The sequence below is a fragment of the Setaria viridis genome, chromosome 6 (assembly GCF_005286985.2).
Source record: "Setaria viridis chromosome 6, Setaria_viridis_v4.0, whole genome shotgun sequence".
Taxonomy (NCBI): Eukaryota; Viridiplantae; Streptophyta; class Magnoliopsida; order Poales; family Poaceae; genus Setaria; species Setaria viridis.
The window spans coordinates 31,687,222-31,756,368 of NC_048268.2; the positions used below are offsets into that span (position 1 = coordinate 31,687,222).

At 47.5% G+C, this 69,147-nt stretch overlaps 8 protein-coding genes across 10 annotated transcripts; 5 read left to right on the top strand and 3 right to left on the bottom strand.

Annotated features, from left to right (window-relative positions):
- The first annotated feature begins 10,693 nt into the window (after positions 1–10,693).
- LOC117861435 (plant cysteine oxidase 3) lies at positions 10,694–12,406 on the top strand. The gene is made up of 4 exons (XM_034744995.2): positions 10,694–11,246; positions 11,347–11,513; positions 11,616–11,970; positions 12,127–12,406. The coding sequence occupies exons 1-4, from the start codon at positions 11,111–11,113 to the stop codon at positions 12,252–12,254; spliced, it is 786 nt and encodes a 261-aa protein (XP_034600886.1). The 5' UTR covers positions 10,694–11,110; the 3' UTR covers positions 12,255–12,406.
- A 5,729-nt stretch (positions 12,407–18,135) lies between these two features.
- LOC117860537 (uncharacterized) lies at positions 18,136–22,736 on the top strand. Its single transcript, XM_034743849.2, has 3 exons — positions 18,136–18,477; positions 18,923–19,117; positions 19,207–22,736. The coding sequence occupies exons 2-3, from the start codon at positions 19,006–19,008 to the stop codon at positions 22,401–22,403; spliced, it is 3,309 nt and encodes a 1,102-aa protein (XP_034599740.1). The 5' UTR covers positions 18,136–18,477; positions 18,923–19,005; the 3' UTR covers positions 22,404–22,736.
- Positions 22,737–29,744: 7,008 nt separating this feature from the next.
- LOC117859813 (wall-associated receptor kinase 2) lies at positions 29,745–32,500 on the top strand. Its single transcript, XM_034742994.2, has 3 exons — positions 29,745–30,797; positions 30,927–31,097; positions 31,180–32,500. Exons 1-3 carry the CDS (start codon positions 29,891–29,893, stop codon positions 32,358–32,360), a joined length of 2,259 nt encoding a protein of 752 aa, XP_034598885.1. The 5' UTR covers positions 29,745–29,890; the 3' UTR covers positions 32,361–32,500.
- Positions 32,501–35,195: 2,695 nt separating this feature from the next.
- On the bottom strand, positions 35,196–45,120 carry LOC117860686 (uncharacterized). Of its 3 annotated transcripts, none has more exons than XM_034744062.2 (15): positions 44,786–45,120; positions 44,249–44,337; positions 43,946–44,012; positions 43,750–43,865; positions 39,753–39,819; positions 39,582–39,630; positions 39,337–39,422; positions 38,879–39,132; positions 38,737–38,792; positions 38,406–38,491; positions 37,786–37,878; positions 36,862–37,225; positions 36,204–36,727; positions 35,860–36,088; positions 35,196–35,789 (listed from the first exon to the last, which is right to left on the bottom strand). In XM_034744062.2, exons 1-15 carry the CDS (start codon positions 45,038–45,040, stop codon positions 35,575–35,577), a joined length of 2,550 nt encoding a protein of 849 aa, XP_034599953.1. In that variant the 5' UTR covers positions 45,041–45,120; the 3' UTR covers positions 35,196–35,574. The 3 variants fall into 3 exon arrangements, with proteins under 3 accessions (XP_034599953.1, XP_034599955.1, XP_034599954.1); XM_034744064.2 differs by having other exon boundaries at positions 43,750–43,860; positions 44,786–44,837; XM_034744063.2 differs by having other exon boundaries at positions 43,750–43,860; positions 44,249–44,927.
- Positions 45,121–48,520: 3,400 nt separating this feature from the next.
- LOC117861454 (phospho-2-dehydro-3-deoxyheptonate aldolase 1, chloroplastic) lies at positions 48,521–51,492 on the bottom strand. Its single transcript, XM_034745021.2, has 5 exons — positions 50,995–51,492; positions 50,381–50,658; positions 49,837–50,113; positions 49,475–49,720; positions 48,521–48,944 (listed from the first exon to the last, which is right to left on the bottom strand). Exons 1-5 carry the CDS (start codon positions 51,424–51,426, stop codon positions 48,657–48,659), a joined length of 1,521 nt encoding a protein of 506 aa, XP_034600912.1. The 5' UTR covers positions 51,427–51,492; the 3' UTR covers positions 48,521–48,656.
- A 6,298-nt stretch (positions 51,493–57,790) lies between these two features.
- Positions 57,791–59,358, top strand: LOC117860819 (uncharacterized). Its single transcript, XM_034744200.2, has one exon. The coding sequence runs from the start codon at positions 58,130–58,132 to the stop codon at positions 59,126–59,128; it is 999 nt and encodes a 332-aa protein (XP_034600091.1). The 5' UTR covers positions 57,791–58,129; the 3' UTR covers positions 59,129–59,358.
- Positions 59,359–60,348: 990 nt separating this feature from the next.
- LOC117860820 (uncharacterized) lies at positions 60,349–63,928 on the top strand. The gene is made up of 4 exons (XM_034744201.2): positions 60,349–60,552; positions 60,640–61,064; positions 62,345–62,455; positions 63,371–63,928. The coding sequence occupies exons 1-4, from the start codon at positions 60,387–60,389 to the stop codon at positions 63,557–63,559; spliced, it is 891 nt and encodes a 296-aa protein (XP_034600092.1). The 5' UTR covers positions 60,349–60,386; the 3' UTR covers positions 63,560–63,928.
- A 3,313-nt stretch (positions 63,929–67,241) lies between these two features.
- On the bottom strand, positions 67,242–68,556 carry LOC117859900 (protein EXORDIUM-like 2). Its single transcript, XM_034743096.2, has one exon. It carries the CDS (start codon positions 68,480–68,482, stop codon positions 67,490–67,492), a length of 993 nt encoding a protein of 330 aa, XP_034598987.1. The 5' UTR covers positions 68,483–68,556; the 3' UTR covers positions 67,242–67,489.
- Between the last annotated feature and the right edge of the window lie 591 nt (positions 68,557–69,147).

Sequence of the window (69,147 nt, forward strand, 5' to 3'; positions counted from 1 at the left end):
AACAGGTTTAGTAATCAAAATCTGAATCCATGCAACATATGAATTGAGCAATTGTATGTGTAGTACTGTACCTTTCACAAGCACCACAACGACCCCATCGTGGGTCTGTCGACGTCGTCGCGGTCGAAAGGCAACTCCAGGTAGGGGGCCACGTGAATGAGTGGCCGACCTATCGGGAAGCGCTCGTACGACCACAGCTGAAAAAGCAACGGGCAGCCAACAAAGATGGGCTCCATCGAGTTGATCTTGCAGCAGCCCGTGCAAAGGCCCCGGTAGGTCGCCACCAATACAGCTAAACCCCATCTGTACTGTAGAATCTCGTCAAGCGGGGCCTCTGCTATGGCCCTCGCGTAATGAAGTAGGTGCTTAGGCACCGAGTTCTCCTGGGACGTGCAGAACATGATCCACCCAAAGAGCCACAACAAGTACGCCTCCAAGTGCCGCGCAACTGTGGCGTCGTCGTCGTCGGTTCTGATGGAGTCGGCCTGCACAACAATACAAGTTAGTTGACAAATTCACAAAACTTAGTGATAACGATATCAAAAGTCAGGTAAATAAGTACTCACACTGAACTGCATGAGCCACTTCTTCGTGGGCCCGTGTGTGGAGTTGTTGGTGCGGTACGGCTCGGCCCGATCGTTCCACGGAACGTGGGCAAACCGGACCAAAAGCTCCTCATGCAGGTAACTGGCACGTCCTCCGCGCCAACGGCCCTCTTGGCACAAGGAAGTCCAAGAAGGAGCGACACGTCCTCAAGTGTCGGGGCCATCTCACCCACTGTGAGGTGGAACGTGTGAGTCTTAGGCCACCAACGGTCAAGAAGAGTTGCTAGGAGTGACATGTCAAAGTGGAAACATGTCTTACTTCTCCGTGTGCTTCACGCTAGTGTCCATTATGCCTCCCTCAACCAACCTCGCTAGAGGGAGAAGCCCCGCAACGCGTAACCTGTACCATGCATACCATTTATTAGTTAAAAGAACACAATGTTAGAACTTCAAATTGAGTTAACTAAGTAAAATGTACCTCGGAATCCAACGAGCATCGATCGGCATCGTCAAAAGCGGGACACGTGCATGAATCGTGCCGAGGTTGGCACCCCGTATGGATGACATGAACGACCTGTGAAGGGCGTCCACGAAGGGGTCGAGCAACTCATGGGTCTGATACCCTTCTCCAGCCTCCTCCGCCATACCTGCAACACGTATAATATTAGTAAGCAACGAAATAATAAACTTGCAACACATATTAGTTATTTCAAATACTACATAAATCAAATAGAATATACTAGACATGAGATATTCGAAACACATCATAAAAGGAATAGTACACGATATGGAACTATTACAAGGTCTTGCTATTACAACTTAGGTTACATTCCACAATCTAAGAATTACGAGAGTCTCTCGACATAGAACAAACGTGACGAATTACATTACATATGACAAAGTTGACAAAACGTACGAGTTCATAAACATACAACACACATTGCTACTACTACATACATGAATCACAGAAGCCCGTCATTGTTCCTACATGCACGATGACCCCGACCACATGCTGGAGCATTTGTGTCACCTATTGATGGTCCAGCTTGGTTACTCCCACCTCTATATGTCACTGTAGGGCAGTTCTTGTACATGTGACCTGTTTCATGGCATTTGGAGCAGAGGCGGATATCAAGACCAACTTCAGATTGATCCATGTTGTTCCGGATGCGTCTATTCTTGTATCACCCGACCTCTTGAAACATTTCTGGATCAAAGTTAGGAATGTAACGCGCGGCATTACCAGGATTATTTATAAAGTTTCCTAGTAAACGATATCCGTAAACCTCGTTCCTCCAAGTATACCATATAGTTTCCTTCAGGAAGTAATGTGGTACGAACCGACGAGGCTGAAGTCTACGTGCCTCAATGCATGCAGCAATGACATGGATGCAAGGCCTGTGAGGTAATCGTGGCTTCTGGCATGAGCAAACACATCCCTCATTGGTAACAATGCACTCCTGTGTTTGCTTCTCGCGCCTCCCCCCAATCGACCTTTGTCCCTGCAAACAACCTCGAACCGGCGTTCAACGGCACCCACTTCATTAACACGATGCTTATGAGCCTTTTTAATACCCTCCTCTATGTACTCTGTCATCTTGTAACCATAAATTTTGTGATTATCGACCATTGAGTTATTTGCCACCGTGTTCAATTTGCCACCGTGTACCGTTCCCTAAAGTACTTCATGGTGTGGTATAAGAAGAATTACACGATACCAACAAGAGGCAGTCCCCTAACACCACGCAGGATCTAGTTGTACACCTTAGCAAGGTTTGTAGTTATTATACCCTACCTAGCACCTCTCTCGTCATAGAATAATGCCCACTTTTCCTTCAACCCATGCTCAATCCACTATGAGAAGGTCTTAATTGACCTACCCCGTCTTCGCCTGACATTCGGACCATCCAGTCCGATGCCCTCTATAGACATAGGGTGCTCGGCCTCGCTGTTTAACGGCCTCTTGCCTAGTTCTTCGGATTGTTTTTTTTAAGCTCATCAAGTTTCTTCCTCAGTAGATTGAATTTCCTCTACTGATTCTGGGTACATAGCCATTTAAACATTTTCATAAGGGTCTTGTTCTTGAATTGACTATGGAAGTTTACCCCATATGCCTCATGCACCACCTACTCTTCAAGTCCGGCCATATCGGCACCCTAAAACGCTCCACACTGCCATTTTATAGGTTTTCGATGGCTTGTAGAATGCCTTTGTGCCGGTCATGAATTAGACAAACACCCTCCACATCCTTCACAATCATCCGCTTCACTCTTTCTAGGAACCAGTACCAAGTATCTCCAAACTCCTTCTCCACAAAGGCGATCGCCAGCGGCAACACCTGATTATTACCATCGGACCCAATAGCTGTCAAGATTGTGCCTTTATACGTTCCAGTCAAAAATGTGCCATCAATGCAAATGACTGGGCGACATCGCTGAAAAGCCTCAATGCAAGGACCCAAGGCTAAGAGTGACCACTGCAGGACCTGTTTGCCTAGAAACTGAGCACATTGATAGACTTTCAGGTCGTAGTAACTTCCTGGGTTCCTTTGGCATATGGTGTCGATGTGCAACAGGACAGGAAGTTATCGTACGATGCTTCGTACGTACCCCACTTCATCTCCAACGCTTTCTGCTTGGCTCGGTAAGTTTTGTGGTAGCTAATCTTGTACTTGAACTTCTCCTCTATGGCACAAACAATCAACTTCGGCTCGAAGCTGGGATTCTTCACTATCTGAGGATACATGTATGAGCCACAAAATCAGTAGTGAGGTTGTGGTGTTGTCCTTCCTATTCATCTAGCAAGTATTGATGCTCCACCACTCTAGTCACCTCCCAGTAATCCTTCCACTTCCCCTTGTATGCGTGAACCCTAAATGTTACTTCTAACACAACACACATCCTACACTGTCGGGTTGCTCTTCACCACCCTGAACTACCGCTGCAAAGATAAAGTGGATCATCGCTTCACAGCTGCCTTCACATCATCCCCACTAGGGTACAAAGCACCCACGCAAACCTCATTCTCCCTGTACTTCCAAGGGATATTTTCCCCTATATTGACCTGTAGAGCGCAATGGTCATAAGTTGACCTGTTCTGCGGGAAAGGATAAGCATCATCCTCATCCGATGAGTCATCATCCATGGCCCCATTGGCCTCTTCTTCTTCCCTCTCCACCTGCTCAACTAACCCAGAGATGTCTTCCCCCTCATCAGCCTCGCAATTTGGCTCACAGGTTGCAATATCATCCTATGCATCTCTTTCTTCTGCCCCATCTTCATTATCTTCTTCATTTTGCTCATCAGTACTCTCCACATGTAACGTCCGTAAAATTTACCAACCAAAATCACTCGCTAAAAATTTCTTTCAAAAATTTTCACCGCTTGAGCTCTCTAAAAATCTCATCTTCCCGACGAATACGCCGTCCCGACACCGAAGCCGATCACCGTCCATTTCCCCTTTTCCCTCTCTGCGTTTCACACCGCATGCCGGACAGAAGACCGTCGCGCGTGCCTGTGACCGTTCTTGGAATCGTCGCGGTCTATTTTTTTCTTCCTTTTTTCTTCCTTTTTCCTTCTCTTCCTTTTTCTTTCCTTCTTTTTCTCCCTTCCTTTTTCTTTCCTTCTTTTTCTCCCTTCCTTTTTCTTTTTCTTTTTCATTCCTTCTTTCCTGTCGTATGCATGCACCTGCACCTAGTGCCTGCTTCCTTTTCTTCTGCCGCATGCATGCACCGCTCTCCCCCTCGTGCATGCACCGGCCCCACCTACACCTCCTCCCCTGCACTGGCCCCTGCATGCACCGCTCCTGGCTCCCGCGCACAGCACCGGCCCCTGCATGCGTGCCACCAGCACCTGCCTGGCCTAGCACCTGCCCCCATCGGCCCCACCTGCAGCGCCACCCCCCACGCTTGGCGCCTGGCCCCGCGCCTTCTTTCCCCCTGCGTGCGAATACACCCAAGCCATGACTCCCTCCAGCGCCGCACGCCGCCCAGGCCTTGCCTCCAGTGCCGGCGCTCACCACCTGCACCCGCACCAGCGCCAGCGCGCACCCGCGCACCGCGACGCCGCCCCTTCGACCGCGGTCACCGCGCCCGGCGCACCTCGACACCACCGTGCCGCGCCAACAGCTCGGCACCAGCGCCCGACCACGCCGTCCATGTACATCGCCGCTCAAGCACACCACCGCGTCCCTATACACCTCACCGCGTGAGCCCGGCCCCGCCACGCCGCGCACGCGGAGCTCCACCTCGCCACGCCACCGTCTTGTGCGCTTCCTGTGCCCGAGCATCCCGGTTGCTATTAACTTCGTCCGTTCCTATGTGCCGCCCATTGGCCACCTCCTCCCCTCGCCTCTGACCTATAAAAGGGCCTTCACTCAACTCTGCACTCCACTATCGAGCTTCCCAGCCAACTCCCCCTCACTCCCGTGCTTCCAGTGTTGCTTCCGCCGTCTCCCGCCCACCGCTGCGGAGCCACCTCCACGAGTTGCCTCAGCCCAAGGTAAGGAGAGGAATGGAACCCCCTCGGCCTCCTCTCCGTTTTCCCCCTCTTCCTGGCCATCGCCGTGCCTCGACACCGCCTCTCCCCAACCATGTCGCCCCCTCCTGTTTTTCCCGTGCCTGATTCTGTCTCGAGGAAGAAGAAAGGGCAGCTTTGCCTTTTTGCCCCTCCGCATATTCCTTTTCGTATCCAGATCCTCCCACCTCTCTCTTTGCCATTTTCATCAGAAACCCTTCCACCTCCAAAAATAATTACAAACAAGTCCCTAACTCCTTACAAATAAGCCCCCGGTCCTTTATTTCAGCCCCAAGAACACCTTTGCCTCATCATTTTATGCGTTGAATCCCCTCCAATGAACCCCAAATTCGACCACGTCATTCTTAAATATATTCCCATCGAGTCATCTACAACATCCTAGAAAATACTCCTCATTTCATATTTTCAGTTCACTCCCTCCCTTCAAGCTCGATGGGTAAAACTTTATTTTTTCTTTTACTTATTGTGCGCTTGCTTGTGTGTGCCGTAGATCACACAGTGAACGCGGAGGATCCCGAAGAGGAGCTTGAAGCCTAGTACCGCTAGTCGGAGCCCGAAGACCGTACCACGAGCAGGAACTCGCGGAAGGCTCTGAGCACGGCAAGTCCAATCTCACCCTTTGATGCATATTTATCCTAGTTTTTCAAACACAACCTATTGACCTATTTTATAAAATTGCATATTGTTTTATTGCTGAAACATAGTTTGATAGCCACTCCTTGATTGTTATGATTATTCGTTGATGTCCTATAATTATCTCTAAATATGATATGCTCTGTTTGGATGATGATTATTGCTAGAATGCTTAGGACCTTGTTACTCATTTTATCAAAGAATAGATGTGTGAGTGTTTTAAAAGAGAAAAATGGGCTTTCGGGAAATAAAGAAAAGAAAATACTTAGATGAGATGGATGGGGGTTTCTTGTGTGAAATACCAAGTTGGGCTTGTACCTTTGTGGTTGAGCAGGTTGGGATAAATCCATCTTGTCATGGTTAAGGATTGAGTTGATGTGTAATCTTGCCTAACCCAATTTATCGTGCAACGACTCGACCGTTGTATGCGACAACGGCTTAGCATAAATCCCACTAGCTAGTTTGTTAGTCATCAGGAGAGCTGGTGAGAAACGGGAGACCATGGAGAAGGAGTAAGATCTTTGTGACTTAGTTCTCGGTTAAGACCTTGTCGGTAGGTCATTAACCCCTTGGTTGCTTCCGTGTTGGCTAGCCAGTCTTAGCTAAGGTGGGTAATGGATTTGATAGGATCTGCACCGACACCAAGGTGATCCTGCTGCGGTACCCTACTTGTGGGTAAAGTCTACACCTCTGCAGAGTTAAAATCTATTCAAATAGTTGTGTCCACGGTATTGGACGAGTTAGGGCTTGGTCACATGACTGGTGTTTGGGAGATGGATGATCTTCATGGTGTGTGTTGAACTTTGAAAGTGTCCGGCAGTTATGCCGTGAGCTACTGTGGATGGGGAGTCCGGTAGCACTAAAACTTGGATCCTGGATCAACCCCACTTAATGATTCGGTTACTCAAGAAATGCTTTGTAAAAACTCTGTTGAAAATAGATCGTTGTTTGTATTGAAATTCTAGCTTTATTGTAAATAAACCTTAGCTTTATCATTGATATATCCTGTGCATATTCTTGATTGTATCCCCCTCCGTGGATGGGGTTGGACTTGTTGAATACTTACTCACCCTTGTTTTGTTGCTTCAGAGGAAGACATGGACTTCGTCGCCGAGGATTTCGAGTAAGAGGTCGATTCCGCACCCAACGCTGCCTGTGGTGTTGGCCTTTGCAGGATGCTTCCGTTGCCGTGTAGTCCCGAGTACTGTCTCTTGGTAGTAGCTTGGCTCGCTGCTGTTGTTTATTTACTAATCATTTTGGCGTGACTTTCGCGCCCACTCCCTCGGGAGTTGTACGGTTTATGAATCATCTGTCGAATAAATGTGTTATCAGTCTCCTGGGACTGATATTTGTATCGCATTTAGTCTCTGCTTATGTGAGGATGCTTCACCACACCTTCCTCGGCTCTAACTTCAGCACCTCCCACTTCTTCTTCCATCTGACCACTACACCCAATCTTTCTGAACACTTCAACAAACAATATGAGCGGTAAACCGTGCTTAGTACAATCATTTACATAGGCTCTAGATTCCTTCAAGTGGCACCAACTCCCAAAAAGTTTATGTCAGGCCATCTACTCACTATAGCCCTAACAAACAGCTCCACTTGATCTCTATCAAGATCGAAAGGCTTAAATAGTCACTTGCATATTGAAGCGCAAGTTCTCTCTCTTGCTCTTGGTAAATTCTTGCAGAACGATTGAAATTTAGACAAATCTACCCCTTCTGGACCATATCTAACCTCCCCCGACCATGGAACACTTGGAAAAATAAACTTTCCGACATGCCTGTCAATATACACGACACGAATAGTAAAAATTACTCTCATGTACTTAATTTAAGTAACTCTAACAACACCTACATTTCAATATACGGTAACTCCAACATGGGCAATAATAACAATTTTAGAGTTATCTAAAAATATGAACAAATTTATTTTATTTTATCCTATCAATATACACGATATACTACTAAATGTTACTAAATTTAACTAACCCTAAACACCCCTACATTCCGAAAACGTATATAAAGATATGCACAACATGAACAAAAATTGTAACTAAATCTAATAATTTCAACTACCCCTAAAACACCTGCATTCTGAATACCTATACAAAATATAACTCTTGCATTGCGAATAATATTCATCTTAAGTTTATCTAAATAAATCAACAAACTAATTTTACTATAAAATAATGTCTCATATTAACACCTAGATTTCATCTACTAATTAATACTACATCATTTCTATAGCTACTACAACAACTACTACATCTACCAACTACGAGTTAATCTAAACTAGGGGATTAGTAATAATACCTCAAAATAAAGCGAAGAACCGGACTTCAATCTCCACCCTACTCCCCTTCTCTCCTCCCTCCCTCCCTCCCTTTCTATTCTCCTCCCTCCCTTTCTTCCTTCCCTCCCTTCCTCCTCTATCCCGAGCACTCCCTCGGCTCCCTCCTTCTCTCGCTCTGTTCTAGCGCTAGAGCAAATGGCGTGCGTGCGCTCGGGGCGGCGACCGCTCCGCGGCTTTTAAAGGGTGGGGGAGCTACCGCCAAATTAGATGGCGGTAGCTACCTCGCTCTCGCCGTTTGAATTGGCGGGGCCTGCTACCGCCGCTTCTCCGGCGAAAAGCTGTTACCGCCGGATGGAACGGCGGTAACAGCCTCGTCCCACGCACCGCTGCAAACCGTGTGCCGCCCACCGGATCAGAGGACAGTAAGCGGGTTTGCTAGCTGACGTGGGGACGTGGGAAGCTACTGCCGTTTCACCCGACGGTAGCTTCTCTTACCGCCGGTTGAGACGGTGTACCGCCATTTGATCCAGCGGCATAGGTCTATTTCTACAAATTTTTGGATCGCCTATTTATTTCTGCGAATACGTATAATAAAAAATAAAAAAATAAAAAAAATTCCTATTTGAAACGAGCTAGATTACCTACCGGCCTCTATCAGCCCAGCCATATTCCTCCATCCATCGAAACCAAGCCCGTTCGTGTGGGCAAAAAGCCCATATCTCCCCAGTCCCCCCATTCTTTTCCTCCTGAATCCATCGGCTACCGCTGCGGTTTCTGGCCTTACCGCAGCTCCGCTCTTTACCTCCCCACGTCGGCTCTACCATTCATCAGCCACGCCCGTGAGCGGTGAGCCATGACGAGTGTTCTACAAGCTCGCGGAATCGCGTGTCGACGGGGGAAGGGAATGAACCGACGGGTTCCGATTCCGTGCGGCGAAGCGAAAGGAAACAACCGGAGCAGGCAGAGCAAAGCGTGGGGCGGCACGGCACATGGCTTGTGCGTGCGCCCTCCGGTCCGCAGGCCGGTGGCGCCCCCTCCGCCCTCGCTGCCGCATGTTTGCTCGGCCCTCGGTCCTCCTGCTGTTTTTCTCGCGTTCCGGGCCCGGATTCTCGTGACCGGATCATGTGGGGGTTACAGCGGGCAGCAGCCGGCTGAGAGACCAGATCACAGACGCGCATAGTTCCCAAATCCCAGTCGATAACAAAAAAAGAAAAAAAAAACTTGTGCAGTTTGTTCCCAAATCCCAATCTCGATAACAAAAAGATTGTTTTTTTGACAGTTTGTTCCTTGTATACACTGAACTGCTGAGGCACGCATGGACCAGGAACGAATCCGGGCCGGATAAAGCGAAACGAACGGTCAACAAAAGCGGGCGCGCACACGTACGGCGCACCGAGGCCCTATCACCCAAGTCAAGCGAAGTCCAGCCGCATCAGGACTGGAAACTCGAGTGCACGGCCGTCCGATAGATCTTTACGGTGGTCGAAGGTTCCAAAAAGGGCAAGTGATAGCAACAGAAATAAATGCCTTTTCCCGCTCGTGAGACGGTGAGACTTGAGAGGCGGGAATGATCTCCGATCCACATCTTTTCCGCTGCAGCCGGTGCTTGTTTTGCGTCTTACCACTAGCAGCGTGCATGGAAAAAAAAAAGCGCTGCGTGCCGCGGTGCGTGGACTTTAATAGAGGAAATGCATTTCTTCTAACGCTATCCGTTTCATTCTGTTCATCTGATTGGACTCGGTGCGTAGAATAACAAGTCTTTTCGGTTGAGAGGATAGGATTCGTGCCGTATAGACTAAACCCAAGAGACATACGCAATGAAGCTTGAAGCATCAGAGCTAATGCGGTCAGCTCTTATGATCAGTGGATTGTAGCGTGTCAGGGTTTTAGCTAGAGTGGCTGCTGGTTTTGATCTTTTACTGCTGATTGGTGATTGAAGCAATGGGGTAGAATGGTCTCACGTGTTCGCTTGATTCTTATTCCTCCGTTCCAAATTGTATGTCTATATCTAGATGCATAATAATATCTATGGATCTAGAAAAATCAAATCGACCTACAATTTGAAACGAAAGGAGTATTCTTTTGCGTTGGCACCCAATCCCGCGTATTAATCAAGCAATTTTCTTGAAATCATCGCAACAGTTTTATTTGCCTTGGTGGCACGACTCATAGAGTAGTAGCAATATTCTAATTTTTGTCTGCCATAGCCCATGGTACTTAATTCTAAACTTTGCTCTGAAGAATCAATATAATGTATAAACTTTGCTATCAAGGTCGTAGTACTGAATCCTTCCGGAAACAAAACAAGGCACTAGTGTCTAGTGGTCGCTACATGAAAAAAACCCAAACCCAAAATGTAATACTCTAATCCTTCGCAACATTTTTTATCTGCTTTGATGGCACGACTCAAAGAGTAGTACCAATAATGTAATACTCTAATGTTTGTCTGCCACAGCGCATAGTACTTGTAATTCGTAAACTTTGCTATGAAGAATCAACATGATGCATAAACTTTGCTGTCAATGTCGTAGTACTGAATCTTTCCCCAACAAAACAAAAACACCAGTATCAAGTGGGCGCTAGAACTAGAAGTACAAAAACCCAAACCCTAAATGGATGCTGTCGAGATCCCAAGCGACCAAACAGGGCGCACGGCCAGCAAGTTGTTTCTATTATTGTTTTTGTCAGAAAACGGCGGTGCTTGCGAACCCTGCGAGCACACCGCCGTCAGAAACAGCAGGGCAGGGCCAGCCCGATCGAGCACCACCGGGTCGCGGAAAAGCCCCTCGGAAAAAAAGCAGATGCGAGGCCCACGGTTTCCGCGGTCACCGCGCGCGCGGCCACCCGCGGCGCACCTCGTCCCCGCGCATGCCATGCCAAAGCTTTATAATTCCGAGCCTGGGGCGCCGTCCGGTGCGGTGCGTCCCCCCCCCATAATTCCGAAGCTCCCCCACTACACCTCGCGATCGCAGGAACACGCGTCACACTCCCTCTGCCACTCACTCACTCGCGACTCGATCGGGGACCTAGTCACGCCGCAGGCGTCAGATTATCGGTCGCTCCGGGCGTGCGCGACTCGTATAAATCGTACGTTCAGGGATGGCCGTGGCGTTCCCGGCGCACATCATGGCGCTGAGCAAGGTGCAGCGGCTGTACGACGCCTGCGACGTCGTGTTCTCGTCGCCGGCGGCCGCGCCCACGCTCGGCGAGATCAGGTGGCTGCAGCAAATCCTCGGTGAGCCCCCCCGTGACGCCTCCGCTTATCTTGCTTTGTGTTCGTCGTGTTCGCCGCCGAAGAGGGACTGACGGCAACTCACGGTGCTGGGTTTTATTAGATGGCGTGGAGGCAGCGGACGTCGGGATCGACGACGGGGAGAAGCCGTCATCGACGTCCCCGCCGTCGTCGGACGACGAGCTGAGCCCCAAGAGCGGCCGGCTCCTGCCGGCGCGGGCGTTCACGCGGATCACCTACGTGCACATACACCAGTGCGACGATTTCTCGGTACGCGAATCAGCGGGCAGCCGCTGGCGGTTTGGGCCGGCCGAGCTGCTGTTTGGTTGCGTGCTGACCTGATCATGGCGTGCGCTGGTTTTCCTCTGGCAGATGGGCGTGTTCTGCTTCCCGGCGGGCTCGACGCTGCCGCTGCACGACCACCCGGAGATGGTGGTCCTGAGCAAGCTCCTCTACGGCTCCGTGCGCGTGCGCTCCTACGACTGGGTCGCCGCGCCGCCGCGCTCCGCCGCAAGAAAATGTGGCCTGGCGAGGGTGGTGGCGGCGGACGAGGTGCGGCGCGCGCCGGGCGAGGTGTCGGTGCTGTTCCCGCGGAGCGGCGGTAACCTGCACGCGTTCACGGCCATGACGCCGTGCGCCATCCTCGACGTGCTCACGCCGCCCTACTCGGAGGAGCACGGCCGGCCGTCGACCTACTTCACCGACGTCCCGATCTCGTCCCTCCCAGGTGCGCTTTGCTTGCATGGAAAATTCAGCTCTCACGCGGTCGCGAACGCAAAGCATCGGCCAATCAATCGACCATTGGCAACTTCTTACCACGCAGGTAGCCCTCTTACTGCTATTCTCTGACACGGTGCGCGGCCTTTGGGATGTTCTTGTTCAGGTTTTGCGTTCTTGGAGGAGACGGATCTGCCGGAGGATTTCAGCGTCGCTGGGGCGCCGTATCTTGGGCCCGAGCTGACGGTCGATATGGATGATGACGATGACGACTACGACGACTACGAAGAATAGTCTAGATCTACAGATGCTAGCAATAGATAGTTGCGTACGCACGCTCTCTGTACAGGCTAGTTACAAGTTCTTCGCCCCCTGTGTGTATACTAGGAGAGTTTTCAGAGTTAAAGTTTCACTGCAAGTTCATAATATAACTCAGAAGTTTTACATGCTAACGAGTAACAAGTAACAACCGTGTGAATTAAGGGACGTGCTATTACTCAACCTACTGAAAACCTTACCTGAGCTTGTGAAGTAAAATTTCCATCCTGCAAAAGTTCATGGACGAAGCCAAGCAAAGCCTAGCTAGGCCAAGACTATAAACAGAACGTGTAGCCGTCTGATCGATCTTACAGTGTGCGAAGATTCCAAAAGGGGAACTGATAACATGTCTTTCCGATCCGATGGTGAGAGGTGTCATCGTCTACACATATCTTTCCGCTGCGTTCCATGCTTGCTTTGCAGCTTAATCACCGCTAGCACGCACCGTGCTGCTGGGAAAGAAACGCGGAAATGTGTGCCGCAGTGCGCTGGCGGACTAATGGATGAATTGCAGTTCTTCTTTCACACGTTACAGGGCACGTTTCCATTCGCCTGCTGGTTAAACAGCTTGGTGCGTCCGTGCGTGGAATAATAGGTCCCTTCACTCCTGCGGACAGGATTCTCGCCGTTTATGTAGAATAAACACAAGGGAGGAAAGCGATTGTGCTCACAGCGTTATACTCCCTACGTTACAAATTATAAGCTATTCTAACTTTTTCAGAATCAAAATATCTTAAGTTTGATTAGATTTATACAATAAAATACTAACATTCATGATATCAAATAAGTACCATTAGTTTGTATATCTATTCGGTGCCATAAATATTTGCAATCCTCTCTATAATTTTGATCAAATATAAATTTATTTGACTCTCCGAGAAAGTTAAAATACCTTATAATTTGAAATGGAGGGAATACTTGCTACCGTGGCCTGCTTGATTTGCAGTGGACTGCATCGTGTTCATTCAGACACTTAGTAGGTTGCAATTAACGATGTAGTAATAGACAACAGTGTCTGTTCACTATTAGACAGTTGCTATATGCTCCATCCACACATTGATAATACGACCACATTAACAACAATAGTAACCGTTCTGATTTTAGTAACCGCTAAATTGTGCGTGCTAATAAACTTTGCCGTCAAGCATCAAAATTTACCGGAATTGAGAAAAGGCAACAGCAAGTGGCCACTAGAATACTTGTTAGACCATTCTCAAAGATTCTCAAATATTCATGAACAATAAATGAGCTGCCATGTAAATAATTTTAATGATATGGCACATTATTTATAAGGTGATAGAAGAAAGTGATTTCATAAGGATGAAACCATGTGTACACTGTTTATAAGATCTTCGTGTCTTGCATGTAGCCTTGAAAATAAAAAAAATAAAACTATACATTGTGTGAGTTATTTCATCTATGAATTAAATAAATTCTTTATACTCTTAGAAACATAAATATGAAACTTTACATTGAGAATAGTCTTAGAAGAAGTGCCCACTACGAGTACGAGCACCGTGCCCGATACGGGCTCCGTCACGATCCCAAGCAACCAAACAAAACGGTGGTGCCGCGACCGCGATCCTGCGAACGCACCGCCGTCAGAAAACAGCACGGCAGGTTTTATCTCCCTTGTCCAGCTCGTGCGCCAGGGTTGTTACGGAGGCTGGACGGCGAAAAAAGGAAAGCCCCTCGGAAAAGGCCGCGAGGCCCGCCCATGGTTTCCGCGGCTCCGGCTGAATCCCTAAAGGAATGCGCGGCCACCACCGGGCGCGACGCACCTTGTACGCGCGCGTATCCGCGCGGCGGCGTGCGGTGCGGCCTCCGAATTCCAAAGCCGGATACCTCACAGGGAAAGGAATTCACGCTCGCTCCCCGCGGGACTTCGTCTCGCCCGTCGGCGTCGTGCCACACCGGTCACATCCGTGCGTGCGCGGGTGAAACGACGACTTGGTATTATGGTATAGCGTGTGCGTTCCGGGCTTGGCGAGATGGCCGTCGCGTTCCCGGCGCACACCGACGGGCGATTGTGTCCACTGTCCTAGCGGCTCAATACTATTTTTAGTGGCTAGCGGGAATTGAACATGATCAGAAATTCAGATGCTGATAAAACAGCGTGCTTTTTGAGATGTCTTGGGGGACATCTGCAGCTCCGCATCTCATTCGTTCACTTCGGGATTTACATATTGTACCCATCATTTCCACGTGGGTGTAGAATTATATGTGGATTTTGGGATTGCATGTACAGCTCCACATCTCATTCACTTCAGAATTTACATATTGTGCCCTTCATTTCCATGTGGGTTCAGAATTATATGTATCCTGTCTCCCCATAGCCCATAGGCCATAGGTCTACTCCAAGAGAAACTCTGCTGGGTCCACTGCATGCAAAGATATTTTAGCGAGGCCAAGAAAAGCCCATGTGAAGCTGAACGAGGTGCGTTATAACACATATTGTACCCAGCAGAGTTTCAGTGAAGCCGAGAGAGGCCCAGTCAAGCCCAACAAAAGATAAAAACTGGTGATGCTTGGATACCTGGTGGTTCACGTTTCTTGCATGCAAGACGGTTTCAGGCTTTCAGCTACAGTTATTTTTTTTGAAAGACCAGCTACAATTATTTTCCTTTCATCATATGCATGCTGCCTCTTTTGCAGAGAGAATGAAAGCATTACCATCTACCTTTTGAGTGTGTAGCGGCTAGGAAAATGTGGAATTGCTTAGCTGCGGTAACTGCTATGCAAGCTGTGCAGTTAACTTTGAGCCAGTAGCGAAAATCTGGTCATGTAGCAAGAAATATGTAGGTTTTAACATGTTCAGTTCGGCAGCTCTACGGGTTTTGTGGAAACTAAGAAATAATTATGCTTTCAGAATGCTGTGTGGAGGAGTTTGCAGCTGCAGCGGCGTCAAGTGGCTCAAACGTTCAGAACTGGCTGTTGTTCTGCCCGAGCCGCTCCCCTCCCTAGACCAGTTCAGCAAGTGGTTTTCCACTTTTGAAGCAGCAAGCTCAATACCAGAGATGATCGAGATGGGTGGTCCCTGATCATGTAAGATTTGACTTTGGGCAACTTGGTGGAGTGGCCCCAAACTGGAATAGCAGTTCATCTACCAGGCTGGTGAATGGATGAAGTTGGGAGAGGCAAGTATTGAACCACTCTTGGCAAGATAGCCAATGGAGCACATCAATGTTCTTCCTGGAGACTTTTCTTTTGTTATATGCTGACTGGTATCCTACGACACCAATGATAGTCTGGGCAGGCATGTCATTGCTATTCAGATCTGGTGTGAGCTCCGAGTAAAAATGAGCCATGTAATGAACTCAAAACAGTCGTCCAGTTGTAATACATATGGATTGTGGTGTTTTTCCTCTGGAACTCTAAAAAAGGTTATATTCCTTTTATCATACTAGCAAGATGCCCATGCGTTGCTACGGCGAAACGACGTTGCTTAGCGTGTGATGTTTTTATCGTGTCGTGTAGCGCACCGTATTTTTTATTGTGTTGTCATGAAGCCAGTGCAATTGGTAATGTTATCAATTTATACTTAGTTACGTAGAATCATATAAAAAAACCAAAAAATGCAATCTATGAACCATGTTGGGACACAGATGCTAGCTATGGACGGATGGGCTAAAAAAAATCAAACAGAAACTATTTGTCTTTTTCTTCCGTCGCTTACCTCATCCAAACCAAAATGCATCAAGGGGAGAGATCGAGAGGCCTCGAGCGAGAGGGCGTGCGCCGAGCAGCCGCCTCTTGCGCACCGCTCCGCCAGTGAACGCTCCCGCCCCTGTGCTCCACCAACTTCGTCGCAAACGGATCGAGACCGGCGCCGTACCCGTGGGGAGGGAGTCAACACGCATGCAAGGAGAAGCCAGCGCCCGGCGTCGTAAGGTTCCTGCTCGTTCGCAACGCCAGCACCGGCTCCTCCTCCCCGCGTTCCACCTCCTCGCCCTCCTTCGTGTCGCTGAGATCCACGCGCGCGACGGCCTCCGAGTACTCCCTGCTCACCGTCTCCGACCCGGAGACCAAGGCCGAGCCCGCCGCCACTTCGCTCGTCCTCCCTCCGGCCCCCAACTCCTCTCCTCCCTCTTTCTCTCCCCTCCCTCTCCTTCTCTGCCGGATCCGGCCGGCCCCTACTCCCTCTCCCCCGACTCCTCCTCCCTCTCCCCCGGCCGAGGCGGGCGATGGGCGCAGGCCGGGCGGCACGGCCGAGGCGGCTCGGGCGGGGTGGCACGGTCGTGGCGGCCCGGGCAGCGCGGGAGCCCTCTGACATGTCAGAGGGACCCACTTGTCAGGACGGGCGAAATTTTTTGGCAGAAACCTTACTTGGTTTAATATTAGGTAGAGATAGAGATATATACCTGAGTAAAGAGACCCGATTATCTATTTCAACATGTGAAAAAATGGTAGGTGGACTAACCTGAAAACTCCGGCAAATGCCTCTCGTGGGCCATGGGCACGATTTTTTACCCCAAAACATCTCTACCTTTTCTTTGGCCCGATTCGACATTTTGCTTAGGTCTAATGATATACATTCTACAAAAGTTATATTATGACTGCAATAGGGGCATATGTGTGACTGCACATTCCACACTTAAACATCCAGATAAGAAGATGGTTTAAAAATTGAAGTGTGCATTTTCTTGAGATGCTGCACATGTTGGTTTGGTAGTTATGAGTATCACTTGTGAGATGATATTGTATACATATGGAGGTTCGCAGTAGGGGCAGATATTTATCAATTTCCTAATGTGCTTGCTAAATGCTAATGATTTTCCTTCTTCTCTTTCACTTTATATTTTTTTTTGCAACTAAATTGGTATTATTTTAATGAGCATCTTATTTAATTTCAACCTTGTCAATTTCTTAGAGCTCAAGGTGGATGAAAATAATCATGGTACAGGTTAACTTTTTTTCTTGAATATAACTTTAATGTGCGATGCTAAACTGTTGGTCACTGAATTTAAAATTTTTATTTATTATTTTAAAATACTTTATCGTCACACATATATCTTTGATATGAATATAAAATTATCGTGTACTACGATTTTGAAAACATGTGTCTTAAAATGTCACATTCCCGGAAGAATAATTACAACCGGAGGTGCTAGCGACCTGAGAAGGACGCTCGTGGACGATACGTACGACAAGGCTTTCAATGGAACAAAACCCTTTTCCAGACAAGCTAAATTGTGTGTCGGCAACAACCACGCGACACGCACAGCCGCTACAGTCCTTTTTCCCCCTTCAATTCAACCTTAAACAATAGTACTGCTATAGTATTACAATTTACAAGCTGCTGTCTTCTTTTTTTCTCCACACAAAATTCAGAGTAATGACCGTCACCAGCACTAGTACTGCCCATTGTACTGGGACTAATAAATGTTGATTCTTCATGCCATGCATAAATTGACAGCATTTTGGACCCTACGTGAGGCGTACTGCTCCAAACTGAGACAGACTCCGTAGGTAAACTATCTCAAAAGAAACAAAAAGAAAGACCCTGTAAATTGACCTAACATTACTAGTATCTAAGAAAAAAGTAAATTGACCTGAAATGAATATGAATATGTGATGCCAGAGAGAAGAATGACTGAATGAGGACTCAGACACTCAGTAAATTTGACATGCACATTACTAGTACCTAAGAAAAGGTAAATTGACCTGGGATGATTGTGAATATGTCATATGTGATGCCCAGAGAGGAGATTGACTGGAATGGGAGTGTTTTTGACCGGAGAAATCACCTTCATAATCCACTCAATCAATCAATGAGCATTAGCAGCAGCTGGTCAATGTCTGAGAGGCGTCGCCGGCCCACGCACGGCCCAGTGCTTCCTGCCTTCTCTATCTAGCTCTCGTTCCTCTCCTCGTCGTCTTCCTTCCTCGGCCTCCTCCAATCAATCCTGCTGCCACGCACCAAGCCTCGCCTCCTTTCAGTTTCCATTCGGGTTCCCCTTTTCTACTAGATACTAGACTACTACCCTCCTCTCGTCTCCTCTCCTCTCTTCTGTGCCCTATCCTATTGCAGCCGCCACCCGCTGCCGCCGCGCTTCGTGTAACGGGCTCGGCTTCTTGCTCACTTCCGCCGTCCCGCGAGGCGCGCCGACCGGCCAGGAGGCCAACGGGGAACAGACGGATGCAAGTATTTCCTACCAGCTACCGGTGATCTCGAGGATCACAGTCCATCAAGGATAAGGTGTTTTTTTCTTATCTCCCTGCTCCTTCCTTGTTAGATTTCCCTACGAAACATGCTGCTCATGGTAGATCCGCGACTGCTCCTCTAGGATTCGGTCAATCTCTGTTCTTTTTATTACTACCCGCAAAAACAAAATCGATATGCTTTTTAGGAACGACGGCTAGATTGAGTAGCAGCTACTGGATTGGGTCCCTTCAGTTTATTATCTCTGCTTGTTCGAGGAGTAATTCTTCAGTCCCACAACGGCCTCTCCCGTTTCTACTCTATTTTTTCGCGCAGGATATCGTGGTGGCGTTCCCCTTCATATGCATGTGTCCCTTTATGATTCACCCTTGTTATAAATCGCCTTGCCTGATGTTAAGAGGCAGCAGTACTGTTGGGGGTACGAGGGGATGCCTCAATAACTGAAGAAAACTCATGTGCTGTCTTTTTTTTGTTTCAACAGGATATGTGTAACCTTCATGGTTGACTTAGTTTGGCTGCCCTGCCTCTGCTTTCTCCAAGTGCAGAGGGTGCAAGATCACGGCCATGGAACCTCATAAGCTTCGCTTTGTTAGATGCCCCAGATGCAACATGCTTCTTGTTGAATACCCCTCCATTCCAGTTTACAAATGTGGCGGCTGTGACACTGTTCTCAGAGGTATATATCATCCTCTATCTCCCGTTACCTCATCCTGAAAATTCTATGGTTTCAAGAGCAATTTGATCACTATCAATTGCATCATGCAGCGAAAAATCGAGCTGTGCCTCAAACACAAGCTGGCTCGGGATCAGATCAACACAACAGCTTTCCAAGTAGCCTGCAAGGATCCCCTCAGAGTAGCAAATCAATTTTCTCTGATGAACAGAAAGCTGTCTCCTCTGTTGATCAGCCTCGTGAAGCCACGGCAGATGGAAGCATATCCTCCACTATCAACAATGTCGACTCCTGCAAGGGTGCAATTCAAAAAAGAGCAATGTCCGCTGCAGACATTGTAACCCGTGATGAGCATCTGAATGAGGAAGCAGGCTCCCTAAATGATGGGAACATCCAAAACTCAGAAGAGGATATGGTCAAAGAGATACATGACAAAGACAGTGGAGCTGGCACTAGCTCAAATTTGACTGAAAAACTTGGAAACCTTGACACAAATGAAAATCCAAATGGTGGCGAAGTTGATGGTTTTGCCACTAGTGATGCAAGCACACTGAATGGGAAAACTGAGGTTGTTAACAGGGAGGAGAGGTTGCGATCATATGAAGGCATGCATGTTGAATCTCATGAAGCCCTGATTGAAGAGTTGGAGAGGTCACTTTCGTTTAGTAGTGATGATGAATACTTTTCGGATGAAGCAGAAAACATTGGGCTTAGTGACGCTCTATGTAATCAGATGGGTAGCCGCAGATTTATGCTAGGGGTCAAAGCTAATGATGCCTCACGGAGTGATCCGCATGGTCGATTGATTGAGGAACTAGAGATGTCTTTCAGCGATGCAGAAGAGCCAATGGAGGAGCATGCTGTTGTTGTAGAGAGAGTTCATGGGATTGTGCATGATGCTCATCCACAGAACCTGGGTGCTGAAAGTGCATATCCATGTGAAGAAAGCCTCTCATCATTTGACAATAGACATCTCAAATACAAACAAAATTCTCATCAAGAAATTAGGCTAATAGGTAACGCCGACAAACTAAAGGAAGAGTGCAATACTGAAGAAAACAGTACCGCCAAAGATGCAGCAGAGGACGTTGTAGATAGTTCTCATGAGAGTGGCAAGGATTGGCAATCCATTGACTTGGAAATTGCAGATCCATGTGAAGTGGGCGTCCCTTTACTCGGTGACAAAAATATCAAAGATGATGGTAATTATGCAATGGAAAAGTGCCATACTGAAGATGACAGTACTACCAACCGTGTTAATGTTGTAGATAGTTCTCATGAGAGTGGCACGGATTGGCAATTCATTGACGTGGAAATCGCAGATCCATGTGAAGTGGGCATCCCTTTACTCGGTGACAACAATATCAAAGATGATGGCAATTATGCAATGGAAGAGTGCCGTACTGAAGATGACAGTACTACCAACCGTGTTAACGGGAATGCTCATATTGTGGTTGAAGATGACATTGTAGAGGTATCTCATGAAAATGGTAGGGATCAGCAGTTCACGGACGCTGAAAGTGCTCATCCCTTTGAAGGGAGCGTCTCTTCGGTTGATGATGGGAATGAAAAGTTGAATCAAAGTTTTCAACGAGATGATCTGATTGCAGATGTCACTGAAAAAATGGAAGAGGGTTGTATGGAAGATGACAACGTGAACAGCTATGTTCATGATATTGAGAATCTGCTGTTTTCAAATGAGGACATTTCAGATAGACCTTGTGGTAATGAAGGGTTAATGGCTGATTGTCGCGCTGGAGAAAATGAAGAGAGCCATATGGACGATGATAATATGCCTAACACTGTTGATGCAGATGAGAATGTTGCAGTTGCAGATGACCACATTGCAGAGAGAGCTGATAATGATGAAGCCCCTCTTCATTCAGGTGATATGGCTAACGCTGATGGTAAGGATTGGCAGTCCCTGGAAGCTGAAGGTACACATCTAGGTGAAGAAGTCCTCTCTTCACTTAACACCGGACATATCAAATCTGAACAAGGTCTTCAACAAATTGAGTTAATATCTGATGGCACTAAAGAGAAGGAAGAGGCTGATATGGAAGACGGCAATGCAAGTGCAACTGTTGCCAGTTTTTCAAGCTTGTCGTACAAGAGGACACAACACAAAGTACCTAGCTTTAATAAGAACAAAGAAGAGATATCCTATGGATATAAAGCTAGTCAACTTCGTCAGGGACTCTCTCTTGATTCTGAAGACTTCAAGTCAATACAAAACTTTATTGAGTCGCAAGTTGATGGTACCTCAAGTTCTCGTTCAAGTGGGTCTCCCAGTCAAGGGGTTTTGGGCCCCAGAACGTCAAACAAATTCAATAATATTGTTAGACACGAGCGCCTCAAAAAGATGGATGAACTAAGAGATCAGCTAAGTAGGCTTTCTAGCCAGAGAGTCTCAGAGAAAAGTTTTCAGAAGAGAGACCCAGAGTACCAGCAACAATCCAACAGCTGTGATGTTGAGCAGCTTCTCCAAAGCGTTGATGGTGATTCCATTCCAAGCTCCTGTGCTCTAGAATCCTATTATGGTCATGGAAGGCCGCCACCAAGGTACCAACCATCCAATCCTTTCTCACCAGCCCATGCATACACACACTGCCATTTTGGACATGCCCAAACACGCATACCTCACAACTACGACCCGTGGGAGTTCAATTCATATTATCAATCCTCATATGCTGAAAGCACAATTCTTGACTACGAGTCGCTTAGATCAAGCTACAAGGAGCAGAAACGAGTGGTGAGAAAGCATATTTTGCGACCTCTGTCAGGTGCTTCCCCATACACTATCTGCAACAGCTGTTTCAATTTGGTTCAAATGCCATCAGATATCTACATATCAAAGTCCAAGATTGGCAAAATGCAGTGTGGCAAGTGCTCCAAGGTCTTTGCACTATCATTTCCTTCAGTGCATCAGGCAGATGCAAAGATCAGCATGGACGTGCCTCAACAGTCATACAACCCTGTTGATAGCACAATCCCAACAAATGAGTATATTACTTCTTATTATGCTGAGTGCCTAACAGGGGGTCCTGTTAGTACCAGTGAAGATTATGGAGCCTCGTACACAAGAAGCTTGCCTACTCAAGCTGGATCTAGTAGCCTTGCTGCCACACAAAGTAGTAAGAAGGTTTCTGACTCGGCACTTCATCGACTCATGGGGTATGATTCAGCAAGCCAGTTGTTACGTCACAGCAGAGTGTTTGATGATGGCTATGAGAGCTTTGAGTCAATGGTACCAGTTTCTAGCAGAGTATCCAGAAGAAAGAACAAGTGAGGTCTTGCTCTGAGGTTTGTAGCCTCTGGTCCCTTGCAATTAGGATAGCATGGCCAAACATTTCTGGAGTATGTTTCGGCCGTACAAGTCTTTTCTTGTGATTATGAAGACAAGTAGACACCTTGCCTGCAAATAGTTTCAGAAGCTTTCCAGAGAACATAAAGTTATTTGAAGTATTTTAGCCTTTCACATTCTTTAGTTGTGGTGTACAGACATTACTTATTCTTTCTGTAAATTTGCCCATATTTCATATCATTCATTAAGATATATCACCTACATTTTGAAATAAGACTGGGAAATGATAATTCTAGATATTAGCTAGATTTACACTAATATGGTTCTTCCTACTGATGCTTGCTTCTTTACTGCAAACCTGTCTTCTTTGTATCAGAAATTATACCATTGCTTTCTAAAACCGACGGTGGCATGCCATTATGCCAACTGATCAAAGACAGGTAGCGCATTGTTGTTTCTGCTGGCGCACACGAATATCGCAGGTACTCCGTACATGTGTGGAGATGAAGTGGACTGTCCAACCAACAAATTTTGTAGGTGCATGTGCCTTGTCTGGAAAGACATGCACGATTTGTCTGTCTAATGATCGCAGCAGACAAAGTTGCTGTTGGATCTGATTGGGAGTCACAGGGTGGCTTTGCAACAGGCTAATACAGCCATTCCTGATGGTGTTGTGCCAGTGTCAGGGAAAGCTAGTTCATGTAATGATGCCAATGTGGCCAACAACTCTTAACTATTCTATTTACAGGAAAAGGTTTATGTTTCGTGTGCACCATGTGTAGTCTTCTAAAGAAAAAGTGAAAAAACGTATGAAGATGTTTCTTTCCAGTTTGTCCAATGAGTGGATCTGTAAAAGATGGGGAAAAAAAAGAAATGAAGGGGCATATACAGCTGGAAGCATCGGGCCACCTGCAAGGCTTGCACAGAAATACAGTTGCAGTACCAACAACATTAAAAGATTTAGCTTGCTCAGAAGTTTTTTTTTTTTTGAGGTAGTAAGAAAATTCACAGCTTCAGTTTCAGTATGCCGCGGGTGTACGTGGCTCACATACATACTTTTTTTTTGGAAGATCGGTTCACCTACATACATGTCCGCATTGCGATGCGCCGATGCCCACGACCGGAAAGTCGATGCTCCTGGCCCAGGATTCAAATAGCTCGTACGCCCAGAAGCCGAAGCTTGGCCCAGGACGGTGCGAGGCGATCATTCGACAAAAACGGCCTAAGCGGGAAAAGAGTACTGGGAAAAGGGAAAGAAAAAGAAAGGGCTTTATGGCCGAGAAGAGGGATCGGTCCAGGGCCTGGGATTTTTACAATTAATTGAACTATTCAAATTTGATCTAGGTTTTACAAGGCTCTAGGGTTAGAAGCACACAAGGCTCTAGATTTTTCGTACAGGGGTTTAAATAAAAAAAATTGTATTACGCCTAACCTAATTAAATAAACATATTTGCTTGAATTTTGCTTAAAAATCCAAATTTTAGATTAAAGCTAGAATTAGGGTGTTACAATATTTCTCCACCTGAGCGACACTTAGATTAATCTCCCTTTTGCCTTGTCTCAGGTAGCTAGGAAAGACTCGAAAAAAGAAAACTTGTGCCTCGACTCGCTCCCTGCTAGCTACTGTTATTCCTATAAATTTTTAGGCATGGAGCTCCTATATGTCAAAGTTATCTTTGGATTATACTAGCACTTACCCCGCTTTAGTTTAGACGGCATTTTAATTAATAGATATATCTTTTTGTTAGTGGCCAATACTATTTAACCACTCTGAGGAAAATCACTAAACCTTGGAATACTCTGTGGTGATATGCTACAATTGTGTTCGATGCACTTACAGATATAATCTTAGTGTGTAAAAACACCAATGTGACATTGTCTAGCGCCTCACTCCACATCCAACACTATCAAGTCATCCTGATGAGCCCTAAGTTACTATGACCGCTCGGACAAAAAAACCATTCTACAACACTTCTCTTCTTCCTCATCTCCAACGCCTCCTGCTATCAGATCAGATGTCATTGCCCACGCTCTCGCTCACCCCTCATTCTTGATCCCCTGCCATTGATCTTACCCGCCGCTCCTTTTCCACCTGTAGTGGCACCACCTCATCCCACTGCATGTTCTGCCATTGCTCGGGCCTTCCCTTTAAGTCTGCTATCACCAACCGAAACCCTAGGCTCCAAACTCCAAAACCCTAACCCAAAAGCTCATTAAAGATGGAGAAGATGGCTTGAGAAGGAAGAAAAAACAATTCAGATGTTTAGCTTTCCCAAAATTGCAGGATAAGGTATACCTTTTCCTTGTTTTTCTTATCCTTAGTAGGCCACTATCAGCAAAATACTATGGTCCAACCTTGCGACAGCCCACCGTCCTCTGATTATCCCCTTCATTGCTCAGTCATTAGGGAAAGAAAAAGTCCATTTTACTCCCCTCACCTATTTAATTTGTCTACTTAACATCCTAAGAAAAATTTAGGTTCACTTTACGCCCCCAAACTATTTCATTTGGTCCAATCTACCCCCTAATTAGATTTCTCTTTTTTGTTTCTCTACGCACAAATTAAATTTTAATTTTAGATTTTGTCAGTTGACTTATAACATGATGCTATATGTTAGAAAAATATATTAGAATTTTTCATGATTACTTTTCATACAGTTTTGTATATCTAAGATCAATTTCATATTAAATATTTCTAACCTATGAAAATAAGCATGAAAAAATTTTAGTATAATTTTCTAACATAATGCATCATGTTTTGTATATGCTTACAAAATTTGAACTCAAAATTCAACTCAGACACGAAGAAACAAAAAAGAGAAATCTAATTAGGGGGTAGATTGGACCAAATGAAATAGTTTAGGGGAGTAAATAGAGCCAAAACTTTGTTCAGAGGGTTAAGCGGACAAAGTAAATAGATGAGGTGAGTAAAATGAACTTTTTCCAGCAAACAATACTTCGGGGTGGTCTAGGCGTAACTCTTTCCCCCCATACTCAAATAATGCAGCTTGGTTGTTCTTACATTCCATGTTTGTTTGTTTGGCCCATACATATTTTGATCCAATTGAACAAATATTTTATTCCTCTTCTCAATCAGGCTAGATAGACAAATCTTTCTTTTGCCTCACCAGTTTGCATGGAGTGTTTTAGGTATATACTCCCTCCGTTTCATAGGTCATTTTGGCATTTCTATATACGTAGTTTTTGCTATGCACCTATGTATACGCTATGTCTAGATACATAGCAAAAGCTATGAATCTAGAAAATCTAAAATGACTTGCAATTCGGAACGGTGGGGAGTAATTTTTTATTTCACTTAACAATTTGTTGTTGCACTCATAATTTTTTGTTCCACTTTGTAACATGTTCCTTTTGGAACACTTTAGCAAGAACAGTTTTATCTATAATATTTTCCTCGCAAATCTAGAATGTATGCTCCATATTCATAAAAATCTTCTTGAGAAAATGTCATCCAAATATATTCAGCTAGTCTTATTTTGAAGATCTTGTTTTATGAAACACAACCTTGTAATCAAAATTTAATTTGGATATTTGATTTGTGAAACACTCAATCCATCCTAAATATAGCTAGTTTTATCATTTAAATTTATCCTAATATATAGCTAGTTTGAGTTCTTAGGGTTCTCCTCCTATATGTGTATCCGCATACCGCCATGCAGGTTTAATTTATTGCATGTAAATATATTTGGTCGATATTTGCATGCAAATAAATTTGGACCTTTAATCGTGTATGTAGTGCATGTAAATGTATTTGGTCAATATGCTACTCAAAGAAGCAAAGAAACACCAGAGAAGAAAAACAACTGGAAAAATGCTGATAAAAGAGTTCTGGAAGAGAAACTCCAAAGACCAACCTACAATTGACAAAATGAAAAGACAAAGAGAAACTATCCTTCTTGCACTAGGGGGCTTATGAGTCCTTTTGTCGTCGTCGTTCGGTTGGCCTGCACCTGTTGGACATTTTCTTTGATTAGGAAAGCCACTTGTGCCACATGTTTAAACTCTTGCTAAAATATTCTTCTGTTTTGCTCCTTCCATCAGAATGAAATTAATAGGTTGTAAATGAGCATCTGTATTTTTGTCAACCTTCATCCGCACTTTTTCCACCACCAATAGATTTATTCTATGGAATTGTTGGGATGTAGCTGCTGTAGGTTGAACCGATCAGTTAGCTGTGTCCACACTGAACAAGTGAAGGGGCAATTTTTACACAAGTGAGCAGGCATAGAGCAGCCAAAGATGCTTGAATACTCTCTCTCTCCAATCCGAGCATCGCTTTTCACTCCGATGCTCAGTCAAAAAATTCTAGCACCGATGCCAGTACTTTCCCCGGTGCAGTTCTCCAAATGAATAAAATGTGCAGTCTTTTACAACAACAAGAATCATGACTGCTGACTTTATTTACACATCATTGGTGGCAGAAGAGTTGATTGGTCCAAGCTCTTGTTTAGGGGTGTTTGGCTCCGAAGGCTAAACTTTAACCCTGTCACATCGGATATTTAGATACTAATTAGAAATATTAAACATAATCTAATTACAAAAACTAATTACACAGATAGAGACTAATTCGTGAGATGAATCTATTAAGCCTAATTAGTTCATGATTTGACAATGTAGTGCTACAGTAACCATTTGCTAATGATGGATTAATTAGGCTTAATAGATTCGTCTCGCGAATTAGCCCAGGAGTTCTGCAATTAGTTTTATAATTAGCTCATGTTTAGGGGGTGTTAGCAACTTTTAGCAAACAAATTTGCCAAACACCCTTGCTAAACTTTGCTAAACTATGGTTGCTAAATTTTAGCCCTTTAACAACTTTTTGGTTGCGGGCGCCGTCGGCCGCTCCCCTTCCTCCACGCCGGTCACCCCGCTCCCCTTCCTCCGCGCCGGGTGCCGGCGGCCCCTCCCCTTCCATCGTGTCGGGCGCCGGCGGACCTCCGCGCCGGTCGCCAGTGGCCTGCGCCAGCAGCCCCTCCCCTTCCTTCGCGCGGATGACAACAAGGACCGGCTGATGTCCTGCGCCATCGCTAAGTAGGCCTCCTCACCCGCGTGGCCTCCCGACGCCAGCGCCATCCCTACCACCGGCTAACTGTGTGCACCGGATCTGGCCGTTGGCAGTGCTGGTGGTGGCGGCGACCTGATCCGCTCCGTGGCTGGCGATTTGGAATGGAGGACGGTGGAGCAATATGGACACGGCTGCGATTTGGACAGAGGCCGGTGGAGGAGCAACGACCGACGTTGACCTAGGGCTGGAGGAGAGCAGGGAAGCAGCGTCGCTGCTGCCGCAAGAGGAGAGGAGCGGTGCGGGGTGAGGAGGAAGAAGAGGTGCGGGGTGAGGTGAAGAGGTAAGGGGTGAGGAGAGGGAGGGGTAATAATGATTAGGGGCAAACAGGTCATTGTTCAACACAATAAACCAAACAGGGAGGGCTAAAGTTTAGCAACTTCAGTTTAGCAACTTTTAGCCCCTAAAGTTTAGCAAAGGTATCCAAACAGACCCTTAGTCATCCTAATTAGCATCCGAACATCCGATGTGATAGAGCTAAACTTTAGCACCTGGTATCCAAACAGCCCCTTAATTTGGTGCCAGGCCCCACAACGCTTTATGCATCGATGACTGCACGCTGTGACACAAAATGAATTGGAGCCTTGCCAGAACGTGTCAGTGAAATGACATTTGAAACCCCGACTACACTGCTGATGCTCTTATTGTGCATTGTTGCATAATTTGCAGTTTGGATCATGGGGCCAACCTCTTCTCAAAGTTGTTCCTGTGAGAATTTTCCTGGGAGGAGTAGGATCCGACCAAAAAACTGAACTTTGGTTTCACATGAGCTTTGCAAATCGGTAATATTTCATCCTTTGACTCGTCCCATAAATTGAACTTGATATGCATTCTTGGATGGCTACAGATGCTTCAAAGTCATGACGCCGTGGCTTTAAAGAGCAAAAAGTCACCGAATCTCATTTAAAATTAAAAAAACTGAATCACATTTAATGCTTCGTGGAGTATTCCTCATCCGATGTCCATCTCCAAACTATGTCCAAACTAAGGGGTGTTTGGATCTTGGAGCTAAAGTTTAGTCCGTATCACATCGGATATTCGGATGCTAATTAGGAGGACTAAACATGAGCTAATTAAAAAACTAATTGCAGAACCCCTAGGCTAAATCGCGGGAGATGAATCTATTAAGCCTAATTAATCCATCATTAGCGAATGTTTACTGTAGCACCATATTGTCAAATCATGGACTAATTAGGCTTAATAGATTCGTCTCGCGATTTAGCCTAGGGGTTGTGAAATTGGTTTTGTAATTAGCCTATATTTAATACTCCTAATTAGTGTCCAAACATTTGATGTGACAGGGGCTAAAATTTAGCCCGGGGATCCAAACACCCCCAGGTCGTCTTTTGAGATTCGTTTAGTTCCATGACTCCGTACCTCGGTGATTTCGGGGGTGTTTGGATCCCCGGACTAAACTTTAGCCCCTGTCACATCGAATGTTTGGACACTAATTAGGAGTATTAAACATAGGCTAATTACAAAACCAATTTCACAATCCCTAGGCTAAATTGCGAGACGAATCCATCAAGCCTAATCAGACCATGATTTGACAATATGGTGCTACAGTAAACATTCGCTAATGATGGATTAATTAGGCTTACTAGATTCGTCTCACGATTTAGCCCAGGGGTTCTGCAATTAGTTTTGTAATTAGCTCATGGTTAGTCCTTCTAATTAGCATCCGAATATTCGATGTGACACGGACTAAACTTTAGCTCCAGGATCAAACACCCCCTTCCTCCGAAATGGAGACATTTTCGTTAAGCTCTTGACTTGTCTTGGCGGGGCATATCTATATTGTTTTGCAGGGTTTTCTGAATCGTGGTGTCTTTCCTTCTAGCTTTAGATTGTACCTCGTCTGTTCCAAATTGTAGGTTTTTTTACTTTTATAGATATATAGTTTTTATTATATATCTAGACATAGTATATATATAAATATAAGTGTATAGAAAAACTATAAATATAGGAAATGTCAAAACCACCTGCATATTTTTTTTACGGAGGTTGTAACAATCATTGAGGCATTGAACTCTTTATTTGTCACAAGGTACATACGTCAAGGTCAGTCCACGTTTTCTCCGGTTGCTTTCACTGGAACCAGTACAGGTGAAGAGCCCCGGCGCTTGTCGTTCAAGATGAGGACTCCCAGCCCCAAAGTCTTTAGGCCTGTCAGCAACTCGCCATAAACACTTAACAGTGACTGCCAGTCTGCCACAAAAACGTTCCTGGTTTCTCCCACATCAGCAAAGAAAACTTTGACCCCTCATCCGATCAATTGTTCAATTTCAGAAATTTTCACCACTGTTTAAAACAGGAGCATACCTACCGCGCCCAGCGCAATAGCACTACAGCAACCACAAGGCAACATCCGAGCTCCGTAGTACTCATCATGCAAGGAAGGCGCAGTCAGATGCTCCTTATTACACTGATGATAATCGCCGTGCTCGTTTCGGCATGGCCAGTAGCTGCAACACCCCCGAGCTCCTGCCAGCGCCGGTGCGGCGACCTGGACATCCCTTACCCGTTCGGCATCGGCCGCGGCTGCTACCTCTACACGGGCGAAGGCGACACAACCTTCGGCCTCACCTGCAAACTCACCGCCGACGGCACCTACAAGGCCTTCTGCTACGACGTCCAGGTCATCGGCATCTCCCTGCGCCGCGGCCAGGCGCGCATCCGCAGCGACATCCGGTCCTGGTGCTACAACCGCACGTCCATGTCCATGGACAAGAACAACGTCTGGTGGAGCGACTTCACCGACTCGCTGTTCCGGCTCTCCGACGAGGACAACCGGTTCACCGTCATCGGCTGCAACTCGCTGGCCTACGTGAAGTCCGCCAACACCGGGTCCAAGTACATGACCGGGTGCATGGCGACGTGCCCCGCCGCCGGCCGGCTGGAGAACGGGTCGTGCTCCGGCATGGGCTGCTGCCAGGCGGCCATCCCCAGGGGGATCAACACGTACGAGGTGCAGTTCGACGACAGGTTCACCACGTCCAGGACCAGGGGGTTCGGCCGCTGCAGCTACGCCGTGCTGGTGGAGGCGGCGGCGTTTGACTTCCGGACAACGTACGTTACCGCCGACGACTTCATGGAGTCCACCGGCGGGAAGGCGCCGCTGGTGCTCGACTGGGTGGTGGGGAAGGGGACGTGCAGGGAAGCGGAACGGAACGCGACGGCGTACATGTGCGTCAGCGGCAACAGCGAGTGCGTCGATTCCAGGAACGGCCCGGGCTATCTCTGCAACTGCTCTAGAGGGTACGACGGCAATCCCTACGTCCCTGACGGCTGCCAAGGTCTGTTCTTCAATTTCTTGGAGATTATGATGCTAGATTTTAATTTGTTTATGCATAACCTGTGATCCGAGTTCTGTTGCTAGATTTAGCTGCAGAAATTGAACGACTTGGTTGGCCTTTGGTTTGCAGACGTTAACGAGTGCGATGACACAAGATTCAAGTACCCCTGCTCCGTTCCTGGAACCTGTGTCAACACTGCTGGAGGATACCTCTGTTCTTGCCCTGACAAGACCACGGGCAACGCTTACAACGGCACATGCGACGCCAAGAAATCTCAACTTGGAGTGCGCATGGCACTTGGTACTTCATCCCTCCATTGCCTGAATTCAATTGCTTATTTCATTTCCTCAACTGCATCTGATCATGTGACACCTTGCTGCAGGTATTAGCATTGGCGTAGTTGTACTAGTTGTTGCCACGTCCTGTGCCTACATGATCCACCAGAAGAGGAGCCTCGCCGCTGTGAAACAGAGGTACTTCAGGCAGCACGGGGGTCTCTTGCTGTTCGAGGAAATGAAGTCCAAGCAAGGTCTGTCCTTCACATTATTCACCAAGGAAGAGCTCGAAGAGGCGACCGGCAAATTCGATGAGCGGAATGTGCTTGGCAAGGGAGGGAATGGCACCGTCTACAAGGGAGTTCTGAAAGACAAAAGATTAGTTGCGATAAAGAAGTGCAAGTTAATCAACGAGAGACAGGAGAAAGAGTTTGGGAAGGAGATGCTCATCCTGTCCCAGGTCAACCACAGGAACGTTGTGAGGCTATACGGCTGCTGCCTTGAGGTGGAAGTCCCTATGCTCGTCTACGAGTTCATCCCAAACGGCACGCTGTACCAGCTTATCCATGGCCGGCCCCATGGGTCTCGCATTTCCTTCACGACACGCCTGAAGATCGCACATGAGACCGCCGAAACCCTCGCGTACCTGCATTCCTGGGCTTCACCCCCAATCATCCACGGCGATGTGAAATCACCCAACATACTAATCGGTGAGGATTACACCGCGAAAGTTGCAGATTTTGGAGCTTCAGCATTGGCTCCGACAGATGAGGCACAATTTGTCACATTTGTCCAAGGGACCTATGGTTACCTCGACCCAGAGTACATGCAGACCAGCAAATTGACGAGTAAGAGTGATGTATACAGCTTCGGTGTTGTTCTGCTAGAGTTGCTTACATGCAGGAAGGCGATGAACCTTCAGGCACTCGAGGAGGAGAAGAACCTGTCATCACATTTCCTCCTAGCCGAGAGCGAGAACAGGCTTGATGAGATACTGGACGAGCAGATAAAAGGTGAACAGAGTGTCGAGCTGATCGAGCAGGTGGCGGAGCTGGCGAAGGAGTGTCTCGAGATGGCTAGTGACAAGAGGCCCTCGATGCGGGAAGTTGCAGAAGAGCTTGACAGAGTCAGGAAAATGTTGCAGCACCCTTGGGGTCAACAGACTTGTGACGAGGAGCGAAAGGCCTTGCTTATTGGGTCACCAAGCACGTGCCCTAAAGTAGAACTCAGTAATGGATACGTTAGCCTCAGTGATTCAGCGTACTTGGGAGTTCAATCCCCACGATGAAGCCATTTTTGTTTGTTTGAGTTATTATGTTTGTGGCACTGTTGATGTATTTCGATATTTGTGCTTGGGAGGAACCTCGGGTTCCTCCAACCGTAACTAATATCAGCCGAAGGGCAGTATAGTAATTGTTCCTCTGCTAATTAACTCATCGTTCAGTTTACCGAGACCCCATCGAAAAACTTATACCGATCGAATACCGAATTCACGGGAAAAATTCGGAATCTGGAAAAAAATCCGGAAAAATATGGCGAAATCGGAATCGAAATCGGTTGGAGGGTTTTCCCGATAGTTCCCAACCACTTTCATTCCTGATCTTCCTCATAGCTTGCCGAGGACCACGCCGACATCCGCCTGCGCAGGGAGTCGCCGGTGGGCCATCCGCAAACCGCAAACGACGCCCATCAGCCACCCGCAACGACAAGCCGGCGCCGAACAGCAGCACGTCAACACCACGGAGCAGGGGCTCGTGAATCGTGATTCATGACCATGGTGTGGCGTCCGTGGCCTAGGGTTCACCTGCAAGGCTTCTTCCACCTAGGGGCTTACCAGCACGAAGTAGCCCTTCGATACCGTGGAACCCTTAACTAATCCAAACAAGCTATGACAAGTAAATGAAGGAAACTATGAACATAACATGCGTGTACAATATCCACTGACGTTATACAATTGACATCAAAATGGGGAGCGCATGATCTAAAAATAAACACCGGCAGCGATGATGATGGGCCGGCGGGAGCCACCATACCGAGAGAGATAGGCGGGTCTCGCCTGCGGCGGCGAGGGCGATGCGGCGGCGGGAGCTCGTCACCGAGATATGCGGGACAGGGACGAGCCTAGGTGCTGGCATTTGGGCTCATCGGACATATGGACCGACACGCTAAACAAAAAGGCTAATATACCCTTTATGTAATTTCTGAAAATATTTCCTGGCCCAAAAATTATAGGTACCGGTCCACATTTTAGGTTTCTTGTAATAGGTTCTTTTCACTTTTTAACCATTGGATCTAGATCTATGGACGGCTCCTAAAATTCACAAGCACCGTAAAATTTGTCTTACATATATATTAGAATATATGACCAGCGGATTTTTGTCCAATTCCATTTATGCAGCATTTGTTTCTAGAAAATAAACTCTTCACTTGGTTGTTCTTTACGTGCCTTCGCGGGTGAGGTTGCAGGTGAGGCCGAAGGTGATGTCGCCCTAGCCCGTGTAGTGGTACTGGTAGCAGCCGCGGGCGATGCCGAACGGGTACGGGATGTCCAGGTCGCCGCACCGGCGCTGGCAGGAGGCGTTCCCGTATGGGTATATGGTGCTGCGGCCGCCGCGGCTGGCCATGCCGAGACCAGCACGGCGACCAGTGCGCCGACAAGCATCTGCGTCCTGCGCCTTGCACGTAGGCCTCTGCAGCCTGTGTTCAGATCAAACACTGAAAATATCTGACTATTGGTGAGCGGCAGCGGCGGTCGCCATTGTTTCCCAAATAATTAAGGTAGAAGAGTCAGCATTGTTTTTTATCCTGTTTGATTCATGGCTAAACTTTAAAAAATTAACCCCTACTGATCCAAATAGTACGGTTAAAGGTGGGATAAAAATTAGGTAAGTCATTAGCCCTCCAAATCCAGCTAATGGGGTTAAAAGGTGGGATAAAAATTAGGTAAGTCATTAGCCCTCCAAACCCAGCTAATGGGGGCTAATTTTAGACATGAATAGTAAAAGATGAAAAATACCCTCCACTAAAATCTTACAATTTTTCTCCTACACCATCTAAGAATAGAATGGACTTTTTACCAATAAATGGACTAAAAATTAGCTCTGGTTCCAAATATGGTAAGCTAAATTTACCCAACTAAAATTTTAGATGTCTAAACTTTAGTCATGGTTAAACTTTAGTTTTAGTCCGTCCAAACAGGCATTTAGTCAGCTTAAAACTAAACGCGTCCAGTTTACTTAGCACGCGATGCCATGATTAGACATGCCGACGCAGACAGGTTCAAGGAAGAAATTTCAGGGTTCGAAAAAGGATTCTCGGTGCTGCAGGGTCAGCTGGGAGATCGATCAACCACCAGAGAATATCTGGTTCCCATTGGCACATTGACAGAGTGCCGTGCAAGCAGCTTAAAAGTGACTTCCACAAGAAGATATATAGCTTCCTATGGGTTTATCGGTCGGTTTTTATACTAACAAGTTCCTGGTTTTACTACTTGTCAAATCCGTTTTACAATGTACGCAGAAAAACAATGTAACAAAATGCAATAAAGATTCAGCTATGTCACTTATAACCCGGTATCGACTACAGAATGAAGCTGTACCTCCATCGGCATCGACTAAAAACTGTACGCATGTTTTGGGTCCATTCTACACAAAGCTTGTTGTGCTAGCTACTTCTGCACGAGTGCAGTGTTCACATTTCGAGATGTTTTTTTGCTGTTTGCGCCGCCACAGCATAAATATGCTGACACTCATCTGTCACACTCAACACAAACCGGTGTGGAGGGAAGGGCGGATTGGCATCATATATGGTTAGTGCAATATGACGTATGAAATTCGCTACGTCCCGTTCATTGGTGAATGGTGATGTAAGGGTTGGAGAAGTAGCTTGATCCACCAGCATTTCTCATGTGAAAGGTTTGCCAGAGACCAGCGGAAAGGAAGAGAAGAACAACGTGCCTCCTTAAAAATCGATGGCTGCGTGAGTTGGTCCACACGAGTATTTTCAACGGCGCAACCAGGTCGCTGGAGTATGTGCTCATGGCTTTCTTCACCAGCAAACCTCTCGTGTATGCTGGTCCACCGAAAGTGACCCCGTTTATAGATTTTGTCATTAGACATTATAATTGAGAATATTGATTTAATTATAACTTCAACAGACAAAGTAGGTTCAAAACTCAAAAGTAGTGGTTTTACATAGGGGTGCAAATTGCCTAATTGGTACACTATGTCTCCACCGACCCTCGACCCTCTTTAGTTCAATTCTTTAGGTAAAAAGAGGATCCATGGCGCACCAATTTGCACACCTAGTTGTGCTTCTGAAATCACTTGTTTACATGCAAGAATAGCACCGAACTTCACCGAATGTTGGATGATATTCGAATGGCCTCATGTAACAATAACACACTAAGTTACCGCGTCACCTCTATTTACTCGGACACCCTATGCTGCAGAAGCTCCGGATATGATATTTCACTTCTAGCTAGAGGTTCTTGATTATCGATCTCAGATTCTCATGATGTTACCATCTTCCCTGGTCAAATCCATTAACTTCTCATCTTCCTCTGCAGAGGCTTTAATCCCAAAGCGATATGCCATTCTTTCCAGCAGATCCGTCCTATCCGGTGGAGAAACCATGACATTCATTGTCCCCTTCCCTCTCCAGCAAACGATAGCAATTGTGGTGGGATCCTTCAAAATAGAATCTGCATTCTCATGCCCTGAAATATTTTTAAAAGCTACATTATTGTCGAGTCATTCTTTTAATCTTTGCATAAAGCATAATGTTACCTTCAAGTAACACTACAACACAGCAACCGGGCATCATGGATGCAGCTTCCTCCCCAAATCTGGAGTCGACAAAATGAGCAAAGTTGATGGTTCTGTATTGTAATAGGCGGTGGAAATCCAGTGGAGATGCATATAATATCCGCGTGCTGATGTATGGGAGAAGTAGTGATAAACCCTCATAAGACAACCTATATGCACATGAACAGCCATCCTTTGATCTATGCCTTTCCTGAAAGAGAATAAATAAAGAGCATATACTTTTTGAGTAAAATATGTATATTGTTCCAATGAAAATGTGAATGTTCCGGTAAAGAACATCAGGTTTTAGAGTATTTTATACTTACAAACATCTTTACGCCAAGCGAAGCAATCTTAAGCTGCTCACCAACTTCTTCATTCAGCTCCACGATTTCTTTAACTGATTTTGATATGTAATACATTCTCCTGGCATTATCAGTGCTTCTAGTCACCAGATAGCCTTCGAGTGGGAATGATTCCTTGATGCCAAAGAAGGATTTTATACTCTTTATCACCAATTCATCTTTAAAAAATAACACAGGATCAACCCCTTTCCACCTGCTCTGTTTTTGCAACTTCATTATGTCTCCTGATTCTTCTCGACCACTTTTTACATCATTGAAAACCATTTCAACTTCAGTTGAGTTCTTATCCTTTGAAGTTTGGTTGTCTGCGCTTAAATTCTGTCGCCTACCCAGCAGTTCAGCATCATCAACTTCAAGAACATTGTTCTGTTGACATGTCAAAATAGTTTCACATGGTCTTGTTTCTGGCTCAGGTTCTTTGTGAAGTTGCTTGATCCTGCCTTTCCCAAGTGTGTGCTGAACCTTAGTGCCCTGTATCTGACTGCCTGAATGAATGTGGAGCGCATTCAAGCATATCAGTGGTAGTACTAATTATGCATATAGGCATATCAGCCTATATTTAAACTTCCATGAAAGGTATAGAATGGACTCATTGAGAAGAAACTGAGTTTGAGATTACCATTCAAGGGAGACAATTTATGAAGAACGGCGATGAAAAATGCCCCGCTGTTTTGGTCATGAGGAACAATCCTCATGCACCGATGCAGTGGAAATTTTGAATTCACAACGTTAGATGTGCAATCTAGATTACTAGTGGGATCGGTAGAAACTCCATCCATATCATGATTAATGTTGCTTGTTTCTTCGATGTCGCAATTTCTTGAGAAGCTGCCCCTATTATCTGTATTTATTTCAACATAACCACATACAGCATGGCTTTCCTCAGTGATATTACTTGAAGGAAACATGCTCGGCAATACTACATTCTTCCTATCATGTGGAACATCATCATGAGTCTGAAACCAAGATCCTCGATCTTGTACCTGCAAGAGTCAGAAAAGGAACCGCTGGAATAACCAGAATAGGAAAACAAGAATCATGTTATAAAGAGAGAGAGTAGCAATTATCGCATTATTAACTTCAACCAATACACGTAAACCAAATAAAATGATATGTGACGTGAATTGGATCAAAATGCTTGTAGTAATGTCACATGCGCAAAAGAGGAACCAAAATAGATGGTATAGGCAGAATATATAGTGGCATTAGGAAAAACATCTCTGGAATCATGAACAAAGGCATATAGAGTGGTGAAAAGTTATGAGTATCTATAAATCGAGAGAGCCTAAAAAGAAATGAGACACTTGCGCTGACATGCTTAATTTACTTCTTCATGTAAATTATTATTAGTAAACTTAAAATCATCCTATCACCAAACAAAAGCCATTGATCCAGTATGTTGCACTTGATAAGTGCCAGATCCGTGAATCCAGACACAGGGGGCATCAAAATTTAATTAAGAATGAACAACCTTATTGGATAAAACACATAAAACAGAAAGTAACCAAGAGAACAACCATGATATAGATATAAGCACACAAACCTTCCAAGTGCTAAGCCCAGGACGCCGGACCAATTCAGGCAGCTCACTAGAAACATCAAGTAGTTCAACAGAGTTTCCATTTCTTCGAAGGAGCTTGATTATTAGATATATGAACAACATGCAAAAAGAATTTATGTTACAGAAGTGTAAAAAATGAATAGCAAACATAGCATCCTAAAGGAAAGCTAACTGTAAATAGTTAAGTTTTGAAAACCACACCAGAGCAAATAAAATATGAACTATAAAACCATTTTCTGCTAAAGATCCAACTTCTCAAAGTGATCAGAATAAAAATTGTTTTGTACTCTACAGATCTTCAAAGTTCTGATGAAGCAGTTCAGATTGAGGCTTGCGCCTAAGCTGCCTCATAAACCCACTTGCATGAGCCTATATGACACACAAGTTCAATTTTCCCAGACATCTTTTAGGATTCTGTAAGCACCATAACTGCCTTATTATACCATGACACAATAAGACACCCAAAAATATATGTCAAAACTGCTCCAGAAGGCCTTCAACAGCGCAGAGATTCTGCTCATTTCTAGGCTGGAAGTCACAAGAAAATAACACCTTTGTGTTCAGCAGATAAAAGGCAAGAAGCTATAGTAGATAGTAGATACCTCAGCTATGACAGCTTCATTTTCAACAGGATTCATTGAACAGGTTGAATAGACCATCCTTCCACCCACTTTAAGTAATGCAATACCTGAAGCAATAAATAAATATTGATATTACAGGTGTTAATCTTACAGCTTCGGAATCATATGGAGTAATTGGATGGTTCATATGATAAACATTAACGGAGGAAATCCGCAGAAATTCATAAGCAGGACTGTTTAACAACCCATGGTATACTGAAACTACTTGATTCATAGGTGATTCAAAGGTACTAGCTCGATTAGAATGAAAAATAAAGACCACACCAACAAATAAATATTAACAAATCCATACCACGCATAGCAATATTTACTTGCAGAAGATGAAGTTGGTTCCCCATGCCTGAGTTCCTGAATAACATAAACAGATTATGTATGACCTAAGGGTAAATATAGGGAAGCATAAAAGCAGCAGACAACAAAGAGTCAGGTCTTACCACTTCCTCCACATATCATGACCCTTGCGAATTGTCCCATCACCACTACAGGGAACATCACAAAGTACGCGGTCGAATTCTAACCTTTGTGATTTGCAGTTATCCTTATAAGCTTCTGAATAATCCTTTGCAAGAGAACAATTGGGAAAGTTTTGTGCTTCATGGTTTGTTACTATTAGGTTGGCAGTACACATTCTCTTTGTATTATGGATAAGGAGGTCGCATCTTTGCACATTGAGATCGTTGGCCATCACCTAATCAGTATTACAAAAGGGTAATATATAACTAAGGTATTCATTTATCGTAAGTCTGGAAATTATAACACAAATAGTTCTACTAGCTACATGTAACAACTAATACCACCAATAAATTGTGAATAAGGTTTCATTTCAAAAAAAATAGCCAGACTTATAAGAAGAATAGTTTTAGTGCCACATGTAATTGAAGGAGAAATGTACCAACGCTCCTGGAAGTAGCCCTGGTTCTTTTGATTGGTGAATCATTTCAAGTAACTGAAAAGTTTTAGAGCCTGGAGCAGCACACACTGCACAAGGTAGGCAAATAAATGTGAGGTTATACTATTGGAGATTTCTAATCCAATCAAAACAAAAGAGGACCTATTGGCATCTTGAAATAGTCAGTCAGCTTATATAGGAAGCACAGGATATTTAAGATAACAGAGAAGAATAACACAGGGACATACTATCAAGAATATGGTGATCAGGATGTACATTCAGAAACAATGGTGGAACCTGCAGAAATAAATTTGAATTATTGAAACAAGGCTTAATCTAAGAGAGTCGGGAAAGAAAACTAAGGTACGAGATAAATGTGGTGAAAAAAGTTCATTAGCAAATTGGTACAAGATGCCCACCATGCTAACAGCCTCTTGCCTAGTTATGTTACCAACCTCACTCTCATGCTTTAGAAACTCATGAAAACTGGAATGCACAAAATACTGAATCAATAAAGTAGATTAATCAAGAGCACAACAGGGTAGCAACAGCAATTAATTGTTGAGGATAGTTTGAAAGTGAAAAAAGGTAGGCATTGCAAATTTTACTGATGCAACTGAGCCCCTAACTTACACAATTCAGTAAGAAGCCTTGCTTATCATAGTGGCTAATCATTAGAGATTGTATAGCTGATTTATGCTTTCCATGTATACTTGATTGTATTCCTTGTATACCAAGCCATATTGGCTATATATATAAAAGGTCAACCCCCCCCCCCCCCCTCATTAGGGTGTGTGGTGTTTCCCCAAATCCTATCCACTATCTGTAATAAAGGGACTCATACCTTATGTCATTCATGTCAGTTAGGCAAACATGTGCGGTTACCTTTTTCTTCATCTAGTTCACGCAGTAATACTCCCTTTGAACTAGTGCATTGCGATGTTTGGACTTCTCCAGTTACTAGCATATCTGGTTGTCGTTACTACCTAGTTATTCTGGATGACTACTCGCATTTTGCTGGACCTTTCCTATGGTTCACAAATCCGAGGTTCCCACACACATTGTTAATTTCTGTGCCTACGCTCAAACACAATTTAGCCTACCCATTCAGAGCATCCAAGCGGACAACGGTACCGAGTTTGTCAACAAGACCCTCATGTCCTTCTTGACCTCTCGAGGTGTCCATTTGCGCCTATCGTGTCCCTACACCTCTCCACAGAATAGGAAAGTTGAACGTGTCCTCCGCACTCTAAACAATGTGACTCGTACCCTGCTGATCCACTCCTATATGGCCGCCACCTACTGGGCTGAGGCCCTAGCTACTGCTACCTACCTCCAACAGACGACCATGCTCCGCCATCCAGAATGACAATCCCTTCCGACTCCTCTATACACAGCCCCCTGAGTACTCACACATGCGTGTTTTCGGCTATTTATGTTATCCTAACACCTCCGCCACGGCACGCCACAAACTTGCCCCTCGCTCCACCGCATGCGTTTTTCTGGGTTACCCATCCTCTCACAAGGGCTACCGCTGCCTCAACTTGTCCACCCGCCGAGTCATTATTTCCCAGCACGTTGTCTTTGACGAGTCCTCTTTTCCTTTTTCCTCCCACCCTACCCCTCTGTCCCAGCTCGACTTCCTCCTGTCGACCCCCTCTGGGCTTCCCGCTGCTGCTGCTACGGTCGCTTCGTCCACGGACGTTGAGCAACCGCAGCCATCACCCGCTCTTTTGCAAGATGTTCCCGACGACGACCCGGCCATCCTGGTGCGTGGCCCGGTCTTGCGCCCAGCGCCCCTAGCCGCGCCGTTCCCATCCAAACCAGGCAGGTCTGTGACCAGGCACAGCGCCCTTGCCTCCACTCCGAGGTCCTCCACGCCTCCCAGTGGCGTGGCCTCTCCCCACGAAGGGTTTGCTCCCTCACCAGGGGTGCACCTGCCGGTGCTCCCACCTCTACAGCGCGACTTCCACCTTGTCTACGACCGTCGCCCACACCAGGCGGCTCCTACTCCTCCGCCTGTGCCCTAACAGGCGCTCGTTCCTCCTCCAACGCCTGTTCCAGCACCGGTGCCTGCTCCTCCTCCTGCGCCACACTGCCCGGTCACCCGCTCTGCAACTAGGACCATCCAACGGGTGCAGTACAGGAACCTCACCGCCACAACCTCCTCAACATCGCCATCGCCGCTCCCGGCAAACTACCACAGCGGGTTGGCCGATGCCAACTGGCATGCGGCCATGGCCGATGAGTACCAGGCTCTCGTCGACAACGACACTTGGCGTCTCGTTCCGTGGCCACCTGGCGCCAATGTTGTGATGGGCAAATGGATCTTTTAAGCATAAGTTCCACTCCGACGGCTCTCTTGCCCGCCACAAGGCGCGCTGGGTGGTCTGCGGCTTTTCTCAGCGCCACGGCATCGACTACGACGAGACGTTCAACCCGGTTGTCAAACCGACGACGATACAGACAGTCCTCAGCATCGCCACCTCCTGTGCCTGGCCGATCCATTAGCTGGACATGAAGAACGCCTTTCTTCACGGCTATCTCGAGGAGACCGTCTACTGCCAGCAACCTCCAAGCTTTGTCATCCCCGCCGCTCCTGATCACGTCTATCTGTTGCAGAAGTCCCTGTATGGCCTCAAGCAGGCCCTACGAGCATCGTACCAACGGTTCGCCTCCTTCATCCGCCAGCTTGGATTTGTCGCCTCCACCTCCAACACTTAAACAAAGAGGGAAACAAAGAGGGTACGAGTGTTGCCTAGTTGCTGCTGTACGTCGACGACATCATCCTCACCGCCTTGTCATCGACACTCCTTCAGCGCGTCATGGCCCGTCTCCACTCCGAGTTCGCCATGACGGACCTCGGCAACCTCCACCACTTCCTCGGCATCTCCATCACGCGCTCCCCCGACAGCCTGTTCTATCTCAGCGACAGTACGCCCTGGACCTCCTCCAGTGCGCTGGCATGGCTGAGTGTCACTCTACAGCAACTCCTGTTGACACTCATGCCAAGCTCTCGGCGACCGACGGCGCCAAGCTCAAGGATGGTTCTGAGTACAGGAGTCTTGCAGGGGCTCTTCAGTACCTCACCCTGACTCGACCTGACCTAGCGTACGCGGTCCAGCAGGTGTCTCTTCATGCATGATCCGCGCGAGCCCTATCTCGCGTTGATCAAGCGCATCCTGCACTACGTGAAGGGCACCCTCTGCTCCGAGCTCCACATCGGCACGGGCCCTGTCCAGTCCTTGACCGCTTACTCCGATGCGGACTGGGCTGGCTGCCTGGACTCTCGACGCTCCACCTCCGGCTTCCGCGTCTACCTCGGCAACAATCTGGTTTCTTGGTCCTCCAAGCGCCAGACCACCGTGTCCAAGTCTAGCACTGAGGCTGAGTACCGGGTTGTGGCTCATGTTGTTGCCGAGTGCTGCTGGCTTCGCCAGCTTCTTCAGGAGCTCCACGTCCCTCTCGCCTCGGCCACAGTTGTCTACTGCGACAACGTGAGCGCTGTCTACATGACAGCCAACCGATCCATCATCGGCGCACGAAGCACATTGAGATTTGCATTGGGACAGGTCTGAGTCCTCCATGTCCCGAACTCTCATCAGTTCACGGACATCATGGCGAAAGGTTTACCAGTTCAGCTGTTCACTGATTTTAGGTCCAGTCTTTGCGTTCGCGATCCTCCTGCTGCGACTGCGGGCGGGTATTAGAGATTGTATAGCTGATTTATGCTTTCCATGTATACTTGATTGTATTCCTTGTATAGCAAGCCATATTGGCTATATATATAAAAGGCCAGCCCCTCCCCCCCTCATTAGGGTGTGTGGTGTTTCCCCAAATCCTATCTCTCTACACTAATTAGTAATTACCAGCCTTGTGGTCAGAAATTGTGTTCACTCTGTTGAACAACTTCCACTTATCACTATCAAAGCTCGTTAAGAGATATCAACGTCAAAATGCAACACTGATGCACTATGAGTTTGGAGATTGAAAGGACAAGATGAAAAATATGGCAGGTTCAGATACCAACAAATGATATGAGTTGAAATTGCCAGCTTTGCCTAAACAACTTAAGCTTTTGAGGAAACTGGTTGGTCAAAAAACCCAATACTATATAACACAATGTTTCTAAATTTTTAATATTTAATTGTGGAACAGATATTTCCTAGGTTACCCTGATACTCCACCGATCTGGTGTGCTGATATCCGATACTTATTGGATATCCCAATACTTCTGACACAATACAACTCAGTTTGAAGCCAACTTCAAGCCCATTTCAGACATCTCCACCCCAACCCCAAATCCCCACCACATATTTACTGATGAAAAGGCAAGAATGTGTCGTGCTTACATTACATAGACTAAGCAAGATTCATGTCATGGCAAGATTTAAACATCATGCTGCAATTGATTACCTCTCGAGTGCCAGATTTTTCCTCAGTTCTTTCCGAGAGAAATTCAGATGCCATGCAAGATTGCCTGGATACCAAGGCAAGGGCCGGATAGCATCTTCTCCATACTCATTGCTAACCTTTGCAATCAATTACAGTACATTAGAAAATGTCAAGGACTGGGGAAGGTGAAATTCATAGACGATGGAGAAAAGCCAACCTCACTCTCCAAAGATTGCCTAAAGTCATTTTCCAACTTTGAGCAGATATCTTTATAGAACTGGCAACTGAAAAGGAAAGTTAAAGTGTAAACCTTCAGCTTACATGGTAAGCAATAGTAGAAGATGAACTAATGTATTCGTGTATCAAATATGCAAAACAAAAACTAAATTTAGTCTTTGTGAGAACAGCAGGATATTGCCTAATAAAATAAAATGTGGAGTTACACAAACCAAGGACTCGAATAATTTAATCAAGAGCTCAGTGGCGAATCCCGATTTCACTTCAGAGTAACAAGCATTACCTGGCGTTGATCCTAAAAGTTGCTGGTAATGGTTTCCGTAAGAAACTCATGAACACATCCCACTCCTCCTTGTGGACAATTTGCTGAACCTGCCCAACCAATTACCCAAACATGCAAGTGCAATCGCACAAACATCCAGATGAACAAGATCCTGAAACCAAGTCCTTTTCTACACAGCATCATGACTAAATTTGAAGATTAAACTCGCAAGAGTAAATAGGGGTAATCAATTAACCATATTCCCTAGAATTTTGAATGGCTACATAGCTTCCTGTAATTTTCTTTTTTCTGTCTTGTAAACTCAATATATAACCAGTAGGGGTAAAACCCCTCCTGTTACATAAAAAAATCAATTAACCATAGATCTAAGATACAGAATGTTTGTTCATTATATGAACACACTTGTCATTACTGCAGCAACAAATCATTTCAATCTCAACAAGCGGCCACTCAGAAACTGCAGCCTGATTCACTTCAAATCGCACCAATGCGATAGATAAGAAGGAAGCCATGTGAAATAAAAAAAAGGTAACACACCTTATAGTACTCCTCGAAGGCAGCGTTCTCGAGTGCTGGTGGCTGCCACAAGGGATTGACCTCACCGCCGGTAGCGGCGGCGGCGGCAGGAGGAGAGATCCGGGGACTCTGCCTCCAGAGGCTCTCGAGCGCCTGCGTGAAGTGGCGGCCCTGCGTGCGGCCGCGCTTCCTTTCGCTTCCCCCGACGCATCGCCTCCGCTGGCCGCCGGCGACGATGCGGTGGTGGAGCGAGACGGGGGACCTCGCGGCTAACATGCCAGCATTTCGTGTTCGTGGGGTTTGGGGGTGAGGTGGGTAGTTTGGGGACTCTCGGGTTTAGCCGTTTGAAGGCTGTCGCTCAGCTATCCGGATAATGCAGTTGATCGAGGAGATACTATTCCTGAAAGTGGAAGATGCACAATTCCTAGTACAACCTTTGGTTTGGAATTTATCAAGCTGTTTGCTCTTTGCTGGAAGTGGAAGGAGTGGCACGATAATGGAGGATCTTATCGTAATTTCAAAATCTAAGCATGTTTGGAATATTATCATATGACAAAAAAATCATAGGATGATCCCAAATGGTTATTCTCCAAAAACTAAGGATGATCCCATCATAAATCTTTGTTTTCAACATAATTTGATTCATCAAACCAAACACTTCTACCTAAATCGTCTTTGAGGTACCACATGCCTTTTTCCACCTAATAGGGCATGAATGCATTGAAACCCTTAGACACAAGTTTTAACGTGCTTTTTTTTAAAACGTGATAAGAACCAAAGATGATTTCAAGTTTTGACTAGTTCAAACCGAATGTACAAGCGAGAGCAGGCTATTACCTACAGAACATAGTCACAAATCGATAAAGTTTGCATAAATTTTAAGAGTCCATCCACGATGGCAGCATGGCACCCATTTTGCACACGACTTTTATGATCACCCGACAACCTAGAAGAGAAAATCAGAGGTAACACTCGAAAGATATTGCAAAAGTAATGTCATATTACCACTCATTCATCGCCATTTCAATCATACTAGTGAAGATGTACGTGCCGTAGGCACATGTTTTCAAAAAATCTACCAAATAAGAATCCTATATTTATATAAATTGTAGTAAAGCAAGGATGCATTTTTGAAAAACTTAAACACAAATTTTTAATTCAGTAATCAGTTTAGCATAACATAAATTGAAATTATTTAAGAGCAATAACTTAACCTGCACCATTTTTCATCCACTTGAAGCTATAATAAACTGATAATGCTTATAACTCAGTGGTACATTATTTAGATCAAAGCAGTCTAAAATCGTATATTCGTTTATCAAAACAATATATGACTATATGAATCAAACTCTAGTGTTCTCTGCCGTGTATTATTTATATTTTCACCATTAAGTGCTCCTCAATACACTTGACCTTTCAGCGAAATGAACAAACCCAAAATCCGTCATGGCCAGCCTTAGCAGGTGGCAGAACGATTTTGTGACCTCTCCATGTTTGTCAAACAACCATCCATACCTGATATCGTACATGTTAGCACAATGTGTCCTCAGAATAAAAAATGGTAATGTCATAGGTACCTATCATAATGGCAAGGGAAAGGATATTGAAATTTTGTCAAACATGTCACCTGTGCTACACAGCCGATGATATAGTCCTGCAGAGATCACACTAGCCCTCAAAAGAATAACTGTGAAACTGCAGAGTGGACGACCTATTAGAACAACAAAAGAGCAATTAGTTCCTCATAATTAATAGACAGTATATGCGAATGTTGATATAAACGGTAACAGCATAACATGGATATGTACTTCTCAGAAACATCTATATGCAATTCACCAAAATTTGCCAATGTAGATATGTACAGTAACATCACATAGGCTAGTGGCTGCAACAACCATTAATAAGGATATAACATGTTACCAGCATTGTTTCTCAAAGTACACTGGAATTCATCAAGAAACTAAAAGTGAGACAACAAAGATGAAGGCACAATATTGAAACGCAATGACAGTTTCAGTTAGAGATCACCTTCTCACTCTCATAGCATCCTCGTCGCTCCAATTGCCAAGACAACCAGGAAACCCGACCATAACTATGTTGATGCTTCAGCCAATTTCCAGGGGCCGAGCCAAAATAAACGTCCCCAATGCCACGGCAAGCATCATGTCCATCTCCATCAACTTGTTATGGTTCTGTCTGCTTGTTGCCCTCGAACCAGCTTATAAAGTCAATGGTATCAGGCACAACGAGCTGCGAGGAGCCTGTTGCCGTACTCATTTGACACGACGGGAGTTAAGCTGCGAGGCTATCTGGCTATGGGGTCATCCTTGCAGATGTGCAGGAATCCACAGCGTTAGGACAACCACCTGTCCACGTAGCTAGTGTAGAAGTCTTTTTTTTTAATAGCCTCACTTACCAGAGTACAAGTCGTAGTATTTGAATTTACACATAGACACACTCCGCACACACACTCACACCCCTATGCGCAAGTTAAAACCTACATCCTACACTCACACTCACGTGCTTGCCTTGAAGAGAGATAGTCTCGGACACCAGTTCCCAACATGTCTTGAGGCTGCAATGGTTCAGGAAAAATTCTAAAAAATTCTCTCGAAATTCGCTTCCAGAGGGATTCGAACTCGAAACTTCCTACTGAGGCCGCCGGTGCTACTTGGGTTTCCGGTGACCGACCGGTCCGAGGTCCGTTCGCATAGCTAGCTAGTGTAAGAAGTCGGCGGGGCCGATGTCGCCCACGTCGATGGGCACCTGGCCGATGGCATGCGGGGTGTTGACGAATATCTTGTCGAGGCCCTCCTCTAGGCAGATCGACGACTGGCATGGAGATGATGTGGTTGACGATGGCGAATCGGGCGCTGCGGCCCCCAGCCTTGGCGAGGGCACAGAACTTGGTGACAACATGAGCCTGGGAGGCAACGGGGAAGGGGAGTGGCACCTCTGCAATAGCTCCCTGCTGCCGCTCGCCACCAACACACCGCCGCTACCGATGCTGCGACGCCACCACCGATTACCCCCGCCGAAGCACGTGCACACGGAGCGGGGTTGTGGTCCGGGCGCTTGGCGGCCGAGACTCGCAGTGCCTCCCCGTGGGCTCCCGCCTGCCACTCACCGGTGGCGCATGGCGCCGCTCGCCTGGTGATAGGCCCAGGGCGCCGGGCCAGGCCGAGTTCGCCGGTGATCAAAGCGAGGCTGGTGTCGGTGCCGATCCATCTTGCTCGATTGATCTGTGCCAGGCCTCGATGTCCATCTACCATGGAACTGCCCTCGGTGGCGTGGTAACTTCCCTCTGGTCTCCAGCACCAATTCAACCACACAAAAGAGATGGTTTTTGAAGCCGTGATCGATGGTTCATCGCCAGAAGAGGAAGTGAGCGAGATTCTAGCGCGGGATTGCTGTGCGTGTGGAAGGAAAGGGCGACTGCTAGGACGAAGAGCTTCCAAAACCAGGGATGTCAATCACGGCAGGCGCGCGACACGGCTGGTAAGCGCCTAGCCGCGGCGCAAAAAAACACCGAGAATTGGCAGAAACATTTTAGAATCATCTTCATCTATCTCCCTTCTATCTACCCCTCCTCTACCTGTGCAGTGGGCCTTATGTGAGGGGTATGGGTGGCTGATTCTGGGTGAGAATTGGTCTCAATTTCAACTTCAGCAAGTGCATAAACCAACTAGATAGATTCAGTGCATAGTGCAATTTTCGAGGGGGAAATTTAGAATTACTGCTTTATGAGTAGAACGGTTGAAGGTAACTTGCATCTTATTTATATGACAATGGAAATCAAAAGTTTATCTTGTTTACCAGTACATGACACAAAATTTGACAAAGCAACTAAAAGAAAACTGGAGGAGTGGTCCTTGACAATGATTATCACAGTTTACAGCCCCAATGATGGAATGGAACCCAGCTGGTTCCCGTTCAAATTCCATGAGGCAATCCTCCTTTTCCTCAAGCGCTCAGCGATGATGAATGCCATCTCCAGCGATTGCGAGGCATTGAGCCTTGGGTCGCAGTGTGTGTGGTAGCGTGAGGTCAGATCATCAAATGTCACTGTCCGTGATCCACCAATGCATTCTGTCACATTCTGTCCGGTCATCTCCAGATGCACGCCTCCTGGATAGCTCCCTTCTTGTTCGTGAACATCAAAGAATGCACGCACCTCAGCCTGGTTTGAACAAAGTAGCGATCAGAGTCAGTTCATTTATTGATTCTGCAGTATGGCGTCGGACACGTAGAATTTATTCAGTACTTCTACCAAGCACTGAGAGTGACTATGAGCTCAACCTTTTGTCCTAATCTTTGGCTGCTAACTGATAAGGATGGTAAAATGGACAATTGAAGAACCAAACCACTTCATCCAACCAATTTGTCAGCATAGTGGGGCTTGAATATTCAAAGGTCCATGAAAGAAGAATAGATAAAGACAAAGTTATCTATCAATCACTTTCAACTTTTTTCAAGCACTTATCATTTCAATAGGATATATGGATAGAGCCATGGAATTATTGTACTATTTACTCTAGAGACCGGAACAATTAGTATGGTCAAGCTATATTGCATGTCCCCACAAAGAGATAATGGACTACTCACTATTCACTCAACAGAATACAGAGAGGTGGTATAATTGAGCAATTATCCCATTAAATAGAATTGCAGACCTGATATTGAATTAGGATTGCAAGCAAAGAGAAGTACCAAAATTCTGTCGAAGGAGCGGGTTTTGAGTCCACAAGGGGCCTTCATGGTGTTCCCATGCATTGGGTCAGTGACCCATGTTACTATCTGGCCAGCCCCACGGACAGCACGTATCAGGTGAGGAAGTTTCACCCTCATGTTTTCAGGTCCCATTCTTGTGATGATGGTTATTCTCCCTGCCCTGTTTTCAGGATTCAAGATATCAATCAACCGCACAAGTTCTGCTGGGTCCATCTTGTCACTGACCTGTATTTCATCAGAAGTTGGGGTGAAATGTATTTCAGATAATGCTTTGAATTTTTTGCTTTTCAAATGCAGCATTCAAACAGGAGTTGCCGAGTGATTATTGGGCATTATATTACCTTGATACCAAGAGGGTTGGCAATGCCCCGAAGAAACTCCACATGGGCACCATCAAGTTGACGAGTACGCTCTCCAACCCATAGGAAGTGGGCAGAGCAGTCATAATAGAGGCCTGTGGTGGAGTCTTCACGAGTAAGCGCCTGCTCGTAAGGAAGAAGAAGGCACTCATGCGATGTCCAGAATTCTGTTGTTGTCATTATAGGGTGATCTAAAGTGAGTCCAGCAGCTGACATGAATCCCAAAGCCTCGTCAACTCGGTGGGCCAACTCCATGTACCTATTGAGCATTGTACAGAAGTAAACTAAGAATTGGCAGAATTGAATAACATGGAGTGTAAAGTGTGTTGCAGTCACTTCAAGCAAATCAAAAGATCCCTAAATTCAGCAAACATTTCCATTTTTTGTGTAAATAAATTGCCAATAACTCAGACCATCAAATGAACTAAAAAATGCAGATATCTTTGCATGAATTGTGGTTATAATTAAATAATTGCATGAATCAACGGGAATGGAGGCTAATCATCGTCAATTCGAGGTAACCCACCTATCGCCCTGTTCACAATTCTGGGTGAAGTCAAGGTTCCACTGTGTTACCCTCTGCATTGCAGCATAACCTCCAGTAGCGAATGCCCGCAACAAATTCAGTGTAGCTGCAGATTGTGAGTACGCCCTTATCAGGCGGTGTGGATCTGGCAATCTTGACTTCTCATCGAATGTGTCCCCATTTATATTGTCCCCTCTATAGCTTGGCAGCTTCACTCCATCCCGTTCCTCAATACCATCTGATCTTGGCTTTGCAAACTGGCCTGCCATTCTTCCCACCTAAACATCCATGCATACAGTAAATAACACAATTATATGGAGCACAATTTAGGAATACATCCAACACTGTTCCTTGTCCAACTATGTTCCTCATATCAACAACAAAATCCATACCAAACATTTGAAAAATATTGTTCTATTTAAATTTAACAGATATATCATAGGAAACCGTCCTTCCATCAATCCTACCCCCATTTTTCTGACAAACATATAACTACTCAGAAAATACGTCATACTTCCGACTAGAAAAAAAAATTAGGATTGAATTTAAACTTAGAATCTCATGTGTCTAAATAATTCAATAAAAAACAGAAACAATTTGTGGCGATTATATACCTTGACGATAGGCATCTGTCCTCCGAACATGAGCACGACGGACATTTGCAGAAGGACCCGGAAGGTATCCCTGATGTTGTTGGCGTTGAACTCCTTGAAGCTCTCGGCGCAGTCGCCGCCCTGGAGGAGGAACGCCCGGCCCACGGCCGCCTCCGCGAGCCGCTCCTCGAGGGTGCGCGCCTCCCCGGCGAAGACGATGGGCGGGAACGCCTCCACCGTCCGCAGCACCTCATCCAGCTCCGCCTTGTCCGGGTACTCCGGCTGCTGTTGCGCCGGGCGTTCCCGCCAGCTCCCCACCGACCACCGGCTCGGGGGCCGAGGCGCCGCCCGCACGGCGCGGGCGCGGAGGAGCGCCCCGCGGGAGCGCGGCCGCCCCGGCGAGGGGAGGGCCGGGTTGGGCAGCAGCGCGGGGGTTGATGGCGCGAGTGGCATTTTGGGGAATAGGGCGGTAGGGTTTTTCGGCTGCGGATGGGGGTACGGCGGAAATGGGTGCTAGAGGAAGGTTCTCGCGGGAGCGGGAGGTGGGGGTTGAAGTACGCGCGATGCGTGTCCCGGTGCCATTTTCCGCTTGGGGATATCCAGTCGGCACAGTCGTATGGAATACGAAAGGTTTTTGTAGCACTTTTGCCTATTCGGTACCGTGGTCCATTCAAGAGTAATGTATATCCTCATCCTGTTCCTGGGGATATATGATGAATAACTGAGGATTGTTGGTCCTAATTTCGATCGATCATATAAAGTGAGATTGCAGTGACATGATATAATTGTTCATCAGTTGTGCTGGAAAAAAAATACAAAATATTATACCTTAATTTTATCCACTCATAGTCTCGTACATAGAAGCCCCACGTGAAGCATCTATAAGTTGGATTTTGTATAGATAGATACTTATTTTCTTAGTTCTATTTTAGTGTATTTTCTTATAGCACCACATGCTGCCTTTTATGATATTGACCAAGTGAATGGAGTTGAATCACAAATTATTGACATTTCATCATGGATTCTCTGATCTAGCAGTGAACACAATTTATTTCAGTTGTTGTAAGAAAAAGAGAAATAAGATTAAAAATGTTAATCTTGGTTCCGTGCATTCAATTCCATTTAAAAATTCTGATTGTATCTTTTTAGAGAAATTACATATACATCTCTAATCATATTCTTTATTTGGTACAAACATCGAAGAAAAAGTGATACCCACGTGCATCCCATTTAACAAATATAGAAAAATCAACAAATCTTAATCCTTTTATTTCAAACACAATTCATACTAAAACCCAGACTTGTTTAAAACTATATTCATCCTTATGAAAAGTGCTACCTATGTAATGCAAACATGTTTTATAAACACAGTTTTCGCATATGCCTTATCATGAATTTTAAGTCACAAGGTAAGTGAAAATGCAATTAAACCATAAGATATGTGATCGCGATTATGCAAAACGTTCTGCGACAACATGATTTACAACATTGTTTAACACGTGAGTTATCTCTCTCTCGAGTTACTGCTAAGTATACACAGCTTACCTTCTCTTTGATTATATACACACTGATTTCGTTGCCGCATCAATCTAGACCATGACAACATTTGAATGTACCCCATATTCTTTTTCACAACTGCTGAGCTTACTTTTTGCCTTCAACCCTCGACCAAAAGGGCTCCGGCTAACCTACACTGTGCAGAACTGTGCTGCGCTGTAGTGCGGAGCTAAAACGGACCTCGAGGTGCTACAGCTAACTGCGCGAGGGGAGGAGCCGACGAAGCTTAAAAAAAAATGGCTCCCTCGACTCAGGCTCCCGCTGCGCTACAGAGCCGGACTGAGCCGTCCAAACGAACCTTACGGGGGTGTTTGGCAGCCTATTCTACTGCAGCCTGGCCCACGAGCCAGCCCAGCCAAGTCCGTGGAGTGCAAAGATGATGATCGGAGAAAACGTATCCTATGGACTAGGCTCCACTTAGATTTTAATGGGTAGACCAGATAAACTTGTATGCGGGGAGGTTTGGTTCCACGGACTAAAGTTGGGAGGTTTAGTTCCACGGACTAAAGTTTAGTCCATATCACATTGAATATTTAGATAATAATTAGGAGTATTAAATATAGGCTAATTACAAAACCAATTGCACAAATGGAGGCTAATTCGCAAGATGAATCTATTAAGCCTAATTAATTTATGATTAACACATATTTACTGTAGCATCACATTATCAAATCATGAAGGCTTAATAGATTCATGTAGCGAATTAGCTGCCATCTATGCATTTGATTTTATAACTAGTCCTCTATCTAAACATGAACTACCTAGCCCGTGGCCCAAGCGTCAACTTCTTTCTCCCTACCGTCGCTTTGCCTTCCGATTCGCAAGGGAGCCCATCGCCGGAGGCTATGGCTGGGCGTGCAGCGACGCAGGAGGAGGCGACGGGCGGGCAGGCGAGCCCTGCCCCGGGGATTGGCGGAGGAGCGGGGGCCGGGAAACCTCGCCTCCCCAGTCCACGGTGGCCGGCCGCTGGAAACACGCGGCGGAGGAGCACGCGGCGCAGCAGGTGGAGCGCGGGGGCCATGAGAGGACGCCCTACGCACGGATTGAAGCTGCTCCCCATCCAATTCGAGTTCGTTGTTGTCAGATTGAGGCAAGGCTCACTGCAGCCAGGGCCGGTCCTAAGATTTGGGAGGCCCGGGACGAAAGTAAAATTTGGGGCCTTTTAATATAAACATTATACAAATATATATAAAATATTACCAATAAATAATTAAATGTATCTAAAAGCAATATTCATATCAAATTATTTATACATATTACCTTAAAAGTTTCTTCTAACATTCCTCGATGCAAAATCACTTATGATAGAGTTTATGTCAATCTCATCCAACAATTTCTTCTCGATGTATAATGTTGCCAAACCATTTAACCTCTCCTGAGTCATTGTTGACCTCAAATAGTTCCTCAATAACTTCAACTTTGAAAAGCTTCTTTCAGCCGATGCGACAGTCACAGGCACAGTAAATAAGAGTCGGTAAGTAATGGAGACATTAGGATAACAATCCACATCTCTGACATGCTCAAAAATCTCCATAGCAGACATTACGTTATCTGGCAAAGTGAATTTCATAATCTTCAATTCAGAAAGAAGATCATATACCTCAACATCAGATGAACCATCAAAAGAAAAGGTTTTTGCAAATTTAATGCAACATTCTTCAAGTTCATTATCATTTAATGACTTCAAAGTGCTTGAGCTCATCAAAAATCCAAATATATCTTTAAACACCATGAGTTCTTCAAATCTGTTCTTCAAAGAAGCGATTGCCATATCAACCAAAACAAAAAAATATTCAACTTCAAAAGTCTTCTCAACTTCAAGAATTTCTTCTTGGCAATTACTTTCATCAAATTGTTTCTTCCTCATAGCACGACGTTTTTCAGGAAATGATGCCTCCACACCCATGTCTGTTGCAATACCTTTGGCGATGATCAGACTAGAAGAAAACCCCTCATTTCTGTAATTCTCAAAGTATTGCATTATACCTTGTATTTGCTTCAAAGTAGAGTCAATGCACATGGCTGGTGATTGCAACTTCTTGCTCACTTTATTTTCAGCAAATAAAATATCATGCCGGATAACCATACCAAGTAGAAACTCAAAGCTGCCAAGTGCATCAAATAAATTTTTTGCATCACTTCTATCCTTAGGTTCAACATCAGAATCATGATGTAACTCAGACAAAGCATATCTTAACTCAGTAGCTTGATATCTTATTGCTGTAACACTTTTGATTCGACTCTCCCAACGAGTATTGGATAATGATTTCACAATTAGACTAGGAACATGTTTAAGTAAAACATTCCATCTTTTCGTAGAACCAGCAAATAACACATATATGCGTTGAACAATTCCAAAAAATGAAACAGCTTTCCCACTAGATTTTGCCATATCACAAAGAGTAAGATTTAGACTATGGCACGCACATGGCATATACAATGCTCTTGGATTGATATCAAGTAACCGTGTTTTTACCCCTTTGTATTTTCCTTTCATATTAGAACCATTGTCATATCCTTGACCCCTTATGTCACTAATATTTAGGTCAAAGGACTCCATAGATTCAAGCAATACATTAAAAAGCCCCATACCAGATGTGTCATCCACCTTCAAGAACCCCAAAAAGTGCTCCTCAATTTTTATCTTGCCATCAGACAAATTAACACATCGAACTAATAAAGTCATTTGTTCTTGATGACTGACATCAGGGGTACAATCTAGGATAACAGAGAAATACTTGGCCTCTTTAACAACTTTTATGATATAACTTGTGATATCAGAAGCCAAAAGAGAGATCAACTCATTCTGAATTTTGTGACTAAGATAATGATAATGAATTTCTTTGTTCTGAATACGTCTAAGGTGGTCTTGCATTACCAAGTCAAATTCTGCAATCATCTCAACACAAGCTAAGAAATTACCATTACTATCATTATAAAGCTGCTCACTGCTTCCTCTGAAAGCCAAATTGCGTTTACCAAGAAATTTCACAATGGCTATTATTCTTAACAAAACTTGCCTCAACCGTTCTTTCTCCTTTGTGATTTGCTGCTGCAATTCTTTGTCAATTGTTTCCTTTTTCCGCAGTCTAGCTCTTGATTCATTCCAACTATTCATGTTACTAATATGCTCAACACTATTTTCATATTCTTTAAGCTTCTCACTGATATGCTTCCAATTTCTTAACCCATCACCTGCTAAGGAACTAGGACTCTTGCTAGTGCTAGACTTGAAGATTTTACAGCAGAAACAAAAAAATTTGTCAACATGCTTTGAATAAACTAACCATTTTCTATCATGTACCTCTCCATTGCTTAATTTTCTAGAATAATGAGCATATGAAAAATGTCTTGAGGCAGCATCTAGAGGAAATTTGATATTTTCTTCTCTTATAGGCCCTTTCTCGACTAATATGTCTCTTGCTTTATTATCAAGATTATCCCAATTTCTTGGATCATAAATATCTGAAGTGTAAATTGGTTCCTCATCAACACTAGCAGACTGTGCATGTGCACCTGATGCATTTACTGTGGTCTGAGAGTCACTTACATTGTTATCATCGACGTTGATGTTAACATTTTCTTCTTGATTCCCATTAGTTGGTTCATCCGCAACAACTATTGCCAACTCATCTGGGTTCGTCGAGGCGCCCGTATTACTCTTAGGGTCATGATAACTCTTGCAAAATTTATCCATAGCTCCTCTCTGTGATTCTATCAACTTATCCACACGTCTTTTCCTTTTCCTTTTCTCGCAGCCTGATTCATATTTTCTAGACGACATGATATCCCACAGTGCTGAAATTATTATAAATACACAATAGTTATAAATTGGTTAATATTAAATAACTTGTGATAGTGAATTAATAATTAATGGTATGGAGAATTGGAAAATTGACAATCAAGCAGCCTACCTAGTTGCTGTCGCAGTTGAATAGGAACAACATGATCTCGTTTCTCGTCGAGCGAGGTTAAACAGAAGTACAGAACCAGAACAAAACCCTCACGAGACACAGCTGACAGCTCTGGAGGGGATCACGGCCACGCGCGGGAGTGCGACCGCCGGTGCATGCGCGATGCACGGCAGTAGGCGCGCAGCACGCTAGCACGGCAGCAGGTTGCAGTCTTTCGGCGGCGGGCGACGCTAGGGCCTACGGGGTGACGGGGCGTGTGCGCAGGCCTGCGTGTGCGATGGCCGATGGGGCCTGTGCGCCTGCCTTTAATAATTAGGAATCGGAGTTGTGTCGTGTCTCGTTTTATCTTCTCCCTGCCTGGGCCTCCAATTGTGACCTGTCTCGCTGACTGCCTGGGGGTAGGGCCCTGGGATTTGGGGGCCCAGGGCAGCCGCCCCCCCTGCCCCCCAGGGCTGGCCCTGGCTGCAACGCAGGAGGTCACCGCTCACGGTGCCCCCATCGTGGCTGGCTACATCGGCGCCCCCGTCTCGGTGGGGACGAGGGCCGCGGATGCCGGCAGCCGACGGTGGGGACAAGGTCCTCGAGCACCGGCGGTGGGGACGGCGTCCTCCGCGCGCCTCTGCGCCCTGCTGCCGTGGCCTCCGACCACCTTCACTCGCCGCTGTGGCCTCCGTGCGCGTCTGGCTCTGCGAGATCTGCGAGCACGCGCCCGCTGCCGTCACGTACCGCGATGACGCCACCACTAGCCCGCCGCTCGCCGTCGTGGCCTCCGAGCGCCGCCGCAGCTCTCGCACGTCACTCGCCGCCGCTGCCTCCGTGCGTTGTGTGTTGGCGAGGAACAACTGACCGGGGTCACCACAGCGACGGTTTCGAGCCTGCATCGAATTCCACGCGATGCAAGCTGTAGGGCCTCTCAAACAAGTCAACTTGCACCAGCTGGGCCTAGCCCAACCTCCGTCCATACTGCCAAACGCCCTACCTCACCCAACCCAACCACGGGCCGGGCTCCAGAGTCGGCAACACGCACACGCCACGCCAGCCAAATTGCGTGCGCCATCAGCCAACTGAACTGACCCCGGTGAGCCGGTGACCCGCTCCGCCAGCGCCAGTTACCGGACCGCAGCCAAACCTACGCGCCCCGCCGGGCCGCCCCCGCCCCCCGGCCGCCGCCCAGCCTTTCCGCAACAAGTTGCGTGCCGCGGACGACTTGTTGCCCCTGGGATCACCACCAGCGAGCCACCCGGGCCAGTGGCCACCCCTCCCCCGCTCCGGGATCCCGGCCCCGCCCCGACCCGGGTCATCGAGACGTGACCGCAACGCGACCGCGACACAGCAGGAGGCCGCGGCGCTGGCGCTGGCGAGGCACAGCGGGCGGCGCCAGGGACCACGCGGCCGCGGCCGCCTCTAGGGCTAGCGAGCGGCAGCCACCACCGCGCGCCACCCCCCGCTCGCGTCCACGTGAGCCGCACCGCCACCACGGCACCACCACCACCACCACCACCACCACCTCACCCGGCCGCGGCCGATGGCCCAACCCCCACCCAGAAAACCCGAACCGCCCACCACCCATACCCCCACCTTATCCTCCTCCTCCACCGCCGCCGCCGCCTCCATCTATTGCGCCCAACAACTCCCCATCCGCCGCCCATCCCCAGATCTAGATCTGAACCTCCCGTGACTGCCGGATGATGGCCGCCGGGGCGCACGAGGACTCCGACGAGCCGCCGCGGCGGTCGGCGCTGAAGAAGAGCGCGCCGGCGCAGCCGTGGTCGGACCCGGAGACCCTGCACCTCATCGACGCCTACGACGAGCGCTGGACGGCTCTGGGCCGCGGCCAGCTCAAGGCGCAGCAGTGGGAGGAGGTGGCGGCGGACACCGCCGCGCGCTGCGCCGCCACGCCGGGCCTCGCCGTCCAGCGCAAGACGGGGACCCAGTGCCGCCACAAGCTCGAGAAGCTCCGCAAGCGCTACCGCACCGAGGCCGCCCGCCCCGTCACCTCGCTCTGGACCTTCTTCCGCCGCATGGATCAGCTCGAGCGCGGCCCCAACGCCGCCTCCTCCGCCTATCCGGCCGCGGGTGGCTCCCCGCCTGCCGCCGCCTCCGACGAGGAAGAAGAGGAGGAAGAAGACGAAGAGGAAAACCAGGAGGATGAGGAGGAGGAGGAAGAAGAGCTCATCCCCCGGAACAACAACACCAGGAGCATCAACGGCATCATCCGGGAATTCGGCAGCGGCCTCGCCCCGCGCCACCCGCAGCTGCAGCTCCAGCAGCAGCAGCCGCCGCCGCCGCCGCCTTCAATCACGCCGTCCACCGCACCTCCACGGAAGAGAGTGGCCTACGAGGCGTTCCAGGCTAAGGCCGCAGCCGCCGCCGCGGCTGCGGTTGCGGCTGACAAGGCCAAGGAAGAGGAGGTGGAGCTGGTCCGCCGCCGCCCCTCCGGGCCTGGGGGAGCCAGCGCCCAGCTCTCGGCGGTGCTGAGGGACTTCAGCGATGGGGTCATGCGGCTGGAGCGGCGGCGCATGGAGATGCAGTGGGAGATCGAGCGCGGGTGGCAGGAGACGGAGGCCCGCCACGCCCAGATGCTCCAGGACGCGCAGCGCCAGCTCCGCGACGCCATCGCCGCCGCCTGCTCCCTGCCGCCGAAGAAGGCCAGGAGGGACTACGGCAGCAGCGGAGACTCCTAGCAACTGATGGCCTTATGATCTGATGGTGATGGTAGGGATCCCAGCTGTTCCTCCCCTTGTTCAGGATTGTAGTCGTAGTTCGTATATGGTAGTACTGATTTGCAGTAGCATTTTTAACTATCTCTGTTATGCGCGTCCGTTATGGTGAATGACGATGCTTTTGGACGATAAAGGCTAGTGCAGTTGCTGATTTCTATCTAGTACATGCAGCTGTAGCTGTGATTGTGTGTTGCGATTTGTCTGTGCTTTGCTTCTGTTCTGTGGGAGATGACAAAGCTGCACAGGTGTTCGACATATCCTGAGCTGGAAAAGCACTGGTGTTCTTCTGTTAGGACTGGCACCTCCATCGTGTCAGTCTGATGATGGACATGTTTATCATGAGAGTTCTGCTTATATGCATGGAAAACTTCGATGTTCTACCAAATGCTTTGTGTGACAGAAGAACCCAACAACATTACCTCATTCCTGAGTGTGAGGAATGCTGTGCCTTGATGATACACCAGAGTACCAGAGGTCAGGGAATTTCAGAAGTTGTTTTGATAATCTGAGGCATTGTGAAGTTGTGATCAAATAAGGGCATGGTTGTGCACTTGTGCTCTTGTTGGTCATCCTAATTGACAAGGTCTTTGAGTAGGGGGTGGGGTTGTGGTTGCCTGTCTCGTAAATTATTCTTCACGTGTTTCATCAAAAAAAAAAAATCTTCACGTGGTAGGGTGACATGTCCACTCTCCAAGTCTCCAGTCGTTCAAGTTGAACCTTTTCTAGTTACTGAGCTGCTTAATCATTCACATAAAACCTCCGATGAATTGCTGATCTAGTCATCTACCTTGTGGAGCACAATAGTTCTCATATGTTTTCCTTCGTGTCGTCATCTAGCTTTTGTAACTGAGATTCTGCACAGCACATGCCGTACAACTCATTTTTTATACCGGACTCAAATTGCAGGACGTTGTTATAAGTGATCTAGGATGCTGTTCTAACTGAGATTCTGCACAACACATGCGGAGTCTAGCTGAAATCGATGCTCCTGTTTAATTTTTGTCGACAAGCATGCTGTTCTAAATTCTAATCGAGGCATTGGTGGCAAACTGGGCTGCGTTTGTATAATAAGGTTAGGATACAGGCCACGATCTGGGCCAAAATAAAAGCCCAACCAAAGCTGGCCCAGTCCAGCTTCTCCTCTCCAGGTCGTGGTCCTTTCCAACCGCACCGCTCGCGGCTCGCCTCGTCCCCACGAGTCCACGACATCATCACCCCCATGCTGCTGCCGCCGCATCCCAGTTCCCTCGCGCCGCTCCGCGCCAGCTCCTCCTCCTTCGGCGCGCACCTCCGCCTTCCCTTCCCGTCGTGTCCTTCCCCTGCGCCGCTCCTCTCACGGAGTCCGCTTCCCCGATGGCCTCCGCCGCTCCGCTCCCACGCCTCCGGTAACGCGCACGGCCACACAACTCCTCGGCTCTGACATTCACATACCCCACACTTCGATTCGAGCTAATCCCGTGCGCATTTCGCAGGCGCGCCCGTACGCCGCGGCGGCGTCTTCGGGCTGGACGCGCTTCTTTCGACCGCGGAGCTGCTCTGCCTCGCGCCGCCGGCAATCTGCTCGGTGGTCTGCGCCGCGCGCCTCGTCTTCTCGTCGGGTAGCGCCAGCGCCGGGCCGCCACCGTTAGCCGGCGGGAGGTTGCTGGTCCTGCAGTACGTGCTCTTAGTGGGCGCGGTGGCGATCGGGAGCCTGATACGGAGGAGGCAGTCAGAGCGGCTTCGCCCGGGGGGCGGTGCTAAAGATGGGATCAGGGCGGGATTGGTGGAGAGGGTGGAGAAGGTTGAGGAGAGTGTGAGGAGGATGGTGGCGGCCGTTGGTGTGCTGTCAAGGACCGTTGAGAAGCTCGGTGTCAGGTTTAGGGTGTTGCGGAGGACATTGAGGGATCCTATCAGTGAGGTATTGCTTAATTTGTCACAATAGCCACTTGCCTTAGAATTCGGTCTTCCATTAGATTTTGAGACAGCACAAAGTGTTAGTTAATGCTTGAAATTGGACGCAAATAAGTGAGATAACGAAATGAAGTGTTCCTGCTTGTTGAATTGATACTAACTAGTACTAAGCTAAATATTGATAGGATCAACTGTTTAATGGAAATTGTAGCTGCTTGAGTTTTTCCCCAAGGTTACATCTGTGCATTTCATAGGTTTATCTATTAAACAGCATATAAATGTTGGACAGCCTGGGTTGTTGTCTACTATTTCTGTAAACAGTACCAGGCTATTGTGCTGGGGTGGTAAAGGGCCCTCTAATTTAGCCTAGCAAATTTAAGGATCGGGCTCAATAAGGGCCGGTCCATAATATTATATGATTTTGAACTAAAAATAGGTAGGGCTGAGTTGGATTGTGAAGGAGGTATAAAGGGCCACGATCCATTACCACCCCTTTGTGCAACATGATATTGGCTGCAACCTTGCTAGATCAGTTATTGCTTGTCAAAGCATAGTGCTAACTGCTAAAGTTTCTTGTGATTCAGAATGCTGATGTACAGTCACATTCAACGTAAGTGGTGCCTTGGTCTATGTTGTATATCTATCTGATCATGTGCTGTGGTAGTAGGCATGTATATGTTTAGCTCCTTCAGTCCTTCCTGATAAATGTTGGATGTATATAAGCCTTTAAGAAAATAAGCACCTGAAATAGTTCATAGGTATGGTTGCTAAACAGCATGAAAATCACTACCTCCTGGTTGATTCTCTTTCTGGTTCCCTATAGTTATCATTTCGTGCAGCAAAATGCATCAGGATTAACCGTACTGGAGGTAACATGAAAGCATGGTTATATGTTCTGTGTATTTTTATTGGTGCAAATGGTAGTAGGTATTCATCTTCTATTTGGAGAACGCTGGAGTAGACAGCCATGAGACCAATGTTTGCTTCCTCAATATCATTAGCAGTTATCAATTTGCACAAATTGCTTGTCAAGAAAAAAGTTACAACATGGCACCTATCTCTGCTTCGTCAATATCATTAGTTGTTGCCAATATGCACACGTTGCTCTGTCAGGAAAGAAAACATGATCTCTTTGAGATATTAACAATCATTTGTTTCAGTCATATTTCTCTGTGACGTGCAAATCTTCTTGGGATGATTTGTGATTGATCCTGAATACATCATAGCATGCTCGCACTGCTATAATTGCCTCTGTATAGCTTCATCTACTATCCTTTTCTTCTGCAGACAGCAGCTTTAGCCCAGAAGAATTCTGAAGCCACCTGTATACTAGCTGCACAAGAAGTCCTTCTAGAAAAAGAAATTGGCGCAATTCAGAAGGTGCTATATGCAATGCAGGTGATGCTTCTTTGCAGCTTCATTTCTCAAAAGCTCAATTTCTTGAGTAATCTCTATTATAAAAGTTTGCTGAGATGTATATTATGGTTGTGCTGTGTATAGCACCTTAGTTGGTTATATATCATTGTATGATTGTATCTCATGTACATTCATATGGTTGGCATATACATACATACTTGCTGTGATAGAAATTAGAATATGATTTGAGAATTTGTTTTCTCCTCCTATTGTAACTCATGCACACATGTATATTATCAGGCAGTTCATGATAATACTACTGTGATATTGCCGGCATTTCAAAAATGAAACCCATCTTATTTGTTACCTGTTGCCAACTTATAGGAAATTGTTCAGTCTCAAAATGGCATGCCTAGACCCTTTTTTTTACACACTGTTAGCAAATAGCAGTCAATGTGCCTTCGGCCTAAGTTGTTCTGCGTACTCGAGGAAGTGTCATGAATCAACATGTTTATGTATGTTTTGTAAGTTTCTTATTATTAGTGGAGTTGAGATGTGTTTAATTGGCGTGTGTGCAACAAGTCTCGTAAGGAAATTGGGATCCTTTCATCCTTGTAGTTATGAAATTTTCTTGACTGGGCTCCCTTCAGAACAAAGTTAATGGGGATTTCTAGCATTTTCATTTGTACACATAAGAGTTTCTATGCTTATTTAGTTGCATCATTAGAATTTTTCCCCCTTCCAAGGAATGATATATCTTATCTTCAGGGCTAAAATCATTCACCCTGAACAATCATCATGCTCAATCAGTGGTTTTTGTTGTCTGCTAAAGACTCCTAGATAATTCAGTCTTTTTTCCTTACTGATACTGCAACGTAATGATTCCCATCCAATAAATAATTCCTATCATATTGATTCAGATGGCCTTTTACCTTTAGCTCTTTATCTATCCTGCAGGAACAACAGCAAAAGCAACTTGACCTGATCCTTGCAATTGGGGAAGCAAGCACGATACTAGATGGTGAACAAGACATGCTAGACCGGGACAGTGCTAGATCTTCCAGCGCTGATCCAGCTCCAGAGATAGAGAACAAACAGGCAAAAATAAGCTCGGGAGCTGTTACATGTGGCAACAACAAACCCTGATTATCTCATCTGAAATGGAAACAAGAAGCATCCAGGATAGACCTTCGATTGTGTTTTACCCGACATTGTGAAACGCGGATGGTTACAGCACCACGGCATAAATGATAATGCTTTGCAGCGTTTGGATAGCATAGCACTCGCAAATACAGGCCAGAAAACTAATGCTTAGCATGGGATTTGTACAGGGCAAGTTGGTTTAGTCACAAGATTCCGTAAAAATCTGTTTGGTGACCTAATGTTTCATTTGGTCATTGATCCCGACCGAATGTTACGGCTTTGTACTAACTACATCCGGGTCATTGATGACATCCAAATGCTGATTGATACGGACATCGTCGATCAAGGACTAGTTTGGTTTGGTCGTGTAAATGTGTATGATGTGCAATAATTCATGGTTGTCGGTGTTTGCTTTTCAAGCATTGACGCCTGTACCGATGTACACAATTCGTTGCCTGGTCTTCGTTTCCATTTCGTTTCGGTCGATGAACAATCAGTTTGGTCTCGTCCTGAACTGGAGCGAGGAGCGAGATTGGAGCTATCGCCCATTTGACCAACACTGCAACAAAGATGACCGTGCTATCGCCAAAGTGCGCAGACCCTCCCCTTACAAAACATCTAGCGAGCTCGTGCTCTGTTACGAACACATCCTGAACAGTTTTTGTGCACATGAAAGTGGGGAAATGATTACTAACACTACGGTGATGACACTGCCATTGTCAATTTGGCACACTTTAAAGGTGGCCACAGGCTTTGGGTTTCTTTCATCACGTGATTCCAGTAACTTTATACATGTGCTCAAGCATTTCAGTTTCAGGTCTACAACCAATTCGTCGTCCTCATGCAGTCTTGTACGTAGATCGGTAGATGGACATGGGAATTACAGCCCGTTTAAGAGCCTGTACTTCAGCAGAGCAACGACAGGCTTGCGATGCCCTACGTCAGTACACATCCGACGCCTGCGAGGTTTCTTTATGTGCAATTGAATTCGAGTACTGGATCGGCAGCTGCTGGCTGGACTGCTGGAGACTGGAGCTTGGATTACTACCGGTGCCGGGTGCCTTGCCCATGCTGTTCTCCTCCTGCCTTTGACAGCGCCTGTTCAAGGAAATTCATGGCCGGCCGGACGGTACGCGGGCAGGCACACTCATTCGTGGGTCTCCGTTTCAGCAAGCGCTCGATCGCAATGATGCGTGCGTGGCTCTGGACGACCGGGTTCATTACCACTGCGACGTCACTGGCGTTCACTGTTGCATTAACTGGCATTCAACACATGCTGAGATCTGTCTGTGCGTAGTATGCTTAGATCGGTACGGCGCACCATCGTCACTCTCATGTCACGGGGTACAGTGTACTGCGCCTTTGTCAACAATTGATGACGAAGAATCCCATACCATGCATTTGATGCTTGCAACCACCCTCCAGCTTTGGAGTGGTAGTAACAATCTATCGAGTCCTCTCCGCTGATCCTGATAAGATCGTCAGTACGCCCTCCGTCATGACTATGCACCGTAGTACATGCATCTTTGCCAGTGATGGCAAAGAAATGCTATGCACAGCATAGAGCATACCGTGTCAACGTGACAATGTGTCATTGATGCCTGCAGCGGGTACCCTGACGATGGAGTACCAATTTGTCAATTTCATGCCTGATCCGGCAAGGTTTATCCGAGGTAGTAGGGTGTTAGGATTTGCGAGAAACCACAGTGATCTCAAACAGTAAGATGAATCATCATCACACAGCTGGCTTGGAAGACGACAATGGTCCATATCTCCATGATCGCCTTTTGCGTAGCAAGATTGGTGGTAGGGCTGCAAAGACGGAGCCGGTCCACGCCCTAGGCAGCCCATAGACTCGTGTTGTGGTACAACAGTGACCAGTCCGGCAGGTTAGGCAAAGGCGCAAAGCAAAGCGCCTCAGGGTGCAGTGGGGGGACAAGGCTGCCGTCGCGAACGCCGCAGCGCTCGTCTCCATCCGTCATCTGCCACAGAAAAGCGCACGCATGGGCCATGGTGTCCCGTGATCCCGTCCCTCGCTCACAGCCGCAGCCCAGCCAGCCAGGGGCGTCGTGATCAGGGCGCGGGGCGCCGGGTGGGCGGGCGAGCAGGCAGGCAGAGCGCAGGGCAGGCAGCGGGTCGTGGAATACAACTGGCTCTGCGCCAGCGCCAATGCGCCATGGATGGATGGGTGCCCCACTCCCGCTTGATCGGCCATTGGTTCTCCAGAGTTTTCCTGCAGCAGTGGCGAGAAAGAAACCGAGCCCCGGTTCACATGCGCGTATGCAGCTGCCTGGTGCGTTGGTGCCCTGGCTGCCTGCCCATCCGCCGATGTGGAGGATGATGGGGGTGGGGTGGGGGCCGGCCGGCCGCGGGGCCGCGGGTGACGAGTGACGACGGCAGTTTTCCTTCCCGGGTGGCGCGCTGGGGTTTCGAGGCGGCCTCGGGGTCCGAGCCGCGTGTGTCCGCGGGGCCGGACCGTGCGTCGTGGTACTACGGCTGCTGTACTGCTCGCCTAGCGTCTAGCGAGGATGACCCTCGGCCGTCGCAATCGGTGTACCCGCCGCACGCGTCAGGATAATCTCCCGTGCCACTGTTCGGCCAGTGTGTGGCAGTGTGCCCCGTGGTCAATGTCAAAGTGGCGATGCATGTGGCGTGGTTTTGAGCACGGGTACGGCGGCCATCCATCACACTGCTCCATCCACGGAAATGAGCAGGCGTGGCGATGTGCGTGGTTGGGTGCCCGACTGCCCGTGACGCCTCGCCCGGAACGGAACCTGCTTGCCCTCGCTTATACGGGTCCGGGACATCCATGATTGAGCACGAGGCTTGGAAGGACGGGAAGTACTGTACCAGGCCACTCGGACCTGTACCTTTTTTCGCGTTGCGAAAAGCGGGCGTTGGATTTTACTTTTACTGCTACTGCATTGCCATTCTTTATTTCTTTTACAGCCTTTTTTCAAACCCAAACGATTCTCGAGCTGCAACGCGACAAAAGCCATGACGCCCTGCCCAACGCCATGCCGCGCGAGCAGCAGCGGAGCCTTGCGAGGCAAGATTCCTGAAACTTAATAATACAGTACTACTATACCGGTTACAGCAGGGTGGTGGGACTGCTCGCTGCCCCCACAGGCCCACACGCAGGGACACTGAGACACGCCTCGCTCGCTGTGCTCGACGCTCCTGCCTGTGTGGTTGTGTGTGTGTGTAGGCAGCGAAATGATGGAGGCTCTCGCTCGGATCGGGTCGCGTCGGATGGGCCAAGTCCGTGCAGCGACGGGACGCCCTCCGTACGCCTCAAGCTTCTCGGGGTCAGCACGCCGCAGCGGGGCACGGGCACGGGCACGGGCCGTACCGAACCCTGCGCTCGCTGCCTCGCTGCGCCCACACGCACAGGCACAGTGAAAGATGCGCGGCAGAGGGCAGGGCGACGCCTGCCTCCTGGATTCCTGTCCTTGCCATGGCCTTTCCGCCCTTTCCCGTGCTCCGCACGCCGAGCAAATCATCAATGGGAGCGCTGTGGGCGCTGGGCCAGCGAGCGAACTGTTCACAGCAAGGCTCTGCTCGCTCCCGATTGGGTTCGGCCTCTGCTCTTGCACGATGAAACAGTGACGGGAGTTTCGGGTGGTTCCATCTTGACGCATCCAAACATCATGCAATCAAACAAAAGCCACCACGCACGATGCCATGGATTAACCTGTTTGATTGCTGATCAACACTACATAATGCCGCCGCCACCTTTTTCCAACATTTTTTTGGATTTCATTTCAAGTTCCAACCACGAAATATTCACAAGAACAAGAACAATGACAGACCAGATCACGAGAAACCACAGGCCACCACCGAGTCCTCCCACTCCCAGCTCCACAACCTTCGATCACTACACCGAGCCACACATTTTGCTCGACCTCGTACGCCGATCCTAGTGTACGCCTGCTACACGAGGGTGGAGCACTGCGAGGTCGTGGGGTCCCACATGGCTGGGAGCAGGAACCGGCGCCCGGCGACCCCGACGGCGTTGTAGCTGGCGCCCGTGGCGGCGTCCACCGGCAGCTGCCCGGGGTACCCCGGGTAGGCGCCCGCGCCGAACACGCCCGTGCACGCCGTCACGGCCTCCAGCGGCGCCTCCACGGGGCCCTGGAAGAAGCCGCCGCCGTACGGGTTGGTCACGGCGCCGGCCAGCAGCGTCGCGAGGTTGATCACCACGCCGTCCATCCCGACGTCCGCGTTCGGCGACACCAGCGGCGGCGCCTGCGGGCCGTACGCCGGCTGGTGGAATGGCCACGCGCACTCCCCGGGGCACTGGTCCGCCGAGTTCCCCACCCACACGTACGCGAACCGGCCGCGCCCGCGCGTGGGGGTCGAAGCGGCGGTCGCGGCACCGGCACCGTGGGCTCCGGCCGGCGCGGCAGCGGCGGACGAGGTGGCCGACGCGTGGAGGCCGCAGTGGGAGAGGCAGAACCCGTCGACGAGGACGTCGGGCGCCGTGACCACGACGGCAACGGAGCCGCGGTGCGGGGAGAGGCGCGCGGCGAGGGCGGCCAGCGAGGCCTCCGAGAGCCGGCGGCCGAGGGAGAGCGACGCGTCGAGCACCTGGCGGCCGAGCGTGAGCCGCGCTGCGCCCGGGTGGTACCGCGCCGTGGTGGCCCACCACGCCGCCACGGAGGGCGGCGACGGCGCGGTCACGGGCGCCGAGAGGGAGAGGAGGAAGTCGGCCACGACGGCGCGCTGCGCCGGGGTGAAGCGCCCGTACCAGAACAGGTTCACGGAGTAGTTTCCGGTGAGCAGCTGGCCGTGGTGGTTGGTGAGCGCCACGGGCGTCTGGCTGACGAGGAACAGCTGCCTCGGCGTGGCCGCGCCGGCGCCGGCGACCGCGGCGAGGAGGATGAGGAGGAGGGCGAGGCAGTGGTGGCGGAGCTCGTGGGCCATGGCTGTCAGCCGGAGCGGGCTAGTGAGATTTTCGTGAGGTGGTAGGCTCGGGGGCTGAGCGGCGCAAGGGACAGTGAGCGAGGTTTTATAGGGGTTTTGTGGCGGAAGGAAGGAGGGACTAGGGAGGTAGGGATAGGCATGGTCCACTGGGCCCGGGCGCGACTTTTCATTTTTCGCTTTGTTTCAGAAGAAATCATATGTCCTTGCTTTCCTATGGGGACGAGCGGCCATGTCACCGTGTGTGTGTGTATGGAGAGAGGAGGGAGGGAGGCGCAGCATATTTTTTGAAAGTGAGTGGGCTCGGGGTACGGGGAAGTGGACCACCGTGTACGGGTGGTGGGGCCCGCGCGTCAGGTTAAGGCTGGGAGGGAACTGTGGAGAAGGGTTCCTTCCGTGGCAACTGGCAAGGGACGGAAAGTGAATGCCACGATTCCACTCATGAGTCATGACGATGGATGACCAGGCAAGGCCTGCTCAGTGCTCAGTGGCGCGCCTACAAATAATTGCGCAAGCTGCTGACTGCGCAGCTCATCGTGCATTCGTGCTGTATTTTTCCTGTTCGCTTGTGTACTTCTTTGAAGCGGCTTCGGCTAACGCTGCAGGCCCAAGCAGCTGTAGCGCTGCAGCCCAGCCATTTCGATCAGCTGCAACCGAGCCCAAGCAGC

Bases quoted from the DNA above. Each gene is read 5' to 3' on its own strand.
- LOC117860686 (XM_034744062.2), bottom strand. From the start codon at position 45,040: ATGTTAGCCGCGAGGTCCCCCGTCTCGCTCCACCACCGCATCGTCGCC. The intron at 39,631-39,752 runs GTGGGCATCTTG...TTATTTCTGCAG, and splicing joins GGCAAGAGGCTGTTAGCATG to GTTCCACCATTGTTTCTGAA. The intron at 36,089-36,203 runs GTAAGTATAAAA...ATTCTCTTTCAG, and splicing joins CGCTTGGCGTAAAGATGTTT to GAAAGGCATAGATCAAAGGA.
- LOC117860820 (XM_034744201.2), top strand. From the start codon at position 60,387: ATGCTGCTGCCGCCGCATCCCAGTTCCCTCGCGCCGCTCCGCGCCAGC. The intron at 60,553-60,639 runs GTAACGCGCACG...CGCATTTCGCAG, and splicing joins GCTCCGCTCCCACGCCTCCG to GCGCGCCCGTACGCCGCGGC. The intron at 62,456-63,370 runs GTGATGCTTCTT...TCTATCCTGCAG, and splicing joins AGGTGCTATATGCAATGCAG to GAACAACAGCAAAAGCAACT.
- LOC117861435 (XM_034744995.2), top strand. From the start codon at position 11,111: ATGGCCGTGGCGTTCCCGGCGCACATCATGGCGCTGAGCAAGGTGCAG. The intron at 11,514-11,615 runs GTACGCGAATCA...TTCCTCTGGCAG, and splicing joins ACCAGTGCGACGATTTCTCG to ATGGGCGTGTTCTGCTTCCC. The intron at 11,971-12,126 runs GTGCGCTTTGCT...GTTCTTGTTCAG, and splicing joins CCCGATCTCGTCCCTCCCAG to GTTTTGCGTTCTTGGAGGAG.
- LOC117860537 (XM_034743849.2), top strand. From the start codon at position 19,006: ATGGAACCTCATAAGCTTCGCTTTGTTAGATGCCCCAGATGCAACATG. The intron at 19,118-19,206 runs GTATATATCATC...TGCATCATGCAG, and splicing joins CTGTGACACTGTTCTCAGAG to CGAAAAATCGAGCTGTGCCT.
- LOC117860819 (XM_034744200.2), top strand. From the start codon at position 58,130: ATGATGGCCGCCGGGGCGCACGAGGACTCCGACGAGCCGCCGCGGCGG.
- LOC117859900 (XM_034743096.2), bottom strand. From the start codon at position 68,482: ATGGCCCACGAGCTCCGCCACCACTGCCTCGCCCTCCTCCTCATCCTC.
- LOC117859813 (XM_034742994.2), top strand. From the start codon at position 29,891: ATGCAAGGAAGGCGCAGTCAGATGCTCCTTATTACACTGATGATAATC. The intron at 30,798-30,926 runs GTCTGTTCTTCA...TTTGGTTTGCAG, and splicing joins CGTCCCTGACGGCTGCCAAG to ACGTTAACGAGTGCGATGAC. The intron at 31,098-31,179 runs GTACTTCATCCC...ACCTTGCTGCAG, and splicing joins TGGAGTGCGCATGGCACTTG to GTATTAGCATTGGCGTAGTT.
- LOC117861454 (XM_034745021.2), bottom strand. From the start codon at position 51,426: ATGCCACTCGCGCCATCAACCCCCGCGCTGCTGCCCAACCCGGCCCTC. The intron at 50,659-50,994 runs GTATATAATCGC...ATGGATGTTTAG, and splicing joins GACAGATGCCTATCGTCAAG to GTGGGAAGAATGGCAGGCCA. The intron at 48,945-49,474 runs GTACTTCTCTTT...TGTTCAAACCAG, and splicing joins GCTCCTTCGACAGAATTTTG to GCTGAGGTGCGTGCATTCTT.